Below are 72,089 nucleotides of genomic sequence, written 5' to 3'. Positions count from 1 at the left end.
AATATTTCAATCATCATATGATACATACAAGACAACAATGCAAAGAAATCATATCATGAAAGACATCAATTGTTAAACATGATATGATATAGTCTTAAAAATTTCAATTTGTGATACATGTGATACATTGCGATACACTAAAAATTTAATGCGATGCTTTTAAGGATATCAACCTGTTTTTGATACAAAGCATGGCAAGAACAATTATTTTGCAAGTTTTCTAAGTTTTGCATTTTTTGCTTCTTTCGAGATAGCAATTCTTTGCTTCTCTTTAGATTGCAAGATTTGCAATTCATTGGTAGTGTTTATGATAGCAAGTTATTTCAATGAAATAATCGAGCTAGCAAATTTTCCTTCCTTTGAAATATGCAGGCTAGTAAACTAACTCCCCCTTTATCATTATCGAAAAGAAGGGAGAAATCAGTGGCTAAAAAATTTTAATCATTATACAAGCCATATTACAAAATCATGTCATGATATCAAGAAAATTCAAGAAGGACATGATTCATTCGACAAATCTTTTTAATAGAGCAAAAGAATTATACAACCAAGGATCATGATTAAAATATATCAATATCATAGATCAAGTCATGATTCGTGATTCATAATAAAGCAAATTAATTTTTAGTCATCACATAAGGTATTTAAAGAATTTTTGAAACATAGGAGAATGATTAATTTAAGCATGCAATGTTTCAATCAAATTCAAGTCATGAATACCAATACTTTCATTTTATGAGTATCAATTCATGAATACCAAAAGATATTATTTGCGATTCCAATTTTGCAAGATCAAGATTATGATTTAGATAAAACTCATTCAAATCAAATCGTTAACTTGAAACTCATAATCAAGTCATCAAAATCAATTTTGAGATTCATAAAATATCATAAAATCAGTAATCTCGATCAGATGGGAAAAGCATTTTTTAAGTGATTCTTTTTCATCTAAGCATGCCTTAGTCTTTATATAAATCAAGATAAGCATGAAAGTTCAAGACGTAAAGGCAAAATTTTATAAAACAACTCATCAAGCAAGATTTTAAACATCTATTTTCAAGCCATATAAAGAGTAAGTCAAGGATTCAATTATCTCATGTCATGAATTCCAACAGGCATATCAAATTATCAACATCACATTAAAAAGATATTTCAAAAAGATATATCGATAAGTGATTCATGTATATCATTTCATTCATTCGGACGATTCTCCTCTTTGGTAAATAAATCTAGGAGAACAAAATGAATTAAGGGAGATATAACATGATTGAAGCATTGAACATGATTCATATTTAAAATGTGTCTCATGTCATAAGTATGAATCAAGCATTTGTGAAATCCGAAATCATCCTCAAAGTCACATTCAATAAATTCATACATGACAAGCATAGATTTATTGAAAAGTCGATAAGATAGAGGATCACATTTCGTTTTTATAAATTTCTATTCATATGATTTGCTTCTTATAAGCATGCCTTTACATTTAATAAAACAAGTGTCAACATTTAAGACGAAAAGGTAAATTTCATAAAACAAATCATCAAGCATGATTCCATGATAACATCCTTTTAATATCTTGATATTCATCATCAAGAATGATTTCAAAAAGTATGTCTCAAAAAGTATGTTCAAGAGAAATCATTAAGACCAAATGCATGATACACTCATTTATTTTCAAAATATTCACCATGTTTATTTTCATGAGATTCACAAGATTGGTAAAATAAATTCATTAATCTCAATAGGATAGAAAATTCATTTCCATTTCATACAATTGATTTCATGTGAGGGTATTCAAGTCTTTTGTGAAAACATGTATCATCATTTAAAATCGAAACATAAGTTTCGTCATGAAACCGTCAAAACCAAACACATCATGATATCACATATATGATCAAAAGACTATCAAGAAATTCATACATAGATGTACATGCACTATGTCATCTTAATATATCATGAGAATGTCATCTTAATTCATCATAAAAACGATTAGACCAAAAACATGTTAATCTAAAATGAGAGTTTCAAATCAACATTTACCTCAAAAACGCATGCATAACATAAAATCATCAAGATACACATGCATGGATTAATCCTAAGCATTATTACATATCATATAATTATCATCCCTAATGTTGCATACATCATTCAACATTTCAAAACATAACATGCATGAAACCTTAGCAATATACTTTTCATTATCAAATTTTTAATTTTTCAAAGATGCTAAAAAGAAAAACATGATATAATTAAAAATAATAATTTTTTATTTCCTATTCCTACTATCTAAATTAAGCACTCATGAAAAACTTCAAGTAATTTCAAAATAATTCAAGAGAGTTGAGTTACTTGCCTTGTAGTCGAAGCCCGTCAAAGCCCAATTTGTTGTTTCTCCTTTGGAAGTTCTTGATTCATCCTTGGTTGCCTTCCTCTTATTTGGCCTCTTCCTCCGTTCAAGTTCATTGTTTATTTTAGATTTTTGTTTAATAAACTTATTAAGATTTAGTGTTCAAAGTTCAAGTTCATCATTGTCCTTATCACTTGAGTCATCGCTCAAGTGGTATTCATTTGTCCAGAGTTCCAAATCCTTCCTATTCTTTGGAAGGTGGTTCAAGTACTCATTGGGTTCAAAATGTTCCAAAAGTGTCATTTCATAGGTCATTAATGATCCGATTAATTCTTCTAATGGAAAATCATTTAAATTTTTTTTATCTCGTATTGCAATTATTTTAGGATACCACCCTTTTGGAAGGGATCTTAAGATCTTGCTTACGAGATCAAAATTCGAAAAAGATTTACCAAGAACTCTTAGATTATTGATGACATCCGTGAAACGGGTGTACATGTCGCCTATAGTCTCGCTTTGTTGCATTCGAAAAAACTCAAAATCATGTAATAAAATGTTAACTTTCGAGTCTTTGACTCTACTAGTTCCCTCGTGCGTAATTTCAAGTGTTCGCCAAATATCAAAAGCCATTTCGCACGTAGAAATCTGATTGAACTCATTTTTGTCCAAAGCACAAAATAAGACATTCATAGCCTTTGCGTTTAAAGAAAAATACTTCTTCTCCGAATCCGACCATTCGTTTATCAGTTTAGAGGGAAGTTGAAAATTATTTTCAACAATATTCCATAAATCCAAATTCATAGAAATCAAGAAAACTCTCATTCAAGTTTTCCAATAAGTGTAGTCCAATATGTTAAACGGTGGATAAACAACCGATAAGCCCTCTTGAAAGCCATAAAGAGCCATTTCTCTTGGGTATAAATCCAAAATAAAAAATACCGGGCTCTGATACCAATTGTTAGGATCAAGAGCACTAAGGAGGGGGGGGGGTGTGAATTAGTGTAGCGGAAAACTTGTGACGATTAAATTTGCGTTCGTACGTTAAAATCCGATTCCGACATAAAAGTCGTTTCGTGCAGATAATAACTTTGAAAGCTTACGGAAACGTATTTGAAGTAAAGTAAGGAAAGCAGTTTGCAGTTAAGATAAATAGCACAAAGGAAATACAAACCAGATTTTAGAGTGGTTCGGTCAAACGTGACCTACATCCACTTTCGGCTTCCTCCTCCGACGAGGCCACCGGCGTCTACAAGAGGCCTTCGCCTAGAGGCCTTCCTCCAATAGGCGAAGGCCAACCACCCTTTTACAGTTTCACTCCTTTTGACGGGATTAGGAGACAACCCTTACAGAATTTTCTCGCCAAAATATATTCTTCCCTTCTACTTGACAATGACAAAGGGGGAGTAAAATTTGTTAGCTTGCATGCTCTAAAATGATGTAAAACTTACTATCTTGAACATCACAAAGAATTGCTAGCTTACAATCTCAAGAGAAACAAAAGTGCTATCTCAAGAAGCATAACTTGCTAACTTGCAAAGGAAGTGAAAAATTACACTTCTCAAAAAAGAAAAAAGAAATTACTAGCTTGCATGATGATAAACCTTGAGATTATGTTTATAATACAATGATATGAAGTTATATATGAAAAACTTGCTAGTTGCACTTCTCCTTTTATTGATGATAAAGGGGGAGAAGATAGGATGATGTACAATGCATAGGATGATGTATTGAAATTTTGATTATGCATGATTTTATGATCACATGTTGTTTGGATTTCTGAATTTAAAAGTTCTATCAATATGACATATTGATAGGGGGAGTTAAGGTTAACTCCGTTATCAATTAGTTATCATCATCAAAAAGGGGGAGATTATTGAATCTCGGATTTTGATGATTAAACCAATTGATAGTGTTTGTCTAATCTGCATTTTGAGTGACGTAGAAAGCTTTGATCAGGGAGAGATAATTAAAGTAGGAAGAATCATGTTGGGCTGGAGTGGAACACGTTAGAAGATTGAATGTCAAGTCGGAGGATCGGTCGACATATCGATAGAAGGCCTCGGGCCATGGGATCAGGCAATGGGACAAGAAGAGTAGAAATTGTACCAAGGAAATCGGAGTTGCAAAGATCAACTGGCCGATTGGGCAATAGGCCGCAAGATAGGATAATGCATCGAAGAAAAGGATGAGGCGTCAATGAACCAATGACGTGCCGGACAATATTTGATTCAGCTTTATAATAATTGTCTAGATCGAAGTAGGTTTTAGGCGTAATTGGATTAAAATTGGGCCAACTCAATTAGGGGCCAATTGGGCCCAAGTTTGGGCTGTGTTCGACCAAGTGAAAGGCCCAAATAGTGACCCAACAGATGAAACCATCGGTGGCACAATCTCCTAGACTATGTCAGGCGGTGGTATCGCCCAATGGTAGGGTGTCAGGCGGTGGTACTGCCCAGCACAAGCAGTGGTACCGCCAGTACCCCGAAAACCAGGGATAAGATGCTTTTAGGCTTCAAGCTTGAATCCACTTGAGGCCTATAAATACCCCTCTCATCCCTGGTTAACACACACAAGCACAAAGAAGGGCAGTTTGTAGTAAATGTAAATTGCAAGAAGTAAATGCAAATTGAGTTATAGTAGTTCGGTTGTCGTGACCTACATCCACTCCACCGATTCCTTTTTCATCGAGGTCACCGACATCCACTAATGATCTTCTTTTAATAGGCAAAGATCAATATTCTTCTTATAACTCTATTCTCCTTTTGCAAGCTCAAGAGAGAACCTTTACACCCCCTTTTTATAAAGCTTCCCTCACACTCTCCCTTAGAATGGTCTCTAAACTTTAGAAGGAGGGACTTTATACTTTACAAGGGTTTTCAACTCTAGAAACATAAAGTTTTTATTTACTTTTCTTGCTTCTCCATGCAGGAATAGCTAGGGTATTTATAGACCCTAAATGGCTTAAAAAATGGAGCCAAAATTTAAATCCCCCGAAATTTTAGGGTACGGGCGATACCACCACCTGTAGTATGACACTGAGCGGTACCTGTTGGAAAATCTTGGGGGCGACATCACATGCGCAGCGGAAGAACAAGAAAACAAAATCCTCGATTCCCAAAGAGATGTTCGTCGTCGTGCAAAGATTGGTGCGCAAAATCCGCGAAACATAAAACTGCGTATAGAGTAGATCGTGTTACCTAGGGAGATCGTATATCCTTGTTTCCTTACAGATCCTTAGGAGAGGGTGAAGGAGGTCAAGCGTCCTCTTCTCTAGCAGTGATCCACACAGCAGGGTTGCGACGACGCTCCTCAAATCTCCGGCCTGCTCTGAGGTGGAGAGGGAGAGGAGAATAGGAAAGGCAAGCAAAGGCTCTAGCCTACGAGGCTCTGAATCCCTCCTATTTATAGAGGTCTCCTGTCAAACCCTAATGGGTACTCCCCTAGTGGGTATTAGATCTACATCCAATAAGACATGGGCTCCGTCGGATATCTCATATCAGAACCTCTACTCATCGCAATACCTACCATATGTGTGTGACCCTCTAGGCCCAATATCGAGCTGGCCGTGAGTCATACCTGTCAGAACTCCTTCTAACTCAGTGAATTATTATCTCTGTAATAATTCACTTGACTCATCGACTACGGACGTACTAGGCCACTACGTCGTAGTCCCCAAACGATATAGGGGAATCCAATCCATTGGACCTGTCTGACCTCAGTTATCGTGTACATATAATCCCTCATCCATCTAATATCCCAAAGACCGTATATCGAGCATGGTGCTGTCAGACCCATACGGTTTCTACTCGAGTCTCGCTCTAATCGGATTCTCCCGGAGAACTCTTTCTCTCTCAACCTGAATGACCATGACTAGGGATTTGTCTGAGCAAGAACATATGGGATATTCCTCTCATGACGCCGAGAGTGGATGATCCTCTATCGACACTCAATAGCCCTTGTAAGGTCGACTACCACTCCCAATGACCAACTATACTAGATCTGGGACAACCAAACCTAAAAGTCTGGTATCAAAGAGTGGAGCACTCATACAGGACATCCTTGGTGTCTCAAGTCTAAGGACCAGATATACCACTAGGACTACGAAATCGCTGTTTGACAATAAGGCATCATCAACCATCCAGCATTCCGTAAGCAGATCAATCAGTGAACTCATTCTCCAATGAGCACCTGTACTGTATCCCTAGTGTCCCTACACGAGCAGCTATGAGACCAGCTGAATCCATAATATGGACGGGTATACAGCACACCAGTCTGTCTGGTTATCACGATGTCCCTCTCGAGTAACCTATGACCGGGATTATTTAGGATATGTGTTTAAAGGTGAATCGATCTCATTATCATGATCTCATCACGATCCGATTCCCATTGCACAAATCCAAGGACATCACAATATATATATGCATTTATGCAATAGTTATAAAGTGCTATATGCCAAAATATAATAAGCAAAAAAATTTTGTATCAAGTCACACATGCTTCTTCCCTTTCAATATCTCATATGGTGTAGACACTACCGACTTAGTTGGAATTCTGTTCAGAAGATAAGCTGCGGTTTCTAGGGCATACCCCCAGAATGAGATGGGTAGGTCAGCGAAAATCATCATGGACCGTACCATATCTAATAGCGTACGATTCCTCTTTCCAGAGACACCATTGAGCTGAGGTGTGTAAGGAGGTGTCCATTGGGATAATATCCCATGGTCCTTGAGGAACTGAGTAAACTCTGTACTTAAGTACTCACCTCCTCGATCTGATCGAAGAGTTTTGATACTCTTTCCAGTCTGGTTCTCCACCTCATTCTTATACTCTCTGAATTTCTCAAATGGCTCGGACTTGTACTTCATTAAGTACATATATCCATACCTTGAGAAATCATCAGTAAATGTAATGAAGAGGAGTAATCTCCAATGGCATGAGTTGACATGGGTCCACATACATCACTATGTATGAGTTCCAACAACTCAGTGGCTCTCTCTCCAGTTCCACTAAATGGAGAGTTGGTCAGTTTTTCACGAAGGCAAGGCTCGCAAGTTGCATATGACACATAGTCGAATGGATCTAGATATCCATTATTTAGTAACTTTTGAATCCTTCTTTCATGGATGTGACCTAGCCTACAATGCCACAGGTATGCACTGTTCAACTCATCTCGTTTCCTTTTGGACACTTACATTCATGATATGTGGAGTAGTGTTTTGCATAAACAAACCTTTATGCAATATTCCTCTCGTCAATCTCCCCTTGGCTTTGCTAGAATTTACAATAAATTGTAGATGTGATAAACAATATTGGTATCCAATACCAATGCATTATCACAAAAATCTGCCAATTGGAGATTGATCATGAATATACCTGAAGCTTCACCAAGCTTCTTGTTTCGCCCTTTCTGCAAGGTACTCTTTGCAGTTCCTCTTCCAGTGCCCATCTTTACCATAGTGGAAGCACTGGCCTTTGTCCTTTGCTGGGTCTTTCTTAGCAACCTTTGCTTTACCTAGTTTGCCCTTGCCCTTTCCCTTCTTAAGGGACCTTTCTGCTTTTCTTTTCTTTCTGGTCTCACCAGTGTAGAGAACTGGCTTCTCTTTCTTAATAGTACTCTCTGCCTCCCTCAACATATTGAGGAGCTCTGGGAGAGTCACCTCAAGCTTGTTCATATTAAAATCCATTATGAACTATGAAAAGGAATCTGGTAGGGACTGAAGTACAATGTCCACACACAAGTTATCCTCTAGGACCATTCCTAGACCTGTGAGTTTCTCTATCCACTCAATCATCTTTAGGACATGGTTCTGAACCAGTGTCCCCTCAGTCATCCTAGCGCGGAAGAGGCTCTTAGATATCGCATATCGCTGAGTCATTCCCTGTTCCTCAAACAATTTACGGACATGTAGGAGAATGGATCTGGCATCCATCCTTTCATGTTGTCTCTGTAACTCAGGAGTCATAGAGCCCAACATATAGCACTGAGCAAGAGTGGAGTCATCAATCTACTTCACGTAACGAGCGATCTCATCCTCACTTGCCCCTTCTTCGGGCATAGGTATCACTGTATCAAAGACGTATATGATTTTCTCCGCTGTGAGAACAATTCTCAAGTTACGGAGCCAATCCGTATAATTTGGACCAGTGAGGTGGTTGACATCAAGTATGCCACGTAAGGGATTTAAAAGCGACATTTTCTGAAAATAAAGATGCAGCAAAAATGAATAACATGCAGATTTTGCAAGAAATAAACTATCAAGATATGGACTTCTATCTTAATATGCTCCCACTATTTTACTAACGAGTCACGCGACACCCTCAGCACGTGAAACGGAAGTCTCCGACAGACTTCTAGTGGGGATCAGGATCCAATCAGCGTCTTAGTGTAACCTCGAGGGACTCGACCAATCACACTAAGCCTATAAGGTAGGCAACTCTTGCCGATCACAACTCCTTGTGATTCCCGTCCTGTTCGGCGTCCGAATCACCATTGCCTCGAGGGACTCGACCAACCATGATGCTCGGTTAAGTCAACGCCTTCGTTACAAGATGAGTCTGATTTGATGATATACCCTCGAGGGACTCGACCAAGTATACCATGCCCTCAGGTCACCGGTGACATCTCTATGTCGTAAGCAAGATAGCGAATCGCGATATAGGTGAGTCTCGAGGGACTCGACCAACTCAACCTACACCGGGAATCGGTTCCTACTCATAACGATGGAAGGCCACGTGGGTCAATCTAATTGCCTCACGTTTACCGATTTAATATTATCGAGAGATGTTTCTATAATTTGGTCTCCTAATATGACATGTCACACATATACATATTTAATTTATATCTACATCGCATGCAAATATATATATATATCTAGTATGTGTATAAGCAATCACATCAGATGATCATGGACCACAACCTAATATGATTAGGCCCGAGCCAGTAGGCCTAATCACTCACATCAAGATCTATGTGTGCAACGGTGCATCTCCATGCCCTGTGATCGTCCATCTCGTCCTCGTCGGTTCCGTCGACATTTTGATGCATCTCCATGCATCACGATCGTCCGTCTCGTGGGTCCCGCTATCGCATCCACGCTCCCGCTGCGCCTCCTCATGTGATTACAACTTAATCATAGGCACGCAGGCCCGACAATAAACGAGAAATATAATGGAGGCTCGCAGACCTCAATAATAATAATCACAAGTACACACATCACACGGTCCATGATCATCCATCCATACATCATACATCACATGTATAAATAATTATCATCATGTAGGACTACTAGATAATAATAAAAATAATAATCAACTAAACCTATTAATTAATTAATATTTTCTGAAATCAGGGACATGTAGGGAATTTCTGAATTTATAGGGGTATTTTCATAATTTAAACAAAAGGTAGAAAATGGAATTTTTAAAATTCCGAGGGGCAAAAATGTCTTTTGTTCAGAAAACCCTAATGCCCTACTCACCCTTGCTGCTGCCGTTGCCGCCGCCACCCTGCTGGCGGCGGCCTGTGCGGCGAGGGGCGGGGCGCTGCACTCGCCTGCGGGCGGCACGCCCACTGGCGGCGTTGCCGCTGCAGGTGGGCGCCCCCGCGGGCGTCGCCGCCTCTGCGGGCAGTTCTGCCGGCGGGGCAACGCCCGCAGGCGGTGCTGCCCCTGCAGGTTGGCGCCCCTGCGGGCGCCGCCGCCTCCGCGGGCGGTTCTGCCGGCGAGGCAGCGCCAGCAGGCGGTGCTGCCTCGCTGGCGGCCGCCCCTGCGGGGTTTTTGCCCGTGGGAGCAGCGGCCACAGGCGCCGCTGCCCTGCGGTGCCTCAGCCCGCGCTGCTGCCTCGCGGCGCCTCTGCCCGCGGGCTCAACGGCCGCAGGCGCCTCTGCCCGCGGGCTCAGCGGCCGCAGGCGCCTCTACCTGCGGGCTGCCAGCCCCGCCGGCCGCAAGTCTACTGCAAGCAGACCGCTGGCCGGCTGCTGCAGGCACAGCGCTTGCGCATGCGCCGGCGCTGTGCTGCCTGGCTGCGGCTGCGGCTGCCGCGCAGATCGAGGGCAACAACTGTTGCTGCCCTTCCTCGCTTTTGCGTCAACGATTTTGACGTCAAAATTCTTCCTAAACATAACACACGCAGTTCAAAACCAATCATTCGCACAAACAACCAGGCTCTGATACCACTGTTGGGAAATCTTGGGGGAGACATCACATGCGCAGCGGAAGAACAAGAAAACAAAATCCCCGATTCCCAAAAAGATGTTCGTCGTCGTGCGAAGATTGGTGCGAAAAATCCGCGAAACATAAAACTGCGTATAGAGTAGATTGTGTTACCTAGGGAGATCGTATATCCCTGTTTCCTTGCAGATCCTTAGGAGAGGGTGAAGGAGGTCAAGCGTCCTCCTCTCTAGCGGTGATCCACACAGCAGGGTTACGACGACGCTCCTCAAGACTCCAGGCCTGCTCTGAGGTGGAGAGGAAGAGGAGAATAGGAAAGGCAAGCAAAGGCTCTAGCCTATGAGGCTTTGAATCCCTCCTATTTATATAGGTCCCCTGTCAAACCCTAATGGGTCCTCCCCTAGTGGATATTAGATCTACATCCAATAAGACAAGGGCTCCGTCGGATATCTCATATCCGAACCTCTACTCATCGCAATGCCTACCATATGTGTGTGACCCTCTAGGCCCAATATCGAGCTGGCCGTGAGTCATACCTGTCAGAACTCCTTCTAACTCAGTGAATTATTATCTCTGTAATAATTCACTTGACTCATCGACTACGGAAGTACTAGGCCACTACGCCGTAGTCCCCAGACGATACAGGGGAATCCAATCCATTGGACCTGTCTGTCCTCAGTTACCGTGTACCTATAATCCCTCATCCATCTAATATCCCAGAGACCGTATATCGAGCATGGTGTTGTCAGACCCATACGGTTTCTACTCGAGTCTCGCTCTAATCGGATTCTCCCGGAGAACTCTTTCTCTCTCAACCCGAATGACCCTGGCCAGGGATTTGTCTGAGCAAGAACACATGGGATATTCCTCTCATGACGCCGAGAGTGGATGATCCTCTATCGACACTCAATAGCCCTCGTAAGGTCGACTACCACTCCCAATGACCAGCTGTACTAGATCTGGGACAGCCAAACCTATAAGTCTGGTATCAAAGAGTGGAGCACTCATACAGGACATCCTTGGTGTCTCAAGTCTAAGGACCAGATACACAACTAGGACTACGGAATCGCTGTCTGACAATAAGGCATCATCAACCATCCAGCATTCCGTAAGCGGATCAATCAGTGAACTCATTCTCCAATGAGCACCTATACTGTATCCCTAGTGTCCCTACACGAGCAGCTATGAGACCAGCTGCATCAATCATATGGACGGGTATACAGCACACCAGTCTATCCGGCTATCACGATGTCCCTCTCGAGTAAACTATGACCGGGATTATTTAGGATATGTGTTTAAAGGTGAATCGATCTCATTATCGTGATCTCATCACGATCCGATTCCCATTGCACAAATCCAAGGACATCACAATATATGTATGCATTTATGCAATAGTTATAAAGTGATATACGCCAAAATATAATAAGCAAAAAGATTCTGTATCAAGTCACACGTGCCATCACTCACGTGATTGGCTTGCTGGGCACCTATGACTAGCAGATGGATGGCTGTGGAAGGGCATCGAGATGCCAAGAACGCTGCTCTGATACCAGGTGTTAGAACCCTTGCAGATTCTAAACTTGGGGTTGATCTCTTTAGGGGATCGGCCTCCTTGGAACTCTATAGGGGTTCCTCCCTCCAAATTGTTGCTCAAAGGCTGCAAAAAAGATTCATCTATTGCTTAAGAAAAGAGAAGGAATACATGGCTATTTATAGGGCTTCTAAACCCTAACCCCTAATAGGACTCCTACTTAAGACTCTTACTTCTAACCAACTCCTAATAGGACTCCTACTCAAGACTCCTATTCCCTTACAACTCCTAATTCTTCTCTAAGAAAAAACCTCCTATATGAATGCCCCTCTCAATTAGGACTCTCCTAGCTAGAGTCCTAACAGAATGTCCCTCTCAATTAGGACTCTCCTAACTAGAGTCCTAATAGTTTTACATGAATGTCCCTCTCAATTAGGACTCTCCAAGCTAGAGTCCTAACAGTGTACACATACCCTGAATTCAACTTGCTATCATCGACATCAGACTGAAAACTTGAGTCTGTGTAGCCTTCAACCTTAAGGCTACTACCTCCATATACTAGTAAAAGATCCTTAGTCCTTCTCAAGTACTTAAGGATACACTTTACTGCTTTCCAGTGCTCCAAGCCTGGATCCGCCTAATACCTGCTCATGACACTCAGAGCATGCGCTATATCAGGCCTAGTACATAGCATGACATACATGATAGACCCTATTGCTGAGGCATAAGGTATCATATCCATGTTCACCCTTTCTTCTAGAGTCTTTGAGGACATACTCGTAGAAAGCGATATCCCATGTCTCATCGGTATGAGACCTCTCTTGGAATTTTCTATGCCAAACCATTTGACAATAGTTTCTATGTACCTGGACTGGGACAAGCCAAGCATCCTCTTGGATCTATCTCTATAGATTCTAATCCCCAAGATATAGGATGCTTCCCCTAAGTCCTTCATGGAGAAGTGTCTAGATAATCAAGCCTTTACCGTGGATAGCATTCCTACGTCATTCCTAATGATCAGGATGTCATCCACATATAACACCAAAAAGGTGATAACGCTCCCACTTACCTTCCTGTACAGACAAAGCTCATCTTCGTTCTTAACGAAGTCATAAGATCTGATTGCCTCATCAAATCTTATGTTTCAACTTCGGGAAGCTTGCTTTAGTCCATAAATGGATCTAAGCAACCTATACACCTTATTTGGGCAGTTCTTGGACACGAATCCCTCAGGTTGCATCATATGCAACTCCTCCTCGAGGTTCCCATTGAGGAATGCGGTTTTCACATCCATCTGCCAGATCTCATAATCATAGTATTCTGCAATAGCCAATAGAATTCTGATGGATTTTAGCATTGCTACGGGTGAGAAGGTTTCGTCGTAGTCAACACCTTGCCTTTGATGATAGCCTTAGCCACTAGCCTTGCTTTATAGGTCTCTACCTTTCTATCTACTCCGATCTTTTTCTTAAAGATCAACTTGCAACCGATGGGTACAATACCTTCGGGCGCATCAACTAGGTTCCAAACCTTATTGGAGTACATAGAATCCATCTCAGAATTCATGACTTCTTGCCACTTCCTGGAGTCTATACTATTAATAGCCTCCTCGTAGGTCTGAGGATCAATATCCTCAACATCCTCTCCTCTAATATGTCCCACATATCTCTTAGGAGGATGAGATACTCTATCAGACCTATGTAAAGTTGAAACTTGTGTATTAGGTACCTAAACAGACTCAGGTTGTAGAGTGGTGATACCACCACCTAGAAGACTGTGTCTAGGTAGTACCACCTTCTAGACTAGCGATACCATAGCCTGACATAGTCTCGGAGATTGTGCCACGACGGTTTCACTTGTTTAGTCATTGTTTGTGCCTTTCTCTTGGCCCAACATAGCCTAAACTTGGGCCCAACTATCCCCTAATTATGTTGGCCCAATTATAATCCTAGTTATATACTAACTATGAATTTTAAGATATTTACTAAGCTAAATAAATTCTGTAAGTCTAGGTTTCTTCCGGCGAGCTTCCGGTGAACTTCCGATGATCTCTCGGTAATGTTCCAGCTAGCTCCCGACAAGCTCCTAGACTTCCCGATGATCTTATTAGAGAGTTTCGATAAGCTTCTTTTGTAAGCTCCTGGACTTCTCGGTCAATTCCGGCAGAACTTTCGACGAACGTCTAGACTTCCGATGAACTCTCGAACTCCCAACGAAATCATGTTCTTGACTCCGGGACTTCATTTTGCTTTATGCCATGATATTGTAGTTAATCCTGTATACATAAAACATACTTTGATCTAAACAATTATTACTAAGCATGAATCATGTTGTCCGGCATGTCATTGGTCCATCAACGATTTGTCCGATTCTTCGGCGCATCGTCCTCTCTTGCGGCCTATTTTCTAATCAGCTAGTTGACCTCTGCAACTCCGATATCCTTAGTACAATATATGGTCTTCTTGGCCTAATTCCCGAAACCATGGCCCGAAGCCTTCTGTCGATACGTCGACCGATCCTCCGACGCGACGTCCAATCTTCTGACGTGTTCAACTCCGGCCCAACATGATTCTTCCTGCTTTAATTATCTCTCCCTGATTGAAGCTTCCTGTGTCACTCAAAACGCATATTAAATCATAAATACTATGAATTGATTTCATCATTAAAATTCGAGATTCAACATTTATCGTACGCAGATTTTTGACTCAATGTAATTTTACCGCTGCACTAATTCACCCCCCCCCTCTTAGTGCCGACTCGATCCTAACACATTGAGATCTTGGAAGCTTGCATTATTTACCAGAGAACCTGCTCTCGTTGCTGCCTTTACTACTTCAAAGGTAAGTGCCACATCTCTTGTCGAGGGTCTCCTCCTCCTCCCAAGCGGGGGCAAGGCAGTTGACGACTGACGATCGATGACCTATGTTCGTGCGCAAGGCGGCAACTTCCCTTCAGTGTAGCATCCCTCTCTCTTCTCTTTTCCTGGTGGTGCTACATCTCTCTTTCTTCATCTCTTTCCTATAAACGATGCTCCCAAAGGAAGCATAGGTGCTACAGCACCCTCCTCATCATGGTAGAATTGCCCGGGAGATGACGATCTACCACCTTCAACGACGTTGATAAGATCAACGCTTTCCTCTTCAGCGAATAATGACTGTCTTCTCCTGCTGTCGCTCTATGCCAGTGTCTGCTCATTGCATCATCCACTCATTGTAGCCCTGAAGTGCCCTTTGTCAACAACATAGGATATCATATATTGTGAACCTTCTCGTTACGGTGCCTCTAGTACTATGCTCACCAACATTGCTCTCCCTTCTTCCTCATCGACTACCATTGCCTGATCTGTAGTAAGCGGCTAATTGCCACTCCTCATCACCGATGAAGAGCTCTTCGCCAATAGATCTTGGTTGAGATTTATTGTTGCTTCTCTTCCTCGGACGGCTACGATCCTCTAGTTGCAGGCCGTTCTCAGCTCGTCCTCATCGCTCTACTGCTCTCCAGAGATAGCCAACCATGCAAAGCAAGCCCGATTGTGGTGGCGCTCCAAGAGGCGGTTGAGACCCAATCGCTCCAGAAATAAAGTTGCTTCAGCTTCTTCTTTCACTAGTAGAATTGCTCCTCTAGGTCGTGTTAGGATCGAGTCGGCACTAAGAGGGGGTGGGGGGGTGGTGAATTAGTGCTAATGATAAAAATTACGTCAAATCAAAAATTTCTTTTCAATTTAAACCTATATCGGAAATGCATTAATCATAAAGAAGGTGTGAAGGGGAGTAAGCAGCCAAGTCAATAAGCAATACGAAGAAAAAACAGAATAGGAATGACAAAGTAGAGATCATATCAGATTTATAGTGGTTCGGTCGTCGTGACCTATCATTCTCCAGTCTGGTATCAAAGAGTGGAGCACTCATACAGGACATCCTTGGTGTCTCAAGTCTAAGGACCAGATACACAACTAGGACTACGGAATCGCTGTCTGACAATAAGGCATCATCAACCATCCAGCATTCCGTAAGCGGATCAATCAGTGAACTCATTCTCCAATGAGCACCTATACTGTATCCCTAGTGTCCCTACACGAGCAGCTATGAGACCAGCTGCATCAATCATATGGACGGGTATACAGCACACCAGTCTATCCGGCTATCACGATGTCCCTCTCGAGTAAACTATGACCGGGATTATTTAGGATATGTGTTTAAAGGTGAATCGATCTCATTATCGTGATCTCATCACGATCCGATTCCCATTGCACAAATCCAAGGACATCACAATATATGTATGCATTTATGCAATAGTTATAAAGTGATATACGCCAAAATATAATAAGCAAAAAGATTCTGTATCAAGTCACACGTGCCATCACTCACGTGATTGGCTTGCTGGGCACCTATGACTAGCAGATGGATGGCTGTGGAAGGGCATCGAGATGCCAAGAACGCTGCTCTGATACCAGGTGTTAGAACCCTTGCAGATTCTAAACTTGGGGTTGATCTCTTTAGGGGATCGGCCTCCTTGGAACTCTATAGGGGTTCCTCCCTCCAAATTGCTGCTCAAAGGCTGCAAAAAAGATTCATCTATTGCTTAAGAAAAGAGAAGGAATACATGGCTATTTATAGGGCTTCTAAACCCTAACCCCTAATAGGACTCCTACTTAAGACTCTTACTTCTAACCAACTCCTAATAGGACTCCTACTCAAGACTCCTATTCCCTTACAACTCCTAATTCTTCTCTAAGAAAAAACCTCCTATATGAATGCCCCTCTCAATTAGGACTCTCCTAGCTAGAGTCCTAACAGAATGTCCCTCTCAATTAGGACTCTCCTAACTAGAGTCCTAATAGTTTTACATGAATGTCCCTCTCAATTAGGACTCTCCAAGCTAGAGTCCTAACAGTGTACACATACCCTGAATTCAACTTGCTATCATCGACATCAGACTGAAAACTTGAGTCTGTGTAGCCTTCAACCTTAAGGCTACTACCTCCATATACTAGTAAAAGATCCTTAGTCCTTCTCAAGTACTTAAGGATACACTTTACTGCTTTCCAGTGCTCCAAGCCTGGATCCGCCTAATACCTGCTCATGACACTCAGAGCATGCGCTATATCAGGCCTAGTACATAGCATGACATACATGATAGACCCTATTGCTGAGGCATAAGGTATCATATCCATGTTCACCCTTTCTTCTAGAGTCTTTGAGGACATACTCGTAGAAAGCGATATCCCATGTCTCATCGGTATGAGACCTCTCTTGGAATTTTCTATGCCAAACCATTTGACAATAGTTTCTATGTACCTGGACTGGGACAAGCCAAGCATCCTCTTGGATCTATCTCTATAGATTCTAATCCCCAAGATATAGGATGCTTCCCCTAAGTCCTTCATGGAGAAGTGTCTAGATAATCAAGCCATTACCGTGGATAGCATTCCTACGTCATTCCTAATGATCAGGATGTCATTCACATATAACACCAAAAAGGTGATAACGCTCCCACTTACCTTCCTGTACAGACAAGGCTCATCTTCGTTCTTAACGAAGTCATAAGATCTGATTGCCTCATCAAATCTTATGTTTCAACTTCGGGAAGCTTGCTTTAGTCCATAAATGGATCTAAGCAACCTATACACCTTATTTGGGCAGTTCTTGGACACGAATCCCTCAGGTTGCATCATATGCAACTCCTCCTCGAGGTTCCCATTGAGGAATGCGGTTTTCACATCCATCTGCCAGATCTCATAATCATAGTATGCTGCAATAGCCAATAGAATTCTGATGGATTTTAGCATTGCTACGGGTGAGAAGGTTTCGTCGTAGTCAACACCTTGCCTTTGACGATACCCTTAGCCACTAGCCTTGCTTTATAGGTCTCTACCTTTCTATCTACTCCGATCTTTTTCTTAAAGATCCACTTGCAACCGATGGGTACAATACCTTCGGGCGCATCAACTAGGTTCCAAACCTTATTGGAGTACATAGAATCCATCTCAGAATTCATGACTTCTTGCCACTTCCTGGAGTCTATACTCATAATAGCCTCCTCGTAGGTCTGAGGATCAATATCCTCAACATCCTCTCCTCTAATATGTCCCACATATCTCTTAGGAGGATGAGATACTCTATCAGACCTATGTAAAGTTGAAACTTGTGTATTAGGTACCTAAACAGACTCAGGTTGTAGAGTGGTGCTTGAGCTTGGTTCTCCAACCTCGCTCAACTCTATCATTCTCCCACTGTCTCCGCCAAGAATATGTTCCTTCTCAAGGAACACTGCTCTCTTAGCTACAAAGACCTTTTGGTCCTCGAGATGATAGAAATAATACCCACAAGTTTCCTTGGGTATCCCACAAATTTGCATCACTCTGTCCTTGATTCTAACTTATCGGGGTTGTGTCTTTTAACATGGGCAGGGTAGCCCCAAATCTTAACAACCTTAAGATCATGCTTCTTCCCTTTCCATATCTCATATGGTGTAGACACTACCGACTTAGTTGGAACTCTGTTCAGAAGGTAAGCTGCGGTCTCTAGGGCATATCCCTAGAATAAGATGGGTAGGTCGGCGAAACTTATCATGGATCGTACCATGTCTAATAACGTACGATTCCTCCTTTCAGAGACATTATTGAGCTGAGGTATATAAGGAGGTGTCCATTGGGATAATATCCCATGGTCCTTGAGGAACTGAGTAAACTCTGTACTTAAGTACTCATCTCCTCGATCTGATCGAAGAGTTTTGATACTCTTTCTAGTCTGGTTCTCCACCTCATTCTTATACTCTCTGAATTTCTCAAAGGCCTCGGACTTGTACTTCATTAAGTACACATATCCATACCTTGAGAAATCATCAGTAAATGTAATGAAGAGTAACCACCACCAATGACATGAGTTGACATGGGTCCACATACATCACTATGTATGAGTTCCAACAGCTCAGTGGCTCCCTCTCCAGTTCCACTAAATGGAGAGTTGATTAGTTTTCCACGAATGCAAGGCTCACAAGTTGCATATGACACATAGTCGAATGGATCTAGATATCCATCATTTAGCAACTTTTGAATCCTTCTTTCATGGATGTGACCTAGCCTACAATGCTACAGGTATGCACTGTTCATCTCATCTCGTTTCCTTTTGGACACTTACATTCATGATATGTGGAGTAGTGTCTTGCATAAACAAACCTTTATGCAATATTCCTCTCGCCAATCTCCCCTCGGCTTTGCTAGAATTTACAATAAATTGTAGATGTGATAAGCAATATTGGTATCCAATACTAATGCACTATCACAAAAATCTGACAATTGGAGATTGATAATGAATATACCTTAAGCTTCTCCAAGCTTCTATTTCACCCTTTCTGCAAGGTACTCTTTGAAGTTCCTCTTCCAGTGCCCATCTTTACCATAGTGGAAGCACTAACCTTTGTCCTTTGCTGGGTCTTTCTTAGCAACCTTTGCTTTACCTGGTCTGCCCTTGCCCTTTCCCTTCGTAAGCGAATCAATCAGTGAATATGTTCCTTCTTATGGAACACTGCTCTCTTAGCTACAAAGACCTTTTGGTCCTCGAGATGATAGAAATAATATCCACAAGTTTCCTTGGGTATCCCACAAATTTGCATCACTCTGTCCTTGATTCTAACTTATCGGGGTTGTGTCTTTTAACATGGGCAGGGCAGCCCCAAATCTTAACAACCTTAAGATCAGGTTTCTTCTCTTTCCATATCTCATATGGTGTAGACACTACCGACTTAGTTGGAACTCTGTTCAGAAGGTAAGCTGCGGTCTCTAGGGCATATCCCTAGAATAAGATGGGTAGGTCAGCGAAACTTATCATGGATCGTACCATGTCTAATAACGTACGATTCCTCCTTTCAGAGACATTATTGAGCTGAGGTATATAAGGAGGTGTCCATTGGGATAATATCTCATGGTCCTTGAGGAACTGAGTAAACTCTGTACTTAAGTACTCATCTCCTCGATCTGATCGAAGAGTTTTGATACTCTTTCCAGTCTGGTTCTCCACCTCATTCTTATACTCTCTGAATTTCTCAAAGGCCTCGGACTTGTACTTCATTAAGTACACATATCCATACCTTGAGAAATCATCAGTAAATGTAATGAAGTAAGAGTAACCACCACCAATGACATGAGTTGACATGGGTCCACATACATCACTATGTATGAGTTCCAACAGCTCAGTGGCTCCCTCTCCAGTTCCACTAAATGGAGAGTTGATTAGTTTTCCACGAATGCAAGGCTCACAAGTTGCATATGACACATAGTCGAATGGATCTAGATATCCATCATTTAGCAACTTTTGAATCCTTCTTTCATGGATGTGACCTAGCCTACAATGCCACAGGTATGCACTGTTCATCTCATCTCGTTTCCTTTTGGACACTTACATTCATGATATGTGGAGTAGTGTCTTGCATAAACAAACCTTTATGCAATATTCCTCTCGCCAATCTCCCCTTGGCTTTGCTAGAATTTACAATAAATTGTAGATGTGATAAGCAATATTGGTATCCAATACTAATGCACTATCACAAAAATCTGACAATTGGAGATTGATCATGAATGTACCTTAAGCTTCTCCAAGCTTCTATTTCACCCTTTCTGCAAGGTACTCTTTGCAGTTCCACTTCCAGTGCCCATCTTTACTACAGTGGAAGCACTGACCTTTGTCCTTTGCTGGGTCTTTCTTAGCAACCTTTGCTTTACCTGGTCTACCCTTGCCCTTTCCCTTCATAAGCGAATCAATCAGTGAACTCATTCTCCAGCTGCATCCCTAGTGTCCCTACACAAGTAGCTATGAGACCAGCTGCATCTATCATATGGACGAGTATACAGCATACCAGTCTGTCTGGTTATCATGATGTCCCTCTCGAGTAACCTATGACCGGGATTATTTAGGATATGTGTTTAAAGGTGAATCGATCTCATTATCATGATCTCATCACGATCCGATTCTCATTGCACAAATCCAAGGACATCACAATATATATATGCATTTATGTAATAGTTATAAAGTGATATATGCCAAAATATAATAAACAAAAAGATTTTGTATCAAGTCACACATGCCATCACTCACGTGATTGGCTTGTTGGGCACCTATGACTAGTAGTACCACTGCCCAGTTTGGTGATACCACCACCTAGAAGACTGTGTCTAGGTAGTACCACCTTCTAGACTAGCGATACCACAGCCTGACATAGTCTCGGAGATTGTGCCACGACGGTTTCACTTGTTTAGTCATTGTTTGTGCCTTTCTCTTGGCCCAACATAGCCTAAACTTGGGCCCAACTATCCCCTAATTATGTTGGCCCAATTATAATCCTAGTTATATACTAACTATGAATTTTAAGATATTTACTAAGCTAAATAAAGTCTGTAAGTCTAGGTTTCTTCCGGCGAGCTTCCGGTGAACTTCCGATGATCTCTCGGTAATGTTCCAGCTAGCTCCCGACAAGCTCCTAGACTTCCCGATGATCTTATTAGAGAGTTTCGATAAGCTTCTTTTGTAAGCTCCTGGACTTCTCGGTCAATTCCGGCAGAACTTTCGACGAACGTCTAGACTTCCGATGAACTCTCGAACTCCCAACGAAATCATGTTCTTGACTCCGGGACTTCATTTTGCTTTATGCCATGATATTGTAGTTAATCCTGTATACATAAAACATACTTTGATCTAAACAATTATTACTAAGCATGAATCATGTTGTCCGGCATGTCATTGGTCCATCAATGATTTGTCCGATTCTTCGGCGCATCGTCCTCTCTTGCGGCCTATTTTCTAATCAGCTAGTTGACCTCTGCAACTCCGATATCCTTAGTACAATATATGGTCTTCTTGGCCTAATTCCCGAAACCATGGCCCGAAGCCTTCTGTCGATACGTCGACCGATCCTCCGACGCGACGTCCAATCTTCTGACGTGTTCAACTCCGGCCCAACATGATTCTTCCTGCTTTAATTATCTCTCCCTGATTGAAGCTTCCTGTGTCACTCAAAATGCATATTAAATCATAAATACTATGAATTGATTTCATCATTAAAATTCGAGATTCAACATTTATCGTACGCAGATTTTTGACTCAATGTAATTTTACCGCTGCACTAATTCACCCCCCCCCCTCTTAGTGCCGACTCGATCCTAACACATTGAGATCTTGGAAGCTTGCATTATTTACCAGAGAACCTGCTCTCGTTGCTGCCTTTACTACTTCAAAGGTAAGTGCCACATCTCTTGTCGAGGGTCTCCTCCTCCTCCCAAGCGGGGGCAAGGCAGTTGACGATTGACGATCGATGACCTATGTTCGTGCGCAAGGCGGCAACTTCCCTTCAGTGTAGCATCCCTCTCTCTTCTCTTTTCCTGGTGGTGCTACATCCCTCTTTCTTCATCTCTTTCCTATAAACGATGCTCCCAAAGGAAGCATAGGTGCTACAGCACCCTCCTCATCATGGTAGAATTGCCCGGGAGATGACGATCTACCACCTTCAACGACGTTGATAAGATCAACGCTTTCCTCTTCAGCGAATAATGACTGTCTTCTCCTGCTGTCGCTCTATGCCAGTGTCTGCTCATTGCATCATCCACTCATTGTAGCCCTGAAGTGCCCTTTGTCAACAACATAGGATATCATATATTGTGATCCTTCTCGTTACGGTGCCTCTAGTACTATGCTCACCAACATTGCTCTCCCTTCTTCCTCATCGACTACCATTGCCTGATCTGTAGTAAGCGGCTAATTGCCACTCCTCATCACCGATGAAGAGCTCTTCGCCAATAGATCTTGGTTGAGATTTATTGTTGCTTCTCTTCCTCGGACGGCTACGATCCTCTAGTTGTAGGCCGTTCTCAGCTCGTCCTCATCGCTCTACTGCTCTCCAGAGATAGCCAACCATGCAAAGCAAGCCCGATTGTGGTGGCGCTCCAAGAGGCGGTTGAGACCCAATCGCTCCAGAAATAAAGTTGCTTCAGCTTCTTCTTTCACTAGTAGAATTGCTCCTCTAGGTCGTGTTAGGATCGAGTCGGCACTAAGAGGGGGTGGGGGGGTGGTGAATTAGTGCTAATGATAAAAATTACGTCAAATCAAAAATTTCTTTTCAATTTAAACCTATATCGGAAATGCATTAATCATAAAGAAGGTGTGAAGGGGAGTAAGCAGCCAAGTCAATAAGCAATACGAAGAAAAAACAGAATAGGAATGACAAAGTAGAGATTATATCAGATTTATAGTGGTTCGGTCGTCGTGACCTATCATTCTCCAGTCTGGTATCAAAGAGTGGAGCACTCATACAGGACATCCTTGGTGTCTCAAGTCTAAGGACCAGATACACAACTAGGACTACGGAATCGCTGTCTGACAATAAGGCATCATCAACCATCCAGCATTCCGTAAGCGGATCAATCAGTGAACTCATTCTCCAATGAGCACCTATACTGTATCCCTAGTGTCCCTACACGAGCAGCTATGAGACCAGCTGCATCAATCATATGGACGGGTATACAGCACACCAGTCTATCTGGCTATCACGATGTCCCTCTCGAGTAAACTATGACCGGGATTATTTAGGATATGTGTTTAAAGGTGAATCGATCTCATTATCGTGATCTCATCACGATCCGATTCCCATTGCACAAATCCAAGGACATCACAATATATGTATGCATTTATGCAATAGTTATAAAGTGATATACGCCAAAATATAATAAGCAAAAAGATTCTGTATCAAGTCACACGTGCCATCACTCACGTGATTGGCTTGCTGGGCACCTATGACTAGCAGATGGATGGCTGTGGAAGGGCATCGAGATGCCAAGAACGCTGCTCTGATACCAGGTGTTAGAACCCTTGCAGATTCTAAACTTGGGGTTGATCTCTTTAGGGGATCGGCCTCCTTGGAACTCTATAGGGGTTCCTCCCTCCAAATTGCTGCTCAAAGGCTGCAAAAAAGATTCATCTATTGCTTAAGAAAAGAGAAGGAATACGTGGCTATTTATAGGGCTTCTAAACCCTAACCCCTAATAGGACTCCTACTTAAGACTCTTACTTCTAACCAACTCCTAATAGGACTCCTACTCAAGACTCCTATTCCCTTACAACTCCTAATTCTTCTCTAAGAAAAAACCTCCTATATGAATGCCCCTCTCAATTAGGACTCTCCTAGCTAGAGTCCTAACAGAATGTCCCTCTCAATTAGGACTCTCCTAACTAGAGTCCTAATAGTTTTACATGAATGTCCCTCTCAATTAGGACTCTCCAAGCTAGAGTCCTAACAGTGTACACATACCCTGAATTCAACTTGCTATCATCGACATCAGACTGAAAACTTGAGTCTGTGTAGCCTTCAACCTTAAGGCTACTACCTCCATATACTAGTAAAAGATCCTTAGTCCTTCTCAAGTACTTAAGGATACACTTTACTGCTTTCCAGTGCTCCAAGCCTGGATCCGCCTAATACCTGCTCATGACACTCAGAGCATGCGCTATATCAGGCCTAGTACATAGCATGACAAACATGATAGACCCTATTGCTGAGGCATAAGGTATCATATCCATGTTCACCCTTTCTTCTAGAGTCTTTGAGGACATACTCGTAGAAAGCGATATCCCATGTCTCATCGGTATGAGACCTCTCTTGGAATTTTCTATGCCAAACCATTTGACAATAGTTTCTATGTACCTGGACTGGGACAAGCCAAGCATCCTCTTGGATCTATCTCTATAGATTCTAATCCCCAAGATATAGGATGCTTCCCCTAAGTCCTTCATGGAGAAGTGTCTAGATAATCAAGCCTTTACCGTGGATAGCATTCCTACGTCATTCCTAATGATCAGGATGTCATCCACATATAACACCAAAAAGGTGATAACGCTCCCACTTACCTTCCTGTACAGACAAGGCTCATCTTCGTTCTTAACGAAGTCATAAGATCTGATTGCCTCATCAAATCTTATGTTTCAACTTCGGGAAGCTTGCTTTAGTCCATAAATGGATCTAAGCAACCTATACACCTTATTTGGGCAGTTCTTGGACACGAATCCCTCAGGTTGCATCATATGCAACTCCTCCTCGAGGTTCCCATTGAGGAATGCGGTTTTCACATCCATCTGCCAGATCTCATAATCATAGTATGCTGCAATAGCCAATAGAATTCTGATGGATTTTAGCATTGCTACGGGTGAGAAGGTTTCGTCGTAGTCAACACCTTGCCTTTGACGATACCCTTAGCCACTAGCCTTGCTTTATAGGTCTCTACCTTTCTATCTACTCCGATCTTTTTCTTAAAGATCCACTTGCAACCGATGGGTACAATACCTTCGGGCGCATCAACTAGGTTCCAAACCTTATTGGAGTACATAGAATCCATCTCAGAATTCATGACTTCTTGCCACTTCCTGGAGTCTATACTCATAATAGCCTCCTCGTAGGTCTGAGGATCAATATCCTCAACATCCTCTCCTCTAATATGTCCCACATATCTCTTAGGAGGATGAGATACTCTATCAGACCTATGTAAAGTTGAAACTTGTGTATTAGGTACCTAAACAGACTCAGGTTGTAGAGTGGTGCTTGAGCTTGGTTCTCCAACCTCGCTCAACTCTATCATTCTCCCACTGTCTCCGCCAAGAATATGTTCCTTCTCAAGGAACACTGCTCTCTTAGCTACAAAGACCTTTTGGTCCTCGAGATGATAGAAATAATACCCACAAGTTTCCTTGGGTATCCCACAAATTTGCATCACTCTGTCCTTGATTCTAACTTATCGGGGTTGTGTCTTTTAACATGGGCAGGGTAGCCCCAAATCTTAACAACCTTAAGATCATGCTTCTTCCCTTTCCATATCTCATATGGTGTAGACACTACCGACTTAGTTGGAACTCTGTTCAGAAGGTAAGCTGCGGTCTCTAGGGCATATCCCTAGAATAAGATGGGTAGGTCGGCGAAACTTATCATGGATCGTACCATGTCTAATAACGTACGATTCCTCCTTTCAGAGACATTATTGAGCTGAGGTATATAAGGAGGTGTCCATTGGGATAATATCCCATGGTCCTTGAGGAACTGAGTAAACTCTGTACTTAAGTACTCATCTCCTCGATCTGATCGAAGAGTTTTGATACTCTTTCTAGTCTGGTTCTCCACCTCATTCTTATACTCTCTGAATTTCTCAAAGGCCTCGGACTTGTACTTCATTAAGTACACATATCCATACCTTGAGAAATCATCAGTAAATGTAATGAAGAGTAACCACCACCAATGACATGAGTTGACATGGGTCCACATACATCACTATGTATGAGTTCCAACAGCTCAGTGGCTCCCTCTCCAGTTCCACTAAATGGAGAGTTGATTAGTTTTCCACGAATGCAAGGCTCACAAGTTGCATATGACACATAGTCGAATGGATCTAGATATCCATCATTTAGCAACTTTTGAATCCTTCTTTCATGGATGTGACCTAGCCTACAATGCTACAGGTATGCACTGTTCATCTCATCTCGTTTCCTTTTGGACACTTACATTCATGATATGTGGAGTAGTGTCTTGCATAAACAAACCTTTATGCAATATTCCTCTCGCCAATCTCCCCTCGGCTTTGCTAGAATTTACAATAAATTGTAGATGTGATAAGCAATATTGGTATCCAATACTAATGCACTATCACAAAAATCTGACAATTGGAGATTGATAATGAATATACCTTAAGCTTCTCCAAGCTTCTATTTCACCCTTTCTGCAAGGTACTCTTTGAAGTTCCTCTTCCAGTGCCCATCTTTACCATAGTGGAAGCACTAACCTTTGTCCTTTGCTGGGTCTTTCTTAGCAACCTTTGCTTTACCTGGTCTGCCCTTGCCCTTTCCCTTCGTAAGCGAATCAATCAGTGAATATGTTCCTTCTTATGGAACACTGCTCTCTTAGCTACAAAGACCTTTTGGTCCTCGAGATGATAGAAATAATATCCACAAGTTTCCTTGGGTATCCCACAAATTTGCATCACTCTGTCCTTGATTCTAACTTATCGGGGTTGTGTCTTTTAACATGGGCAGGGCAGCCCCAAATCTTAACAACCTTAAGATCAGGTTTCTTCTCTTTCCATATCTCATATGGTGTAGACACTACCGACTTAGTTGGAACTCTGTTCAGAAGGTAAGCTGCGGTCTCTAGGGCATATCCCTAGAATAAGATGGGTAGGTCAGCGAAACTTATCATGGATCGTACCATGTCTAATAACGTACGATTCCTCCTTTCAGAGACATTATTGAGCTGAGGTATATAAGGAGGTGTCCATTGGGATAATATCTCATGGTCCTTGAGGAACTGAGTAAACTCTGTACTTAAGTACTCATCTCCTCGATCTGATCGAAGAGTTTTGATACTCTTTCCAGTCTGGTTCTCCACCTCATTCTTATACTCTCTGAATTTCTCAAAGGCCTCGGACTTGTACTTCATTAAGTACACATATCCATACCTTGAGAAATCATCAGTAAATGTAATGAAGTAAGAGTAACCACCACCAATGACATGAGTTGACATGGGTCCACATACATCACTATGTATGAGTTCCAACAGCTCAGTGGCTCCCTCTCCAGTTCCACTAAATGGAGAGTTGATTAGTTTTCCACGAATGCAAGGCTCACAAGTTGCATATGACACATAGTCGAATGGATCTAGATATCCATCATTTAGCAACTTTTGAATCCTTCTTTCATGGATGTGACCTAGCCTACAATGCCACAGGTATGCACTGTTCATCTCATCTCGTTTCCTTTTGGACACTTACATTCATGATATGTGGAGTAGTGTCTTGCATAAACAAACCTTTATGCAATATTCCTCTCGCCAATCTCCCCTTGGCTTTGCTAGAATTTACAATAAATTGTAGATGTGATAAGCAATATTGGTATCCAATACTAATGCACTATCACAAAAATCTGACAATTGGAGATTGATCATGAATGTACCTTAAGCTTCTCCAAGCTTCTATTTCACCCTTTCTGCAAGGTACTCTTTGCAGTTCCACTTCCAGTGCCCATCTTTACTACAGTGGAAGCACTGACCTTTGTCCTTTGCTGGGTCTTTCTTAGCAACCTTTGCTTTACCTGGTCTACCCTTGCCCTTTCCCTTCATAAGCGAATCAATCAGTGAACTCATTCTCCAGCTGCATCCCTAGTGTCCCTACACAAGTAGCTATGAGACCAGCTGCATCTATCATATGGACGAGTATACAGCATACCAGTCTGTCTGGTTATCATGATGTCCCTCTCGAGTAACCTATGACCGGGATTATTTAGGATATGTGTTTAAAGGTGAATCGATCTCATTATCATGATCTCATCACGATCCGATTCTCATTGCACAAATCCAAGGACATCACAATATATATATGCATTTATGTAATAGTTATAAAGTGATATATGCCAAAATATAATAAACAAAAAGATTTTGTATCAAGTCACACATGCCATCACTCACGTGATTGGCTTGTTGGGCACCTATGACTAGTAGTACCACTGCCCAGTTTGGTGATACCACCACCTAGAAGACTGTGTCTAGGTAGTACCACCTTCTAGACTAGCGATACCACAGCCTGACATAGTCTCGGAGATTGTGCCACGACGGTTTCACTTGTTTAGTCATTGTTTGTGCCTTTCTCTTGGCCCAACATAGCCTAAACTTGGGCCCAACTATCCCCTAATTATGTTGGCCCAATTATAATCCTAGTTATATACTAACTATGAATTTTAAGATATTTACTAAGCTAAATAAAGTCTGTAAGTCTAGGTTTCTTCCGGCGAGCTTCCGGTGAACTTCCGATGATCTCTCGGTAATGTTCCAGCTAGCTCCCGACAAGCTCCTAGACTTCCCGATGATCTTATTAGAGAGTTTCGATAAGCTTCTTTTGTAAGCTCCTGGACTTCTCGGTCAATTCCGGCAGAACTTTCGACGAACGTCTAGACTTCCGATGAACTCTCGAACTCCCAACGAAATCATGTTCTTGACTCCGGGACTTCATTTTGCTTTATGCCATGATATTGTAGTTAATCCTGTATACATAAAACATACTTTGATCTAAACAATTATTACTAAGCATGAATCATGTTGTCCGGCATGTCATTGGTCCATCAATGATTTGTCCGATTCTTCGGCGCATCGTCCTCTCTTGCGGCCTATTTTCTAATCAGCTAGTTGACCTCTGCAACTCCGATATCCTTAGTACAATATATGGTCTTCTTGGCCTAATTCCCGAAACCATGGCCCGAAGCCTTCTGTCGATACGTCGACCGATCCTCCGACGCGACGTCCAATCTTCTGACGTGTTCAACTCCGGCCCAACATGATTCTTCCTGCTTTAATTATCTCTCCCTGATTGAAGCTTCCTGTGTCACTCAAAATGCATATTAAATCATAAATACTATGAATTGATTTCATCATTAAAATTCGAGATTCAACATTTATCGTACGCAGATTTTTGACTCAATGTAATTTTACCGCTGCACTAATTCACCCCCCCCCCTCTTAGTGCCGACTCGATCCTAACACATTGAGATCTTGGAAGCTTGCATTATTTACCAGAGAACCTGCTCTCGTTGCTGCCTTTACTACTTCAAAGGTAAGTGCCACATCTCTTGTCGAGGGTCTCCTCCTCCTCCCAAGCGGGGGCAAGGCAGTTGACGATTGACGATCGATGACCTATGTTCGTGCGCAAGGCGGCAACTTCCCTTCAGTGTAGCATCCCTCTCTCTTCTCTTTTCCTGGTGGTGCTACATCCCTCTTTCTTCATCTCTTTCCTATAAACGATGCTCCCAAAGGAAGCATAGGTGCTACAGCACCCTCCTCATCATGGTAGAATTGCCCGGGAGATGACGATCTACCACCTTCAACGACGTTGATAAGATCAACGCTTTCCTCTTCAGCGAATAATGACTGTCTTCTCCTGCTGTCGCTCTATGCCAGTGTCTGCTCATTGCATCATCCACTCATTGTAGCCCTGAAGTGCCCTTTGTCAACAACATAGGATATCATATATTGTGATCCTTCTCGTTACGGTGCCTCTAGTACTATGCTCACCAACATTGCTCTCCCTTCTTCCTCATCGACTACCATTGCCTGATCTGTAGTAAGCGGCTAATTGCCACTCCTCATCACCGATGAAGAGCTCTTCGCCAATAGATCTTGGTTGAGATTTATTGTTGCTTCTCTTCCTCGGACGGCTACGATCCTCTAGTTGTAGGCCGTTCTCAGCTCGTCCTCATCGCTCTACTGCTCTCCAGAGATAGCCAACCATGCAAAGCAAGCCCGATTGTGGTGGCGCTCCAAGAGGCGGTTGAGACCCAATCGCTCCAGAAATAAAGTTGCTTCAGCTTCTTCTTTCACTAGTAGAATTGCTCCTCTAGGTCGTGTTAGGATCGAGTCGGCACTAAGAGGGGGTGGGGGGGTGGTGAATTAGTGCTAATGATAAAAATTACGTCAAATCAAAAATTTCTTTTCAATTTAAACCTATATCGGAAATGCATTAATCATAAAGAAGGTGTGAAGGGGAGTAAGCAGCCAAGTCAATAAGCAATACGAAGAAAAAACAGAATAGGAATGACAAAGTAGAGATTATATCAGATTTATAGTGGTTCGGTCGTCGTGACCTATCATTCTCCAGTCTGGTATCAAAGAGTGGAGCACTCATACAGGACATCCTTGGTGTCTCAAGTCTAAGGACCAGATACACAACTAGGACTACGGAATCGCTGTCTGACAATAAGGCATCATCAACCATCCAGCATTCCGTAAGCGGATCAATCAGTGAACTCATTCTCCAATGAGCACCTATACTGTATCCCTAGTGTCCCTACACGAGCAGCTATGAGACCAGCTGCATCAATCATATGGACGGGTATACAGCACACCAGTCTATCTGGCTATCACGATGTCCCTCTCGAGTAAACTATGACCGGGATTATTTAGGATATGTGTTTAAAGGTGAATCGATCTCATTATCGTGATCTCATCACGATCCGATTCCCATTGCACAAATCCAAGGACATCACAATATATGTATGCATTTATGCAATAGTTATAAAGTGATATACGCCAAAATATAATAAGCAAAAAGATTCTGTATCAAGTCACACGTGCCATCACTCACGTGATTGGCTTGCTGGGCACCTATGACTAGCAGATGGATGGCTGTGGAAGGGCATCGAGATGCCAAGAACGCTGCTCTGATACCAGGTGTTAGAACCCTTGCAGATTCTAAACTTGGGGTTGATCTCTTTAGGGGATCGGCCTCCTTGGAACTCTATAGGGGTTCCTCCCTCCAAATTGCTGCTCAAAGGCTGCAAAAAAGATTCATCTATTGCTTAAGAAAAGAGAAGGAATACGTGGCTATTTATAGGGCTTCTAAACCCTAACCCCTAATAGGACTCCTACTTAAGACTCTTACTTCTAACCAACTCCTAATAGGACTCCTACTCAAGACTCCTATTCCCTTACAACTCCTAATTCTTCTCTAAGAAAAAACCTCCTATATGAATGCCCCTCTCAATTAGGACTCTCCTAGCTAGAGTCCTAACAGAATGTCCCTCTCAATTAGGACTCTCCTAACTAGAGTCCTAATAGTTTTACATGAATGTCCCTCTCAATTAGGACTCTCCAAGCTAGAGTCCTAACAGTGTACACATACCCTGAATTCAACTTGCTATCATCGACATCAGACTGAAAACTTGAGTCTGTGTAGCCTTCAACCTTAAGGCTACTACCTCCATATACTAGTAAAAGATCCTTAGTCCTTCTCAAGTACTTAAGGATACACTTTACTGCTTTCCAGTGCTCCAAGCCTGGATCCGCCTAATACCTGCTCATGACACTCAGAGCATGCGCTATATCAGGCCTAGTACATAGCATGACAAACATGATAGACCCTATTGCTGAGGCATAAGGTATCATATCCATGTTCACCCTTTCTTCTAGAGTCTTTGAGGACATACTCGTAGAAAGCGATATCCCATGTCTCATCGGTATGAGACCTCTCTTGGAATTTTCTATGCCAAACCATTTGACAATAGTTTCTATGTACCTGGACTGGGACAAGCCAAGCATCCTCTTGGATCTATCTCTATAGATTCTAATCCCCAAGATATAGGATGCTTCCCCTAAGTCCTTCATGGAGAAGTGTCTAGATAATCAAGCCTTTACCGTGGATAGCATTCCTACGTCATTCCTAATGATCAGGATGTCATCCACATATAACACCAAAAAGGTGATAACGCTCCCACTTACCTTCCTGTACAGACAAGGCTCATCTTCGTTCTTAACGAAGTCATAAGATCTGATTGCCTCATCAAATCTTATGTTTCAACTTCGGGAAGCTTGCTTTAGTCCATAAATGGATCTAAGCAACCTATACACCTTATTTGGGCAGTTCTTGGACACGAATCCCTCAGGTTGCATCATATGCAACTCCTCCTCGAGGTTCCCATTGAGGAATGCGGTTTTCACATCCATCTGCCAGATCTCATAATCATAGTATGCTGCAATAGCCAATAGAATTCTGATGGATTTTAGCATTGCTACGGGTGAGAAGGTTTCGTCGTAGTCAACACCTTGCCTTTGACGATACCCTTAGCCACTAGCCTTGCTTTATAGGTCTCTACCTTTCTATCTACTCCGATCTTTTTCTTAAAGATCCACTTGCAACCGATGGGTACAATACCTTCGGGCGCATCAACTAGGTTCCAAACCTTATTGGAGTACATAGAATCCATCTCAGAATTCATGACTTCTTGCCACTTCCTGGAGTCTATACTCATAATAGCCTCCTCGTAGGTCTGAGGATCAATATCCTCAACATCCTCTCCTCTAATATGTCCCACATATCTCTTAGGAGGATGAGATACACTATCAGACCTATGTAAAGTTGAAACTTATGTATTAGGTACCTAAACAGACTCAGGTTGTAGAGTGGTGCTTGAGCTTGGTTCTCCAACCTCGCTCAACTCTATCATTCTCCCACTGTCTCCGCCAAGAATATGTTCCTTCTCAAGGAACACTGCTCTCTTAGCTACAAAGACCTTTTGGTCCTCGAGATGATAGAAATAATACCCACAAGTTTCCTTGGGTATCCCACAAATTTGCATCACTCTGTCCTTGATTCTAACTTATCGGGGTTGTGTCTTTTAACATGGGCAGGGTAGCCCCAAATCTGAACAACCTTAAGATCATGCTTCTTCCCTTTCCATATCTCATATGGTGTAGACACTACCGACTTAGTTGGAACTCTGTTCAGAAGGTAAGCTGCGGTCTCTAGGGCATATCCCTAGAATAAGATGGGTAGGTCGGCGAAACTTATCATGGATCGTACCATGTCTAATAACGTACGATTCCTCCTTTCAGAGACATTATTGAGCTGAGGTATATAAGGAGGTGTCCATTGGGATAATATCCCATGGTCCTTGAGGAACTGAGTAAACTCTGTACTTAAGTACTCATCTCCTCGATCTGATCGAAGAGTTTTGATACTCTTTCTAGTCTGGTTCTCCACCTCATTCTTATACTCTCTGAATTTCTCAAAGGCCTCGGACTTGTACTTCATTAAGTACACATATCCATACCTTGAGAAATCATCAGTAAATGTAATGAAGAGTAACCACCACCAATGACATGAGTTGACATGGGTCCACATACATCACTATGTATGAGTTCCAACAGCTCAGTGGCTCCCTCTCCAGTTCCACTAAATGGAGAGTTGATTAGTTTTCCACGAATGCAAGGCTCACAAGTTGCATATGACACATAGTCGAATGGATCTAGATATCCATCATTTAGCAACTTTTGAATCCTTCTTTCATGGATGTGACCTAGCCTACAATGCTACAGGTATGCACTGTTCATCTCATCTCGTTTCCTTTTGGACACTTACATTCATGATATGTGGAGTAGTGTCTTGCATAAACAAACCTTTATGCAATATTCCTCTCGCCAATCTCCCCTCGGCTTTGCTAGAATTTACAATAAATTGTAGATGTGATAAGCAATATTGGTATCCAATACTAATGCACTATCACAAAAATCTGACAATTGGAGATTGATAATGAATATACCTTAAGCTTCTCCAAGCTTCTATTTCACCCTTTCTGCAAGGTACTCTTTGCAGTTCCTCTTCCAGTGCCCATCTTTACCACAGTGGAAGCACTAACCTTTGTCCTTTGCTGGGTCTTTCTTAGCAACCTTTGCTTTACCTGGTCTGCCCTTGCCCTTTCCCTTCGTAAGCGAATCAATCAGTGAATATGTTCCTTCTTAAGGAACACTGCTCTCTTAGCTACAAAGACCTTTTGGTCCTCGAGATGATAGAAATAATACCCACAAGTTTCCTTGGGTATCCCACAAATTTGCATCACTCTGTCCTTGATTCTAACTTATCGGGGTTGTGTCTTTTAACATAGGCAGGGCAGCCCCAAATCTTAACAACCTTAAGATCAGGTTTCTTCTCTTTCCATATCTCATATGGTGTAGACACTACCGACTTAGTTGGAACTCTGTTCAGAAGGTAAGCTGCGGTCTCTAGGGCATATCCCTAGAATAAGATGTGTAGGTCAGCGAAACTTATCATGGATCGTACCATGTCTAATAACGTACGATTCCTCCTTTCAGAGACATTATTGAGCTGAGGTATATAAGGAGGTGTCCATTGGGATAATATCCCATGGTCCTTGAGGAACTGAGTAAACTCTGTACTTAAGTACTCATCTCCTCGATCTGATCGAAGAGTTTTGATACTCTTTCCAGTCTGGTTCTCCACCTCATTCTTATACTCTCTGAATTTCTCAAAGGTCTCGGACTTGTACTTCATTAAGTACACATATCCATACCTTGAGAAATCATTAGTAAATGTAATGAAGTAAGAGTAACCACCACTAATGACATGAGTTGACATGGGTCCACATACATCACTATGTATGAGTTCCAACAGCTCAGTGGCTCCCTCTCCAGTTCCACTAAATGGAGAGTTGATTAGTTTTCCACGAATGCAAGGCTCACAAGTTGCATAAGACACATAGTCGAATGGATCTAGATATCCATCATTTAGCAACTTTTGAATCCTTCTTTCATGGATGTGACCTAGCCTACAATGCCACAGGTATGCACTGTTCATCTCATCTCGTTTCCTTTTGGACACTTACATTCATGATATGTGGAGTAGTGTCTTGCATAAACAAACCTTTATGCAATATTCCTCTCGCCAATCTCCCCTTGGCTTTGCTAGAATTTACAATAAATTGTAGATGTGATAAGCAATATTGGTGTCCAATACTAATGCACTATCACAAAAATCTGACAATTGGAGATTGATCATGAATGTACCTTAAGCTTCTCTAAGCTTCTATTTCACCCTTTCTGCAAGGTACTCTTTGCAGTTCCTCTTCCAGTGCCCATCTTTACCATAGTGGAAGCACTGACCTTTGTCCTTTGCTGGGTCTTTCTTAGCAACCTTTGCTTTACCTGGTCTGCCCTTGCCCTTTCCCTTCATAAGCGAATCAATTAGTGAACTCATTCTCCAATGAGCACCTATACTGTATCCCTAGTGTCCCTACACGAGTAGCTATGAGACCAGCTGCATCTATCATATGGACGAGTATACAGCATACCAGTCTGTCCGGTTATCATGATGTCCCTCTCGAGTAACCTATGACCGGGATTATTTAGGATATGTGTTTAAAGGTGAATCGATCTCATTATCATGATCTCATCACGATCCGATTCTCATTGCACAAATCCAAGGACATCACAATATATATATGCATTTATGCAATAGTTATAAAGTGATATATGCCAAAATATAATAAACAAAAAGATTTTGTATCAAGTCACACATGCCATCACTCACGTGATTGGCTTGTTGGGCACCTATGACTAGTAGTACCACTGCCCAGTTTGGTGATACCACCACCTAGAAGACTGTGTCTAGGTAGTACCACCTTCTAGACTAGCGATACCACAGCCTGACATAGTCTCGGAGATTGTGCCACGACGGTTTCACTTGTTTAGTCATTGTTTGTGCCTTTCTCTTGGCCTAACATAGCCTAAACTTGGGCCCAACTATCCCCTAATTATGTTGGCCCAATTATAATCCTAGTTATATACTAACTATGAATTTTAAGATATTTACTAAGCTAAATAAAGTCTGTAAGTCTAGGTTTCTTCCGGCGAGCTTTCGGTGAACTTCCGATGATCTCTCGGTAATGTTCTAACTAGCTCCCGACAAGCTCCTAGACTTCCCGATGATCTTATTAGAGAGTTTCGATAAGCTTCTTTTGTAAGCTCCTGGACTTCTCGGTCAATTCCGGCAGAACTTTCGACGAACGTCTAGACTTCCGATGAACTCTTGAACTCCCAACGAAATCATGTTCTTGACTCCGGGACTTCATTTTGCTTTATCCCATGATATTGTAGTTAATCCTGTATACATAAAACATACTTTGATCTAAACAATTATTACTAAGCATGAATCATGTTGTCCGGCATGTCATTGGTCCATCAACGATTTGTCCGATTCTTCGGCGCATCGTCCTCTCTTGCGGCCTATTTTCTAATCAGCTAGTTGACCTCTGCAACTCCGATATCCTTAGTACAATATATGGTCTTCTTGGCCTAATTCCCGAAACCATGGCCCGAAGCCTTCTGTCGATACGTCGACCGATCCTCCGACGCGACGTCCAATCTTCTGACGTGTTCAACTCCGGCCCAACATGATTCTTCCTGCTTTAATTATCTCTCCCTGATTGAAGCTTCCTGTGTCACTCAAAACGCATATTAAATCATAAATACTATGAATTGATTTCATCATTAAAATTCGAGATTCAACATTTATCGTACGCAGATTTTTGACTCAATGTAATTTTACCGCTGCACTAATTCACCCCCCCCCCTCTTAGTGCCGACTCGATCCTAACACATTGAGATCTTGGAAGCTTGCATTATTTACCAGAGAACCTGCTCTCGTTGCTGCCTTTACTACTTCAAAGGTAAGTGCCACATCTCTTGTCGAGGGTCTCCTCCTCCTCCCAAGCGGGGGCAAGGCAGTTGACGACTGACGATCGATGACCTATGTTCGTGCGCAAGGCGGCAACTTCCCTTCAGTGTAGCATCCCTCTCTCTTCTCTTTTCCTGGTGGTGCTACATCCCTCTTTCTTCATCTCTTTCCTATAAACGATGCTCCCAAAGGAAGCATAGGTGCTACAGCACCCTCCTCATCATGGTAGAATTGCCCGGGAGATGACGATCTACCACCTTCAACGACGTTGATAAGATCAACGCTTTCCTCTTCAGCGAATAATGACTGTCTTCTCCTGCTGTCGCTCTATGCCAGTGTCTGCTCATTGCATCATCCACTCATTGTAGCCCTGAAGTGCCCTTTGTCAACAACATAGGATATCATATATTGTGATCCTTCTCGTTACGGTGCCTCTAGTACTATGCTCACCAACATTGCTCTCCCTTCTTCCTCATCGACTACCATTGCCTGATCTGTAGTAAGCGGCTAATTGCCACTCCTCATCACCGATGAAGAGCTCTTCGCCAATAGATCTTGGTTGAGATTTATTGTTGCTTCTCTTCCTCGGACGGCTACGATCCTCTAGTTGCAGGCCGTTCTCAGCTCGTCCTCATCGCTCTACTGCTCTCCAGAGATAGCCAACCATGCAAAGCAAGCCCGATTGTGGTGGCGCTCCAAGAGGCGGTTGAGACCCAATCGCTCCAGAAATAAAGTTGCTTCAGCTTCTTCTTTCACTAGTAGAATTGCTCCTCTAGGTCGTGTTAGGATCGAGTCGGCACTAAGAGGGGGTGGGGGGGTGGTGAATTAGTGCTAATGATAAAAATTACGTCAAATCAAAAATTTCTTTTCAATTTAAACCTATATCGGAAATGCATTAATCATAAAGAAGGTGTGAAGGGGAGTAAGCAGCCAAGTCAATAAGCAATACGAAGAAAAAACAGAATAGGAATGACAAAGTAGAGATCATATCAGATTTATAGTGGTTCGGTCGTCGTGACCTACATCCACTCCCGATTCCTCTGTTAAGGCTACTAGCGTCCACTAATAGTCTTCCTTTAATGGGCGAAGACTAACTATCCTCTTACAATGCTTTCCCCTTTTCACGGGTTTAGGAGACAACTCTTATAAGCCTCACACATCTTCTTGAATGATTACAAAACTAGAAAGGGAGAAGGAGGACGCTTAGCAATTTTACAACTCAAAATCTCAAGATTTTTGTTTACATTTTCATTACTCTTTCATGCAAGAAAGAGTGGGGTATTTATAGGTCCCAAATGGCTTCAGAAATAAAGCTAAAAATTATCTCATCTCGGATTTCCGGGGTACTAACAGTACCACCACCTAGTCTGGGTAGTACTATTGCCTGATAGAGCCTCGAAGACTAACCTTTGGTGGTACTACCGCCTAGCAGTAATAACTGCTAGTGGTACCACCGCCCAATCTGGGCGGTACCACAGCTTAGACAACTTGGAAGGCCGAGCCTCAAGCAGTACCACCACCTGATGTGGCTCCAAGTGACTAAATGAGCCATCCAACCAACCCAATTCAGCTCAATTAAAGGTTCAGTTGGCCCCAAATCAAGTTGGTAGGATTTCTCCCAAACTAACTCAAATTAAAGTCATAATTATGATAGTTAAGGCTAAAATAATTACTCTATTTGTAATCTAAGTTGTCTTGCGTGTCAATGGTTCAACCGAACTTTCGGTAAGCTTCTTACGAACTCCCGGCAATCTTCTGGCGAGCTTTCGGTGAACTCATGGTGAACCTCCGGCGAGCTTTCGGCGAACTCTCAGCAAGCCTCCAACGAGCTTTCGGCAAACTCTTGGTGAACTATTAGTGAGCTTTCAGTACATCAACGATTCTTCGATGTATCCCTTGATTCATCTGGCCCGATGCCCGATCATTAACTATGACCCAACTTCGATTCTACATTAATTATTTCACCTTTTTCATGATTGTAGTTAGTCCTACATCACTTATCTCAACACATGGATTAGATTACTAAATTATTAATTGATTTAATTATTAAAATCTGAGATTCAATAATCTCCCCATTTTTATTGATGACAACCAATTGATGACGGAGTTAACTTTAACTTCACCTATCTATATGCCATATTGAGATAAGACAAACTTGTATTCAAAAGGAATTATAATCTTTGAATTTAAGTGAAACTTATTTCGATCATAGTGATCAAATGTAATATATCATATCAAAATTTCATACATTGTGCATCAACATAATTTCTATTGAATCTCGGATTTTGATGATGAAACCAATTAATAATATTATAATCTAATCTATATTTTGAGTGATGCAGGACTAGCTTTGATTAGGAGAGGCAAATTGATTGAAGCATGAGGAATCGAATGTTAGGCTGGAGTGGAACATGTCAGAAGATTGGATGTCGAGTCGAAGGATCGATTGACGTGTCGACAAAAGACTTCATGCCATGAGTTCGGGCATCGGGCTTAGAAGAGTGGACATTGTGCTAAGAAGATCGGAGTTATGGAGGTCAACATGCCAATTGGGCAAAAGGCTGCAAAAGAGAACGATGCGTTGAAGGATTGGACGAAGCGCCAATAAACCAATGACATGACGGACAACTTAGTATTCTTGCTTGCAATAATTTGTTTAGATTGAGTTAGATTAGGTTGAAATTGGGTTGGTTTAGAATGCAATTAAGCTTTTGGGTTACTTGACATGCCGGACGATGCGTCGAAGGATTGTATTGCTTTTCCGTTTTAAACATGATGGATGGTTTTCATATGAAAAACTTGAGCATACTTATATGAAATCAATTATATAAAATGAAACACATAAAAAGGAAAATGTATTATCATTGAAATTAAAATGATAAATCAAATCTCTTGTTTAAAGAAGACTTATGTTTAATGTGTCATATTTTTGGTCATGATGATTTTGATGATGAAATTTGTTTTTTTGGTCTTAAATGATGATGCATATTTTGATTTGGCATAAAAAACTTGAGCATGCTTGTATGAAATAAATTACATAAATTCAAACAAAAAAAAGAAAGAAGGAAAGCATTTTTCTTAAGAATTTCTCAATCCCTATCTTATCAAGTTTCCAAAAAAGGGAGATTGATGAATCTGTTTGTATCATATTTGATGATTTTATATTTTAAAATTATGCATGATGAGTTAAATTAATAATGATTTAAATGCATGAATTGACAATCTTTTTGTCACATGAATTATGATTCCTTCACTTGATACTCTAAGTTTTTATGATTTATGATGAATTGAGACATTATACATAAATCAAGTTCTCATGTGAATCTATCTACGTTGCCTTCATTGAATTTTCTGAAAAGTGATTTTGATGATGATTTTGGATCTATTTTCATATGACTAATGAGATGATATATCCAACTAAATCATTTAACATATTTATGACTTTTGATATATTCAACATAAAACATCTTTCTTGATGCACGTATGATTCACTCTTTTAAGAGAATATTTATCAAATCATAATAAGTTGACATTTTCTTCATATGAATCAAGATTTTTCATTGTTCTCCTATGATTCTTCTTGCTATATATTAAAAAGAAGCATTATTGAAATCATGATCTTGAATTCTCAGAATCAAAACTTGATATTTTCCTTATGTGAATCAATATCTCTCACTTTTTATTCTCAAATAATTTCTTATATTTTATTAAAAATAATATTTATCAAAATGAATTATGTCTTTTGGTATTCACATGATCTTATCTTTCATGATATGATTTTCTTTGTATAATTCCTTGTATTCATGAAGTATCTCTCATCACCAAATTTTTCTTGATATCTTCTATGTGATGACTTGAATATTTACATCTTTATGTTATTCCCCTCTTTTTGCCTATGACAAAAGGGGAGAAAGAATTACTAGTGTGCACATCTTAAGAAAAGCATATTGCTAGGAAGCAAAATTGCTAGCTTGCACTTCTCAGAAAGAGAAGAAGTGCTAGTGTGCACTTCTCAAAAGAATTGCTAGTGTGCACATCTTTATGCTATTCCCTCACTTTTTATTCTCAAATGATTTCTTGTATTTTATTAAAGAGAATATTTATTAAAATAAATTATGTCTTTAGGTATTCACATGATCTTATCTTTCATGATATGATTTTATTTGTATAATTCCTTGTATTCATGAAGTATCTCTCATCACCAAATTTTTCTTGATATCTTCCATGTGATGACTTGAATATTTACATCTTTATGCTATTCCCCTATTTTTGCCTATGACAAAAGGGAAGAAAGAATTGCTAGTGTGCACATTTTAAAAAAAGCATATTGCTAGGAAGCAAAATTGTTAGCTTGCACTTCTCAAAAGAGAAGAAAGAATTTGCTATCTTGAACATCACCGAGAATTGCTAGCTTGCAATCTCAAGAGAAGCAAAAGTGCTATCTTGCATATCTCAATAAGCATAACTTGCTAACTTGCACATCTAATAAAATTTACAAACTTGCAAAACTCAAAATTATTGCTAGCTTGCATGTTGTAAAATGATATAAAATTTTGCTAGCTTGCGTTTTGTAAAGGAAGCAAAAAATTACACTTCTCCTTTTTGTTGATGACAAAGGGGGAGAAGTATGATGACAATCATGTATAGGATGATATACCTAGAAATTTTGATTATGCATGATTTTATGATGACATGCTGCTTGGATTTTTGAATTCAAGAGTTCTATCAATATGACATATTGATAGGGGGAGTTAATGTTAACTCCGTCATCAATTGGTTGTCATCATAAAAAGGGGGAGATTGTTGAATCTTGAATTTTGATGATGAAACAAATTGATAATATTATGATCTAATCTGTGTTTTGAGTGATATAGGACTAGCTTTGATTAGGAGAGGTAAATTGATTGAAGTAGGAGGAATTAAATGTTGGGTCGGAGTGGAAAATGTCAGAAGATTGGATATCGAGTCGAAGGATTGATCGACGTGTCGGTAGAAGGCTTCGTGCCATTAGTTTAGGCATTGGGCCTAGAAGAGTGGACATTGCACCAAGAAGATTGGAGTTGTAGAGGTCAATATGCCGATTGAGCAAAAGGCCATAAAAGAGGACGATGCGCCGAAGGATTGAACGAAGTGCCGATAAACTAATGACATGCTAGACAACTTAGTATTCTTGCTTGTAATAATTTATCTAGATTGAGTTAGTTTAGATCATAATTAGGTTGGTTTAGAATGCAATTAAGTCAATACAATTAGGGGCCAACTAGGCCTAAAGTGGGGTTGTTTTGAGCTAAGAGAAAGACCCATTTAGTGACCCAAAAGTTGGGTCAAGCGGTGGCACCGCCAATGGCTTAGTCTTCGAGACAGCGTTAGGCGGTAGTATTGCCAAACTGGGTGATGGTACCGCTCAGTGTCAAGTGGTGGTATCACAGTCTAGGTGGTGGTACCACCTAAACACAATCTCCCAAGCAATGGTACCGCCCAGTGTCAATGCTGCAGGCAGTATTCTTGCTTGTAATAATTTATCTAGATTGAGTTAGTTTAGATCATAATTAGGTTGGTTTAGAATGCAATTAAGTCAATACAATTAGGGGCCAACTAGGCCCAAAGTGGGGTTGTTTTGAGCTAAGAGAAAGATCCATTTAGTGACCCAAAAGTTGGGTCAAGCGGTGGCACCGCCAATGGCTTAGTCTTCGAGACAGCGTTAGGCGGTAGTATTGCCAAACTGGGTGATGGTACCGCTCAGTGTCAAGTGGTGGTATCACAGTCTAGGTGGTGGTACCACCTAAACACAATCTCCCAAGCAATGATACCACCCAACACAAGTGGTGGTACCGCTAGGACCCGAGCTGAGACCATTTTTAGCTCTAATTTTGAAGCCATTTGGGGTCTATAACTACCCTAACTATTTCTGCATGAAGTAGCAAGAATTGGATAGAAAGGGGGAAAGAATCCTTGACGAAAAGGAGTTGAAAAAGCTTGAAAAGTGTTGAGTGTTCCCCTCCACCTCTTAGAGTTTAGAGTTCATTCTAAGAGAGGTGTGAAACTTGTAAAGGTTCGCTCCCAAGCCTGTCAAAAGGAGAATATAGTTGTAAGGATAGTTAGTCTTCGCCCATTGAAGGAAGACTGTTAGTGGATGCCGGTAGCCTCGACGGAAGAGGAATCAGGAGTGAATGTAGGTCACGACGACCGAACCACCATAAAACTCAGTTGTATTTCTATTTATGCAATTTACTATGATTGTAAATTGTCTTACTTGTTTTACCTTCTCATTACACTCTTCCGTATGCTTTTAAGTCAAGCACATTTTTAATATGATTTTTTTATTGAAATGAAGAATTTTCGAACCAACGTCATTTTTATCCGCTATACTAATTCACCCCCCTCTTAGTGCCGACTCAATCCTAACAGTTTCAAATTATCAAAATATAACATGTACAATTTAAAAGATATTACAACCCATTACTTCATGCATGATATAAAAAATAAATCAATATTACTTTGGTCATAACATACTGTTAGGATCAAGAAGTCGACACTAAGAGGGGGGTGAATTAGTGCAGCAGTAAAAACTACGTCGGTTTAAAAAACTTCATATAATAAAACTATTTCCGACGTAAAATAGTTTTGTAAAGGAAATATTTGAAAGCATACGTTTATGAAGTGAATGCAATACGCAAGTAAAGAGGCAGTTTGCATTGTGTAAATGGCAAGAATAAAATGCAAACCAGATTTTAGAGTGGTTCGGTCAACGTGACCTACATCCGCTTTCGGCTTCCTCCTCCAACGAGGTCACCAGCGTCCACTAGAGGCCTTCCTTCAATAGGCGAAGGCCAATCACATTTTACACCCCTCTTCTTCTTTTACTGGGTTTAGGAGACAACCCTTACAAGCACTCACTTACTCCTCTCTCAAACTAGTCTAACACTTAGAAGAGGGAGAGGAGATCACACATGATTTTAGCAGCATTTCTTTCTTTTTAGACTCTTTGTACTTATGTGCTTTAACCAGGGATGAGAGGGGTATTTATAGGCTTTAAGTTGATTCAAATTTGGAGCCTAAAACTTTCTCATCTCGGGTTCCCTGAGCACGGGCGATACCACCGCATAATGTCAGTCTGACACTGACACTGCCCTAGGCGGTACCACCATGTTGACACGGACTTAGCTGGTTTTGCCTAAGTCGTGCGGCACCCTTGCGCGTCCGTCCGCAAAGGTCAGCCTCCCCGAAGCCTCCCATTGTCCCTTAGGACCAACAAAAGAGAGAACGGGTTAAAGAGAACGCCTCAAACGGGATCCACAAGCAAACATGTCCGAAAAACACTTCATAGACAAAGCAAATTACAAACAGACTTTACAAGCTCTGAACAGTGGCACAACAAAGGGTAAAATGGTCCATTACAGACCGAAAAGCTCTCGCACGTGTCTACATGACACAACCTTTATTTACAAGCCTAAAGAGGCCACCAACCCAACTAAAATGGGACTATTAAGCCTTCGGCCGCCCCTTTACATGTTGTACAAGGCATGAACATGCCAATAGACACGGACAGATATAAGCATTACATCAAACACCTTGTTTAGAAGTTTGTCCGTGACATTCTCCCCCACTTATCCCTTCGACGTCCTCGTCGAAGCCTTTGTGAACACTGCAACTCTTCGCCTTTGTTGAGTCTTCAATCTTCTGCTCCAGCTGCAATGCGCCTCCTGGTTCCCAGCTGCTCTCCGCTGCTGTTTCTGAGTAATCGAACCTTTGATCCGCCATGCTGCTTCAACTCGCCAATGACTCTGACTCTGGTGTGGGGTTGGCTGAGTTGTATTCCTCGTTGATTCCTACGGATCCACCAAATGAAGGAAAAGACCATTCTTACTGCGCCAGTTTCTCAAAATTTCCACATGCTGCTTGAACTGGGTGGATGCTTGTTGGAGCTTTAACGAGCATCGCCTCACAAACTTCTGAAGTTTTGGGTCCTTCCTCCACAAAATCTGCTCATTGACTCTTCTTTCAGTTAGTTGTCACATCCAAGTAGGTTCGCATCACTTCCGCTTTCGATTGGCATTTCGTTGGGAAATGAAGCGGACAATCTACTCTCAGTAGCACTGATCACCGTTGGTGAGGATTTGACAACTATTGTCTTCCATTATCTTCGAAGGGTCTTTGAACTTGTGCAGAGCTCCTCTGCTAGATAGATAAGAGAACTGGGGTACTCAGTTTCGCCCATTCTCTTAAGAGTTGAGAAGGCAAAGGTTACTTGACTTCGCCCGCCTCCTCGAGGTTGTACTTCATGCATCGAGCTGGTTACTGGCCTTCGCCTGCTCTTTGCTTACACTTCTGAAGCACTTGAAGTGTTTGCACTCCTTGCGTTGAGTTAGCTACTGTGATTCACCTTCTCAATGCCATTGAACTTCTGGAATGCAGGAAGTTTTCACCCCAACTTGGAGTAATTCTCTGATAGATGAGGTCGCCTCTGGGATTGTACCGTCTTCTCCATCAACCTTGCCGCCTACTCCACTGAGTAGCAAAGGTACAACACCACGTATTGCCTGCTTCGTTCCTTGGTCGTGCACTCTTGCATGACCCGAAGTCCTTCACTTACGGCTATCTTGATGAGAAACTTGTTGACACCGGTCTTACGAAGTTTCTTGGCCTCTGCCCTTCAGCCTTGTCTCGGTACTTGGAGATTGCCTCTGCATGCTCCACCTCCTCGGCCCCTTTCACGACCAAGCGCTCTCCCTCCGTGAGAGCAAGGGATCAATGACCTTCACGGAAGTCCCGCCTCTGCGGTACCATGGCGCTGTCATGCCCATGGCACTACTATTCGTCGCCTCGCATCTCCATCCCTTTTCTTCACAATCAGTAGATATGCCTCCGTGACACACCTCCGAGTCCACCTCCATTCTAACTGATTGCTTGATTTTAGGTAGCTAAGTCCCTCTGGACTCGTCGTCGCTTCCTCGCACCTTTCGACCTCCTGCTTCAACACCTCTGTGTTCTCCAAGCAGTCTGTTTGGTCGATGGAAAGACAGACTGCAACTCCCATGCATGGCCTCTGCCATCACGTTGTAGGGTTTGCACCGATTCTGTTCTCCTTAGCTTCCTTGGTAGCAACGTTCGCTTACTCGGCCTTGTCCTCTGACTTGCCGGGCTCCCTTAAGCGAATATGAGCTCTGGAGCAGTCCAACTCTCCAGCTGCTTCGATCATACCTCTGCATGATCAAGTTCCTCCCATGGAACTCACTGGTACTTGCATTCGAACTTTTCCCTTGGTGGAACCCAGCCCCCATATGCTGATGACCAAGGCTTTCATCCGAAGCAAAATTCGATGCACGCACGGAAGACCCGCCTCTGCAGTACCATGGCCTTCACTCCTTGAATCCATAGCCCTTCTTGCCGTCGTGTTGTTCACCGAAGTGGAGCTCCCAGTAGCTCCCGATCATACCTCCATATGATCTAGTCCCTCCCGGGACTAGATCGTGTGTGTCGCATTGCCACGAACTGTTCCACCACGATCCGCTGCACCATGTCGCCTCCTGGTGACATCTCCATTGCATTCTGATCCTTGTGGAATAAACTCGAATTGTGAACCCTCCATGTGTGGCCTCTGCCAATACATCGCAGGGTCTCCTCCACCTTCGATTTTGTTCGCTCCTTTGGCAATCGACCTTCATCCACCCACTCTTGGGTCACACCTAGATGAAGCACCGCTCTAGGACAGTCCGTCACCTAGTAGCACCCGAAGTCCACCGACTTCACTGTAATTTGTGCACCATTGTCTGGATCCTGGGCCTCTGCCCCAACCAGCACAATCTCTGCTGCGCACCGCTTCCCTCATGGCAACTTGAATGACAACACTGTGGCATATTCTTCAAGAGTACCCGCCTCTGCGTCCTCTTGCCCCGTGCTAAGGCCTTCTGAACTCAACTTCGCCTCCGCAAATTGAGTCGCCTTAGTTCCTCCATCAAATGCTCCTCCGAGATAAGGTGCATGTGCCCCGAAGCTCCCTTCGTCTTTGGCACCATGCTAGATGAGTCCGCTCTGTCAGAATGAAGGACCCATGGAACAGCATGATTCTACTCCTGCCTCTGCAAGAGTTCATGTCCTTGACCTCTGTCTAGGGAAAGCGCTGTGCCTCTGCTCCATGTTCCAACTTCTATGCTGGCTCCCTTCATGCGGCTTGGGTACTTCGCCAAGTTACACCCCAGTTGTTCCGCTCCTCGTTTTTGCATTGAGTCGATGGTGGCCCTCGCGCCCACCATTCCACGAGTCAGCCCTCCCTTGAGTCCGATCTCCAGATCGACTCCAAGTGTGCCTTCATTTAAGTTGCTTTAGGTTGCTCCCCCACTTGATCTCGCAATGCATCCACCAATGCATTCTCTCGAGCGAGATCATGCGACAACTCCTCGCTGCTTGCTCGGTCCATTGAGCTTCGTGGAGTTGTTGTTTGTGATGTACTCCTCCTCAACATGTGAAGTCCGTCTCACATGATTCTCCCTCTGGAGTGCCGAGACTTATCCCTCCTGGATAACTGTCCCGTTGGAGCAACATCTCTCTTCGTTTCGGAGACCACCATCCCCTTGGACTACTCTGATCTGCTGAACAAACTGTGCATTGTTCTGCCTCTTGCAAACGCACTTGCTAGATTGCGCCTCCACGTCAATACAGCCACCGCTGCACCCCTCCAGGCCTAGCAACATGCTGAACTCGTTGCACACTTCAGCCTCCTCCGGACGTATCCTTCGCATGCCGAAGAGAAAGTTTCAATGCTCCATGGCGCCGAGTCTCGGTCGCCTTGGGATGGCCACGAACAATCCATCGTCAGCATACAAGCCCATGCATGAGTACCGAATTCTTCGAGTTAGCAATTCCCCTCACCTCTGTGAGCTTTGCACAACTCTTTCGGTCGCTGAGCAACTCATTCCACTTTGCATGGTCTCGTCCTTTTGCCAAGCGCCTCGCTTGCCTTGAGCACCATCAAGTAAAGTTGTCAACGTTGAGCCGTAGCTCAAACTCAGCCATCCCAACCTTTGTGCGCTCCAGATTCTTCCAAGCTTGCCTGTTCTCGTGGTGCCTCTTGCGCGAAGGGTTGGCCATTCCTCTGAATGCCAATCTCAGATGCCCGCTCCTCTGAGCGACTCTTTTCCCTACATCTCCATGCCCGTTTTCCCTCAAACGGTCGCGATTGTGCTGACTGCCCTCAACGCAGCCCCGCTAGGTCCCCCACGTTTGCATGTCAAGTGTTTCTATGAGTGCTTGTCCCGCTCTGATACCATATGACACAGACTTAGCTGGTTTTGCCTAAGTCGTGCGGCACCCTTGCGCGTCCGTCCGCAAAGGTCAGCCTCCCCAAAGCCTCCCATTGTCCCTTAGGACCAACAAAAGAGAGAACGGGTTAAAGAGAACGCCTCAAACGGGATCCACAAGCAAACATGTCCGAAAAACACTTCATAGACAAAGCAAATTACAAACAGACTTTACAAGCTCTGAACAGTGGCACAACAAAGGGTAAAATGGTCCATTACAGACCGAAAAGCTCTCGCACGTGTCTACATGACACAACCTTTATTTACAAGCCTAAAGAGGCCACCAACCCAACTAAAATGGGACTATTAAGCCTTCGGCCGCCCCTTTACATGTTGTACAAGGCATGAACATGCCAATAGACACGGACAGATATAAGCATTACATCAAACACCTTGTTTAGAAGTTTGTCCGTGACAATGTGGCACCCTGCCAAGGGCGGTACAATCACCTAGATTGGCGGTACCACCGCCTGACACAGACTCGAAGACTATGTCACGACAGTGAGACTTCTTGGGGCACTATTTGGGCTTCTTATTGGGCCCAACACAGTTCTTACATGGGCCTAGCTGGCCCCTAATTGAGTTGGCTCAAATCCAAGCCTATTTACGTGCTCACTATGAAATCCTAAGATATTTGCTAAGCAAAACAAGTCTCTATATCTATTCTTCCGGCGAGCTTCCGACGAACTTTCGACGAAATTCCGACGATCTCTCGGCAATGTTCCGACGGACTTTTGGCAAGCTCCTGGACTTCATGATGATCTTCTTAGCAAGTTCCGATGAGCTTCTCAAGCAAGCTCCAAGACTTCTCGACTGGTTCTTCCAAAACTTCCGACGAACGTCCGGACTTCCGACGAACTCTCGAACTCCCAACGTAGTCGCGTCCTTGACTCCGGGACTTCATTTTACTTCATGCCTTACTATCGTAGTTAATCCTGCACATGTAAAACATACTTCGATCTAAACAATTAATACTAAGCATTAATCAAGTTGACTCAACAACTCCGATATCCTTGATGCAATATCCGCTCTTCTTCGCCCGATACCCGAATCCACGGCTCGAAGCCTTCTATCGATACGTCGACCGATCCACTAGTCCGATGTCCAATCTTCTAACATGTTTTCCTCCAGCACAATATGATTTTTCCTGCTTTAATTGTCTCATCTTGATCAAAGCATCCCGCGTCACTCAAAACACAGATTAAAACATAAACACTTCGATTGGTTTTATCATCAAAATTCGAGATTCAATAATCTTCCCCTTTTTGATGATGACAACCAATCAACGATAGAATTAACCTTAACTCCCGAATTAAACAAACAATTTGCTAGCTTGCATGTTCTAATATGATGTAGAATTTGCTATCTTGAATATTACCAAGAATTGCTAGCTTGCAATCTCAAGAGAAGCAGAAGTGCTATCTTGCCTATCTCAAAAAGCGAAACATGCTAATCTAACAAAATTTATAAACTTACAAAACTCAAAATTATCGCTAGCTTTTATGTAAAATGATATAAAATTTTGCTAGTTTGTGCTTTGCCAATGAAGCAAAATTGCCCTTCTCAAAAGAGAAGAGAGAAAATTACTAGCTTGCATGATGATAAAACTTGAGATTATATTCATAATGCAATGATTTGAAATTATATATCACTAAAACTTGCTAGATGCACTTCTCCTTTTTGTTGATGACAAAGGGGGAGAAGATGTGATGATGAGTTAAATCATGCATGGTAGGATGTAATATACTTTGATATTTTGATACCATGATGATACTTATAATAATGATCATGCATACGATGCATGTAATACTCATGATTTTATTATGATGATATATATGATGTATTGCATATGATGTGAATCATGATTGCTTTGACTTGAATTTAATTTGAATTCAAGGTTCTATCAATAAGGCATATTGATAGGGGGAGTTTAGTTTAAACTCTATCATCAATTGGTTGTCATCATCAAAGAGAGAGAGAGATTGTTGAATCTCAGATTTTGATGATGAAACCAATTGATAGTATTTATGATTTATGATGTAGGAAGCTTTGATCAAGGTGAGACAATTAAAGTAGGAAGAATCATGTTGGGCCAAAGAGAAATATGTCAGAAGATTAGACGTTGAGCAGAAGGATTGGTCGACATATCGGCGGAAGGCTTCGAGCCATGGGTTCGGGCATCAGGCCAAGAAGAGCGGAACTTGCACCAAGTAAATCGAAGTTACAGAGTCAATTGGCCGATTAGGCAATAGGCCGCAAGAGAGGATGATGCGCCGAAGATTCGAACAAAGTGTCGATGAACCAATGACATGCTGGACTTTTAGGATCAAGAGCACTAAGAGAGGGGGGGGGGGGGGGGTGAATTAGTGCAGTGGAAAACTTTCGACTATTAAAACTGCGTTCGTACGTTAAAATCCGATTCCGACATAAAAGTTGTTTCGTGCAGATAATAACTTTAAAAGCTTACGGAAACGTATTTGAAGTAAAGTAAGGAAGGTAGTTTGCAGTTAAGATAAATAACACAAAGGAAATGCAAACCAGATTTTAGAGTGGTTTGGTCAAACGTGACCTACATCCACTTTCGGCTTCCTCCTCTTACGAGGTCACCGACGTCTACTAGAGGTCTTCCTTCAATAGACGAAGGCCAACCACCCTTTTACAGTTTCCCTCCTTTTGCCAGGCTTAGGAGACAACCCTTACAGAATTTTCTCTCCTCTCTTGAAAGATCAAAACTTGGAAGAAAAGAGGGAGGAGAACTTCTAGCCTTTACAACACTTTTGAGCTCTAAAATCACAGAGTAAGATCAAGCTTTCGATACCCTTTCATGCAAGAAAGGGTGGGGTATATATAGGCCCCAAACTGGTTTAAATTTGGAGCTCAAAAATATCTTTTCCCAGATTTCCAGGGTCCTGGCGGTACTACCTCCTGACTAGGGCGGTACAATTGCCTGGCAGCTCGGAAATTGAGCCTCTAGGTAGTACCACAGCTTGATAGGGGCGGTTGTACTGCCTAGTCTCGCTCGGAGACTGAGCCCAGGCGGTGCCACCGCCTGACTTGGGCGGTTGCACCACCCAGTCTCGCTCGGAGAATGAGCCCAGGCGGTGCCACCACCTGACCTGGGTGGTTGCACCGCTCAGCTTTTCTGGGAGACCATCTCCTGGATGGTGCCACTACCGGCCCTAGTGGTGCCACCGCCTGGCAAGAATTCTAGATCGAATGGGTTGATCTATTCGGCCCAATTTGGGTCTATCAAGGGCCCAATTGCCCCCAGATTAAGTTAATGGGATCACCTCCCATTTCTAACTTAATCTACATGCTAACTACGATATTTCTTAAGACATTTACTGCAACTTGCTCCGGTGCATCAATCGCTTCTTTCGGCGAGCTTCTAGTGAACTTCCGGTGAACATCCGACGAACCTTCGGCGGTGCTCCAGTGGACTTCCGACAAACTCCTGGACTTGCGACGATCCACTTGGCGAGTTCTGATGAGCTTCTTTGTCAAGCTCCTGGACTTCTCGGATTTGTTCCCGCAGAACCTCCGACGACCGTCCGGACTTCCGTCAAACTCTCGAACCCCCAACGTGATCATGGTCTTGACTCTGGTGCAACTCCTGCTGCATGTCTTACTTCCATCGTAGTTAATCCTGCATATGTAAAACAAAAACATCGATCAAGACAATTAATCCTAAGTAATTAACCAAGTTGTCCGTCATGTCATTGGTCCCTCGATGCTTCTTCCGATTATTCAGCGTATCGTCCTCTCCTACGGCCTATTGCCCAATCGGCCAGTTGACTCCGCAACTCTGATATCCTTGGCGCAATACCCACTCTTCTTGGCCCGATGCCCGAATCCATGTTCCAAAGCCTTCTGTCGATACGTCGACCGATCCACCGGCCCGACGTCCAATCTTCTAACATGTTCCTCCAGCCCGAAATGATTTTTTCTGGTTTAATTGTCTCATCCTGATCGAAGCATCCTGCATCACTCAAAGCATAGATTAAAACATAAACACATATCAAGTGGTTTCATCATCAAAATACGAGATTCAACAATCTCCCCCTTTTTGATGATGACAACCACTTAATGACGGAGTTAAACTTAACTCCCGGAGTTTAAACAAACTCCCCCTATCAATATGCCATAGAACCTTGAATTCAAACTGAATTCAAGTCATTGCAATATTCATCATGAATATTTGCAACAAATCATCATGATCTTATGTATAAACATATGCATAACATCATACTTCTCTCCCTTTGTCATCAACAAAAAGGAGAAGTCCAACTATTCTTGTGTTTGTAGTATTAATTCAACTTATTGCATGAAAAACATAATATCAAGTTTTATCATCATGCAGTTTTGAAGCTAGAAAATTTAGCAAGTGTTACATCATGCTTAGAACATTCAAGCTATCAAGTTTTAGATATATAAGTTTTACAGCATACAAGATAGCACTTTTGGTAATGTTCAAGATAGCAAGTTCTACATCATGCAAGCTAGCAATGTTACAATATTTTAGAATATGCAAGCTAGCAATTTAGAGATGTTCAAGAAAGCAACTCTTACTTCTTGAAATATGCAAGTTTTACAATATACACGCTAGCAAATTCAAAGATATGCAAGTTGGCATATTTGCTTTTCTTGAGATAGGCACGATAGCACATTTTTGTATTTTCTTGAGATTTCAAGCTAGCAATTCTCGGTTATGTTCAAGATAGTAATTTCTTCTCTTTTGAGAAGTGCAATTTTTGCTTTCTTCTTGAATTGTGCAAGCTAGCTATCTCCCCCTTAGTCATTGTCAAAAAGAAGGGAAGACCCTTTCTAAAGAAGGGAAGACCCTTTATGTTAATTTCTAAATCATGACAAAGGTGAGTAATCATTCTTATTTTAAAATTTCATAATTGAGATAAACCTTAAATTCAAATTAAGGTAATTTTAATCATGATTCACATTATATGCAATACATCACATACATCATAATAAAAAAGCATAAGTATTGCATGCATCATTTTAGTAACAAATCGTAGCATTTCATCACATGGCAAGATATCAACAAGTAAAATTACGATGTAAGTTCTTGATATCTTAACATGATGCAAACATGGCATATGTCAATCATAGCATTTCGATTATCAATTTACCATATATTTCGATGCAAGCTTCTTTTGATATCTTAACATAATTCAAATTCAAATATGGCACTTATAGCATCAATTCATATATTTCTCATTCAAATATGGCACTCATAGTATCAATTCATATATTTCTCCCCCTTTGTCATCAACAAAAGGAGAAGTAGCTCTAGCTATTTTAAAAGATATGCAAGTTTTTGTAATATGAAGCTAGATTTTCATCACAACATATAAGTACAAAAGCATAGCAAGATTCTTAAGTTCAATCATGGCAATTCAACACTTGCTTCTTGTGCAAGATTGCACTTTGCTTTTCTTTGCATGTTCTAACTAGCAAAAGCTTTCTCCCCTTTGTTTTTATCGAAAAGAAGGGAAGAGTACAAGCTAGCCAGTATTTGCCTTGAGCTAGCAATCTTTCTCCCCCTATGTCATTGTCGAAAAGAAGGAGAGGAACTAATGATTTAGACTTTTACATAAACTATGAATTTACATCAATCAATATTTCAATCATCATATGATACATACAAGACAACAATGCAAAGAAATCATATCATGAAAGACATCAATTGTTAAACATGATATGATATAGTCTTAAAAATTTCAATTTATGATACATGTGATACATTGCGATACACTAAAAATTTAATGCGATGCTTTTAAGGATATCAACCTGTTTTTGATACAAAGCATGGCAAGAACAATTATTTTGCAAGTTTTCTAAGTTTTGCATTTTTTGCTTCTTTCGAGATAGCAATTCTTTGCTTCTCTTTAGATTGCAAGATTTGCAATTCATTGGTAGTGTTTATGATAGCAAGTTATTTCAATGAAATAATCGAGCTAGCAAATTTTCCTTCCTTTGAAATATGCAGGCTAGTAAACTAACTCCCCCTTTATCATTATCGAAAAGAAGGGAGAAATCAGTGGCTAAAAAATTTTAATCATTATACAAGCCATATTACAAAATCATGTCATGATATCAAGAAAATTCAAGAAGGACATGATTCATTCGACAAATTTGTTGTTTCTCCTTTGGAAGTTCTTGATTCATCCTTGGTTGCCTTCCTCTTATTTGGCCTCTTCCTCCGTTCAAGTTCATTGTTTATTTTAGATTTTTGTTTAATAAACTTATTAAGATTTAGTGTTCGAAGTTCAAGTTCATCATTGTCCTTATCACTTGAGTCATCGCTCAAGTGGTATTCATTTGTCCAGAGTTCCAAATCCTTCCTATTCTTTGGAAGGTGGTTCAAGTACTCATTGGGTTCAAAATGTTCCAAAAGTGTCATTTCATAGGTCATTAATGATCCGATTAATTCTTCTAATGGAAAATCATTTAAATTTTTTTTATCTCGTATTGCAATTATTTTAGGATACCACCCTTTTGGAAGGGATCTTAAGATCTTGCTTACGAGATCAAAATTCGAAAAAGATTTACCAAGAACTCTTAGATTATTGATGACATCCGTGAAACGGGTGTACATGTCGCCTATAGTCTCGCTTTGTTGCATTCAAAAAAACTCAAAATCATGTAATAAAATGTTAACTTTCGAGTCTTTGACTCTACTAGTTCCCTCGTGCGTAATTTCAAGTGTTCGTCAAATATCAAAAGCCATTTCGCACGTAGAAATCTGATTGAACTCATTTTTGTCCAAAGCACAAAATAAGACATTCATAGCCTTTGCGTTTAAAGAAAAATACTTCTTCTCCGAATCCGACCATTCGTTTATCAGTTTAGAGGGAAGTTGAAAATTGTTTTCAACAATATTCCATAAATCCAAATTCATAGAAATCAAGAAAACTCTCATTCAAGTTTTCCAATAAGTGTAGTCCAATATGTTAAACGGTGGATAAACAACCGATAAGCCCTCTTGAAAGCCATAAAGAGCCATTTCTCTTGGGTATAAATCCAAAATAAAAAATACCGGGCTCTGATACCAATTGTTAGGATCAAGAGCACTAAGGAGGGGGGGGGGGTGTGAATTAGTGTAGCGGAAAACTTTTGACGATTAAATTTGCGTTCGTACGTTAAAATCCGATTCCGACGTAAAAGTCGTTTCGTGCAGATAATAACTTTGAAAGCTTACGGAAACGTATTTGAAGTAAAGTAAGGAAAGCAGTTTGCAGTTAAGATAAATAGCACAAAGGAAATACAAACCAGATTTTAGAGTGGTTCGGTCAAACGTGACCTACATCCACTTTCGGCTTCCTCCTCCGACGAGGCCACCGGCGTCTACAAGAGGCCTTCGCCTAGAGGCCTTCCTCCAATAGGCGAAGGCCAACCACCCTTTTACAGTTTCACTCCTTTTGACAGGATTAGGAGACAACCCTTACAGAATTTTCTCTCCTCTCTTGAAAGATCAAAACTTGGAAGAAAAGAGGGAGGAGAACTTCTAGCCTTTACAACACTTTTGAGCTCTAAAATCACAGAGTAAGATCAAGCTTTCGATACCTTTTTATGTAGGAAAGGGTGGGGTATATATAGGCCCTAAACTGGTTTGAATTTGAAGCTCAAAAATGTCTTTTCTCGGATTTCTGGGGTCCTGACGGTACTACCTCCTAACTAGGGCGGTACAACCGCCTAGCAGCTTGGAGACTGAGCCTCTGGGCGGTGCCACCGCTTGACAGGGGTGGTTTCACCGCCCAGTCTTGCTCAAAGACTGAGCCCAGGCAGTACCACCACCCAGCTTTTTTGGGAGACCATCTCCTGGGCGGTGCCACCGCTTGGCAGGAATTCTGGTCCAAATAGGTTGATCTATTCGGCCCAATTTGGGTCTATCAAGGGCCCAATTGTCCCCAGATTAAGTTAATGGGATCACCTCCCATTCCTAACTTAATCTATATGCTAACTATGATATTTCTTAAGATATTTACTACAACTTACTCCGGTGCGTCAATCGCTTCTTCCGGCGAGCTTCCGGTGAACTTCCAACGAACATCCGACGAACCTTCGGCGATGCTCCGGTGGACTTCCAGCAAACTCCTAGACTTGCGATGATCCACTTGGCGAGTTCTGATGAGCTTCTTTGTTAAGCTCCTGGACTTCTCGGATTTATTCCCGCAGAACCTCCGACAACCGTTCGGACTTCCGTCAAACTCTCGAACCCCCAACGTAATCATGGTCTTGACTCCGGTGCAACCCTTGCTGCATGTCTTACTTCCATCGTAGTTAATCCTGCATATGTAAAACAAAAACATCGATCGAGACAATTAATCCTAAGTAATTAACCAAGTTGTCCGGCATGTCATTGGTCCCTCGACGCTTCGTCCGATTATTCGGTGCATCATCCTCTCCTATGGCCTATTGTCCAATCGGCCAGTTGACTCCACAACTCCGATATCCTTGGCGTAATACCCGCTCTTTTTGGCTCGATGCCTGAATCCACAGCCCGAAGCCTTCTATCGATATGTCGACCGATCCACCCACCCGACGTCCAATCTCTAACATGTTCCTCCGGCCCAACATGATTTTTCGTACTTTAATTGTCTCATCTTGATCGAAGCATCCTGCGTCACTCAAAGCGCAGATTAAAACATAAATACATATTAAGTGGTTTCATCATCAAAATACGAGATTCAACACGGGCAACATTTGATTTGCTTTATAATAATTATCTCGATTAAAGTAGGTTTTAAGTGTGCAAGATTAACTACGATAGCAATCAAGGCATAAAGAAAAATGAAGTCCCGGAATCAAGAATGAGATTTCGTTTGGAGTTCGAGAGTTTATCGGAAGTCTGGACGTTCGTCGAAAGTTCTATCGGAATTAACCAAGAAGTCTAGGAGCTTGCCAAAGAAGCTCGTCGAAACTAGCCAAGAAGATCATCATAAAGTCCAAGAGCTTGCTGGGAGTCTGTTGGAACATTGCCGAGATATCATCGAAAGTTCGCCGGAAGCTCGTTGGAAGAAACCTATACTTTTGGATTTATTTAGCTTAGTGAATATCTTAAAATTCATAGTTAGCACATAATTGGGTTGGAATTGGGAGAACTCAATTAGGGGTCAATTGGACTCAAGTTTGGGCTGTGTTAGGCCAAGTAAAAGGCCCAAACAATGACCCAATAGGTGGAACCGTCATGGCATAGTCTCCGAGACTATGTCAAGCGGTGGTACTGCCCAGACTTAGTCTTCGAGACTATCAGGCAATGGTACCACTAGTCTGGGCGGTGATACCACCCAGACATAGTCTCCCAAGCGATGGTACCACCCAGTGTCACTATTGTAGGCAATGGTACTGCCAGGACCCGAGAAACGTAGGATGAGACCGTTTTTGGCTCCAATTTTGAAGCCATTTGGGGTCTATAAATATCCCAGCTATTCCTGCATAGAGTAGCAAGAATTAAGCATGAAATTGAGTTTAAAAGGGGGGAAAGAAAAATTGAAAACTCTTTTAGGATTTAGAGTCCCTTCTTCCTAGTATTTAGAAAGTTCTTCTAAAGGGAGAAGTGAGGTCTAAAAAGAGAGACTCGTAAAGGTTATCTCCCTAACCCATGAAAAGGAGGAAGAGTGTAAAAGGATAGTTGATCTTCGCCCAATGTAGGAAGATCGTTAGTGGATGTCGGTGGCCTCGATGGAATAGAAATTGGTGGAGTGGATGTAGGTCACGATGATGGAACCACTATAAAAATCTGGTTTGCATTTTCTTCATGCTTTTTCCTTATATTGCAAATTGAATTCTTACTTTCACTATGCTTCCATACGCTTTCAATTTAAACACCTTTACGAAACAGATTTAATTAAAATAAAATACTTTCAAATTGACGTGATTTTACTGCTGCACTAATTCACCCCCCTCCCTATTAGTGCTGACTCGTTCCTAACACTTTTTGAGTTTATTTTTATTATTAGAGTCTTTTTTATAGGATTTATTTTGTACTTTTTTATGAACCTTTTAAATTTTCTTGTGAAGAATGCTAAGTCATCATTATCACTTGAGCTTTCGCTCGAGTGGTCTTCTTTGGTTCTAAGTGTAATATCATTCCTATTTTTTTGGAAGGTTATCCTCATGTTCATCATGTATCTTATAAGTCATTTTATAGGTCATTAACGATCCTATGAGTTCTTCAAGAGAAAAGTTGTTCAAGTCTTTTGTTTCTTGAATTGTGTTACCTTTGGATCCTAACTTTTTGGAAGAGGTTTTAAAATTTTGTTAACAAGTTTAAGATTAGTATAATATTTACTAAGAGCTTTTAAACCATTGATAACATATGTAAAATGGTTGTATATGTCACCAATGATTTCATTTGGTTTCATTCTAAATAATTCATAATTATATACCAAAAGATTAATCTTATATTTTTTTACTCTACTTATGCCTTCAAACATCAAGTGGGTACCAAATATCATGTGTAGTTTCATATATGTAGTTTTATATTTAAAGAAAATATTTTCTTCTCTAAATCATTCAATTCATTCATAGTTTCAGAGAATTTTTGAAAACTACATTCAATGACATCCCATAAATAAAAATCTATAGAAATAAAAAAAATTCATATTCATGTCTTCCAATATGTGTAATCTGTCCCATTAAACATAGAAGGATGAGTGATAGAGTAACCCTCTTAATTGTAAAAAAAAAGCCATTTAATCTCTCTTGGATGTTAAACTAATTGAGAGAACCGGGCTCTAATACCAATTGTTAGGATCGTAAAAGCACTGGGGGGGGGGGGTAACTTAGTGCTTTTAAAAATTTCTAGTAAGGATTGCTTAGTAAGTAAATCGATATACAATAGTAAATCAAGATAAAATAAGAAATATGAACTGATTTATAATGGTTCGGTTATCCCGACCTATGTCCACTCCTGATTTCTCTTCCTTCGAGGCCACTAGCTTTCACTACCGATCTTTTCGATGGTCAAAGATTAACTACCCTTGTTACAACTCTTTCTCATTTAGAAAAACTTCTAGACTCAAGGAGGAAGAGACTCAACACTTTTCAATAGTTTACAACACTTTAAAATCATAAGCTTTTTATACTCTTGCAAGCTAGTATGAGAGGGGTATTTATAGGCCCCAAATGGCTTTAGAAATGGAGCCAAAAATTTAAATCCCTAGGTTTTTAAGGTACTAGCGGTACCACCGGTTGCACTTGGCAGTACCACTACTTGCCACCCTGATTACTAGTGGTACCATCACCTAACACAGTTTGTTATTAGGATCAAGAGCACTAAGAGGGGGGGGGGGATGAATTAGTGCAGCGAAAATCTTTCAACGATAAAACACGTTCGAACGATAGAAACGATTTCGGTGTGAAAGCCGATCCTAAGATTACTTCAACTTAAGATCAAGCGAGATGACGTTAAAATCAATCTATGAAGGCAGTTTGCAGTTATGATGAAAACCAGAATATAAGCGCAAACTGAAATACGACGTTCGTACGAAGAAGCTGATTTACGTCTAAATGTTGATTCGTAAATCACTTGATTAGGCGAGATGCAGTTTGAGCAAGGATGTAAAGGTAGTTTGCAGTTATGATTGAAATCAAAACGTAAACGCAAACTAAAATATGATGATCGTACGAAAAAACAGATTTACTTCTAAACGTTGATTAGGAAAGTGCAAAGCTTGAAACCCGATTGTATATGCGCAGAAAGTAGTAAGCTTTAGAGGAGATTTGCAGTAAAGGTAATATGCTCAAAGTAAATGCAAACCGAGATTTAGAGTGGTTCGGTTAATCTTGATCTACTCCACTTTTGGCTTCCTCCACCGACGAGGTCACTGACGTCAACTAGAGGCCTTCCTTCAATAGGCAAAGGCCAACCATCCTTTTACAATATCACTCCTTTTGACGGGCTTAGGAGACAACCCTTACAGAATTTTCTCTCCTCTCTTTACAACTCAGAACTTGGAAGAAAAGAGGAAGAAGAACTTTTGGCCTTTACAATAATTTTGAGCTCTAAAAATCACAGAACAAGATCAAGATTTCAGTGTGTATTCTGTGCTTTCTTAGTGCTGAATGGGTGTGGTATTTATAGGCCCCAACCCAGTTCAAATTTGGAGCTCAAAACTGTCAATTCCCGGAATTCCGGGATCAGGCGGTTGCACCTCCTGACTAGAGCGGTTGCACCGCCTGGCAGAGCTCGAAGACTGAGCCTCTAGGCGGTGCCACCTCCTGTCAGGGGCGGTTGCACCTCTTGCCGGAGCTCGAAGACCGAGCTCAGGTGGTGGAACCTCCTGACTGAGGCGGTTGCACTGCTCAGCCAGTGCTCGGAGACCGAGCCCAAGCGGTGCCACCTCCTGTCAGGGGAGGTTGCACCGCCCAGTCTCGCTCGGAGACTGAGCCCAGGCGGTGCCACCGCCTGGCTGGAGCGGTTGCACCTCCTAGTCTTGCTCGGAGACTGAGCCCAGGCGGTGCAACCTCCTGCCTTGGGCGGTTCAACCGCCTGGCAGAAATCAGGGTCCGAATGGGTTGATCCATTCGGCCCAATTTGGGTTTTTCAGGGGGCCAATTGCCCCAAGATTAAGTTAATGAGATCACCTCCCATTTTCAACTTAATCATTGTGCTAACTACGATATTCCCTAAAACATTTACTGCAACTTGCTCCGGTGCATCAATCGCCTCTTCCGGCGAGCTTCCGGCGAACTTCCGTCGATCATCCGATGAACCCTCGGTGATGCTCCTGGGGACTTCCGGCAAACTCCTGGACTTGCGACGATCCACTTGGCGAGTTCCGACGAGCTTCTTTGGCAAGCTCATGGACTTCTTGGATTTGTTCCTGCAGAACCTCCGACGATTGTCCGAACTTTCGTCAAACTCTCGAACTCCCAACGTGATTATTGTCTTGACTCCGGCGCAACTCCTGCTGCATGTCTTACTTTTATCATAGTTAATCCTGCACACTTGTCTCAACATATGGATTAGATAACAAATGACAATTGACTTCATCATCAAAATCCGAGATTCAACAATCTCCCCCTTTTTGATGATGACCATCAATTGATAATGGAGTTAACCTTAACTCCCCCTATCTATATGCCATACTTGAGATAAGCCTTTCTTGAATTCAAAACCTTTGAATTCAGGAGACATATTGAAAAGTTAAAATTATTTAATCTTATCAATACTCCCATCATGATTCCCATCATGATGTATCTCTCTGAAGATGATGTCAAGGCTTGACATTCATTTTCAAATTTTACATTACAAGTTTGAATGATGGTAATAGTAGCAATTTATCATATTATAACATATCAACATGTAAATCTGCGAAGTAAGATTTTGATATCATTACATGATGCACACATTTCAAATGTTTTAGCAATTATTGCATTTCATCACATGGTAAGATATCAATACGTAAAATTACGATGCAAGTTTTTTGTTTGATATCTTGACCTGATACAAACAAGGCATAATGCAAATTATAGCAATCATAGCATCTCTTGGTGATGCGAGCATGGCATTAATACTCATATATTTCTCCCCCTTTGTCATCAACAAAAAGCATGGTAATTGTGATACCAGAAGAACAATATAAACAAATTTTAAGCATAAGTGTGATAATTGTTCATGCCTTTACTCGGTTCATGTTATTTTCCAATAGTAAGTGATATGAAATCAATTATACAAGCATGATATGTAGATCACTTTGAATACTTCTTCCTTTATTTGTTATGATATTTTTTTGCAGGAAAGAGGAAGGCCATTTGTGATACCAGCTATTTGTGAGTTTACACTGAGTGAAGTTAAAACCAATGAGAGATTAAATCATGCTTCAGGTATCAAGATATGTATGTGAAGCAAATCTTTGCAAGAAAAAAAAAAAAAACTATCATTCATATTTCAAGATGGAATTCATAAGCAGGAATCATTTCATCAAATCCATTTCAGAAAAATATTTTTCACATTTAAGTGTATGAGAAAATCTGATTTTTAGGATACCAATTGGTAAGCAAATTCAAACATGAAATGAACACTTTCATGCATTCGAACAAGACTATGCTACAGATTTTCAAATACAATCATGAAGACAAACATACTTATTGTTATGGAAATTTTTATATTCAGCACATAATTTCCAACATGTAATGGCAATCAAGTGATTTGATCATTCAATAAAGTCCGAAGGATAATTGTAACTAGTTTATGTACTCGGACACATCAACATTCCTAATTCTCTTCTTATGAAATCAAATTGTTCTTCACTTAGAGGTTCTGTAAAAATATCAGCTCGTTGATGTTTGATATATCATGACGCATCAACTGCATTGGTATATCATTTTCACAAATCATATTTATTATGGAAATCAAGACACAAGGTTTAAAAAAAAACATTTAGTTTCGATGTAAAATCCGATAGTGAGTAACGAGATTAAACAATGAGTGATGTTTGTAACTTTGCTCACAAATAAATACATCAAGGGACAAGGCATTGTGATCATAAAGAGTTTACAATACACATACAAGCTCATTCAGGAGGTGGAAATTTAAAATGCCTAAATAAAGAGTCAAATTGTCGATGAATTTGCTGCAGCTCAGATAGGATTTGATCTTGTCGATATTCAAGCCGTTCTTGTCTTTGTTCAAATTGGTCCATCCGAATCCCAATATCTTCGACAGATGATGTATGAGCTGGCTCAAATGAATGTGTTTCCTCAAAGGGACAGATCGGAGGAGATTGAGTACCCCTAAAGACTGGTGTTTCCGGTTCAGGTTCAGGTTGAGGGGGATCAGTTCTTCTAGGCATTCTAACCCAGTTACCGTTTCTATAAACACATCTTAATCGGTGAAGTAGATTTTTATTTATTATGCTAAACCTGTATACTTTTATTACTTTTTCTTCTAGTGGTATTAGAATATCATAGGCTCTCAATATTCTAGTGATTATACCACTATATGGAAGCATCATGTCTTTCTTAGATAGTTCTAACATGTTTTGCTGGATGAGATAACCAAGACAGATGTCATGTCCTTTCATGATCAAATACATAGTTCCTAATTCTAATTGGCTTACTTCATCATGATGGTATTGTTTAGGGAGAATGATGCTAGTTAGGATATGATGAAGTACCTTAGTGTTTAGTGGCAGTAGATGTTCACAACTTTTAGGAACAAATGTTAAGTTGGGATTGGCGAAAATAGTTCCTAAGGCTTCAACATATGTTGTCCCAACAGTTTCATCATCCCATGATCCTCTAAAGTAAAGTCCTTTACTTTTTATGGGAATACCTATCATGTCGCAAATGAATTTATCCGTAATGGAGATATGTTGTCCTAAGAGATAGGTAGACATTCTTTCTTCTTCATCTACTTGTATGTTGTTATAAAATAATCTAACAAGTCTTGGATAGATGGGTTCATTATTTTGTAAAATAGGGAGTAGATCTAAGTTTGCAAACCATTGGATTGTCTCTAAGTCTCTTAGTTCATTTAAATCAACATGTTTTCCCTTATTGACACTCCTAAGTTCGAAAGAGGAAAACTTTTCAGCATGATATTTTGAATTGAAAAGGGTAAGATCAAAATCTTCCACTAATCTCCTCTTCCCTTTGTCCCTTGAGGATCTTCTAGACCCCATAACTACTACTGTTTAGGAGGATAGTAATGAGCAAGAGTAAATGAATCAAAAATAGAATTTAAGGGCTTCTCAGAGAATACCTTAGTGAGATCTTCAAGAGGAGGAAAGATTGTTGATCTTTTGCTTCGAAATGAGGAGTATTTGGTATGCTATGAGGGGAGAAATGGAGGTGGAGAAGCTTTGGAAGAGTAAAGAGGGGAAAGGAGTGAGTTGGGGTCGGCTCCACCGCCGGCCCTAGCTCGGGTTTAAAAGGGCAGAGTTGCGGGCGGTTGCACCTCTGGCTGGGGCGGTGCAACCGCTTGCAACACGTGACAGCCGGAGGTGCTACCTCCAGCTGGGGCAGTGCCACCGCCTGCAGGCGGTGAGCACTTGTTCTGACCGCAGTGTGATATGATTTGAGAGTTTTTGTCTTGAGAAGAATTTTTATTCAGAGCAATCAACTTTACTTACGTAATTACGTAAGAGTTTTCATTTTAAGATAAGAACTTTTGCACGATCAAGATAGATCTTTTGACGTGCATACTCTCAATGTCGTACACATGTTTGTGATAGTTTGTTCAAGTTGGTAAGCCTTGAAAGTTCTTGACAAACTTAGTCAGTTCATGATATAGAGTTGGATTCGAAAGTTATGAACGGATGAAATTGATGGGTTCGAAAATCCAGAGGATATGTGAATTGAGAATCATGCGTTTCTAATTCTGAAAAATCAAATAGGATTGTATCTAAATCGCATTTGTGATTTTAAATTTCTAATCATCATCTATTATTTAGGCTAGAGAGCATCACGAGTTCTTTTTGGATCTCGGGTCATGAATATCGAGAATCCAAGGAGCAGAATATTATTTCTTGCTCCAGCTTATAATTTTTTTATGTCTTTACAGGAAAGGATGATTTTTAGGTACCCATTTACTTTTGGGTGCCTCAAAAATAGATCTACATTGTTTATCATGTTGCATAGAATCTATTATGGTTCCTTTAGGAACCCAAATTAATTTGTTCGGACTAATTTTCTTGAATGGACAATAATGCATTTTGTGTCCAAGTTTGCAACAAAAGTTGCATTTGCTTTGGTGTCGAACATGTAGGATGGGGCCTTTTATAAAGGTGGTTGGATTTTGGTGAGGACTTCTCACAAATCTGATTCCACTTCTTTTGGGAACGTGACCCTTGTTTGCAAGGATCATGTTTAATGACTTACTACCAACCTCGAATTTCTTCACGGTGTCCTTAAGTAGCAAGTTTTCCTTTTGGAGAGTTTCTAGATCATGGCATTTTATGCATGAACTTAAACTATCATGATATTCAGTTTTTAACTTATCAAAATTCCAAGTAAGACTATCATGCTCCTTTTTTAGCAATTTATATTTTTTACTAATAATCTTGCATTCATCAAATAAGTCATGGAAGGCATTTAATAATTCATCAAATGATAAATATGCATTTATTAAATTCGTTACCTCCTCTCCGATGGCCATTAAGGCATAATGAGCAACTTGTTCGGTGTTGGACTCCTCTTCTTCGGACGCGCTCGAGTCATCCCATGTTGCTTTGAGCGCCTTCTTCTTTGATGTTCTCTTCTTGACTTGGGGACAATCACTTTGTAGTGTCCCGGCTTCTTGCACTCATAGCAAATAACTTGGTCCTTCTTGGGTTCAAATTTATTTTTTGTTTCATTCTTAAACTTGTTTCTTTTAATGAATTTTTTAAATTTTCTTGTTAGAAGTGCCAATTCATCATCACAGTCCTCATCACTTGAGTTTTCTCTCAAGTGGTCTTCTAAAATTTTAAGTGCCATATCCTTCCTGTTCTTTGGAAGGATGTCTTCTTGCTTTTCATGAGCTTTGCAAGTCATCTCGTAGGTCATTAATGACCCGATTAGTTCTTCAAGAGGGAAGTTGTTTAGATCTTTCGCCTCTTGAATAGCAGTGACTTTAGGATCACAACTCTTAGGAAGGGATCTTAGTATCTTATTTACGAGCTCAAAATCCGAAAAACTTTTTCCGAGTCCTTTTAGACCGTTGACGACATCCGTGAAACGGGTAAACATGTCACTAATAGTTTCACTCGGTTTCATCCGGAAAAGTTCGAAAGAGTGTAACAAAAGGTTGATTTTTGACTCTTTCACTCTACTTGTGCCTTCGTGAGTCACTTCGAGTGTGTACCAAATATCAAATGCGGTTTCACAAACCGAAACACGGTTGAACTCGTTTTTATCAAGTGCATAAAATAAGACATTCATAGCCTTTGCATTAAGAGCGAAAGCCTTCTTCTCCAATTCATGCCAATCGATCATTAGAAGAGAAGACTTCGAAAATCCATTTTTGACAAGATTCCAAAGTTCAAAATCCATAGAAATGAGAAAGATTCTCATTCGGGTCTTCCAATAGGTGTAGTCCGTCCCATTGAACATGGGTGGACGTGTAATAGAATGACCCTCTTGGTTCCCGGCGTATGCCATCTCTCTTGGGTTTTAATCCAATTGAGAGTTAACCCCGCTCTGATACAAATTGTTAGGATCAAGAGCACTAAGAGGGGGGGGGGTGAATTAGTGCAGCGGAAATCTTTCAACGATAAAACACGTTCGAATGATAGAAACGATTTCAGTGTGAAAGCCGATCCTAAGATTACTTCAACTTAAGATCAAGCGAGACGACGTTAAAATCAATCTATGAAGGCAGTTTGCAGTTATGATGAAAACCAGAATATAAGCGCAAACTGAAATACGACGTTCGTACGAAGAAGCTGATTTACGTCTAAATGCTGATTCGTAAATCACTTGATTAGGCGAGATGTAGTTTGAGCAAGGATGTAAAGGCAGTTTGCAGTTATGATTGAAATCAAAACGTAAACGCAAACTGAAATATGATGATCGTACAAAAAAACAGATTTACGTCTAAACGCTGATTAGGAAAGTGCAAAGCTTGAAACTCGATTGTATATGCACAGAAAGTAGTAAGCTTTAGAGGAGATTTGCAGTAAAGGTAATATGCTCAAAGTAAATGCAAACCGAGATTTAGAGTGGTTCGATCAATCTTGACCTACTCCACTTTTGGCTTTCTCCACCGACGAGGTCACCGACGTCAACTAGAGGCCTTCCTTCAATAGGCGAAGGCCAACCACCCTTTTACAGTATCACTCCTTTTGACAGGCTTAGGAGACAACCCTTACAGAATTTTCTCTCATCTCTTTACAGCTCAGAACTTGGAAGAAAAGAGGAAGAAGAACTTTTGGACTTTACAACAATTTTGAGCTCTAAAAATCACAGAACAAGATCAAGATTTCGGTGTGTATTCTGTGCTTTCTTAGTGCTGAATGGGTGGGGTATTTATAGGCCCCAACCCAGTTCAAATTTGGAGCTCAAAATTGTCAATTCCCGGAATTCCGGGATCAGGCGGTTGCACCTCCTGACTAGAGCGGTTGCACCGCCTGGTAGAGCTCGAAGACTGAGCCTCTAGGCGGTGCCACCTCCTGTCAGGGGCGGTTGCACCTCTTGCCAGAGCTCGAAGACCGAGCTCAGGCGGTGCAACCTCCTGACTAAGGTGGTTGCACCGCTCAGCCAGTGCTCGGAGACCGAGCCCAAGCGGTGCCACCTCCTGTCAGGGGAGGTTGCACCGCCCTGTCTCGCTCGGAGACTGAGCCCAGGCGGTGCCACTGCCTAGCTGGAGTGGTTGCACCTCCCAGTCTCACTCGGAGACTGAGCCTAGGTGGTGCAACCTCCTGCCTTGGGCGGTTCAACCGCCTGGCAGAAATCAGGGTCCGAATGGGTTGATCCATTCGGCCCAATTTGGGTTTTTTAGGGGCCCAATTACCCCAAGATTAAGTTAATGGGATCACCTCCCATTTCCAACTTAATCATTGTGCTAACTACGATATTTCCTAAAACATTTACTGCAACTTGCTCCGGTGCGTCAATCGCTTCTTCCGGCGAGCTTCCGACGAACTTCCGTCGATCATCCGATGAACCCTCGGTGATGCTGCTGCGGACTTCCGGCAAACTCCTGGACTTGCGACGATCCACTTGGCGAGTTCCGACGAGCTTCTTTGGCAAGTTCATGGACTTCTCGGATTTGTTCCTGCAAAACCTCCGACGATTGTCCGAACTTCCGTCGAACTCTTGAACTCCCCACGTGATCATTGTCTTGACTCCGGCGCAACTCCTGCTGCATGTCTTACTTTTATCGTAGTTAATCCTGAACACTTGTCTCAACATATGGATTAGATAACAAATGACAATTGACTTCATCATCAAAATCCGAGATTCAACATTTGGGAGATTGTGTCCTAGCAATACCATCGCCAATCTAGATGATACAACTGTTAGTCTGGGCGCTACCATCGCTGACCCTAGCGGTACCACCATTGAGTTTTCCGTAAAAGTACATTTTGTACTTTCCAACTTACAAGCGGTACCACCGCTTAGCTTGGCGGTGCCACCGCTTGGCCCAACCTTAGGTCACTGAATTTGCCTTCCAAGAAGTCCAATTCAATCCTGATTTAGACCCAATGAGCTCTTAATTAAATTTCCATGGTTATACCAAAACTAACTCAACTAAACTCTAAATTACTTCGATCAAGACACAATAACCATGAAGCATATGTTGTCCAGCATGTCACTAGTTCATCCAGCACTTTGTTCGAACTTCCAGCATGCCGTCTTTTCCTTTGGCATATTGCCCGATCCATCGGCATATTGACCTCCCGCAACATCCGATCTCCTTGGCGCAATATCCGATCCTTTTGGCCCGATGCCCGATCTCCAACATGATAAACTCCGGCCCAACATTTGATTATCCTACTTTTAATTATTTGCCTTTCCATGATCGAAGTATATTCTATGTCACTTTTTCTAAACGCTCATTAGTTTATAAACTCATCAATTTGATTTCGTCATCAAATTCCAAGATTCAACAAAGTCTGTGATAGTACACTTGCACCATCTTTATCAACGAATCATTTGTCACTTATATTTGATTGTATGGTTGTTTAATAGTATGTTTTACCTTATTTTTATGTGTTTTTGCTTCAAACCGATAACCTGAAGTTTACAAAGCTGCATAGTGACTACTCATTAGACTCGACAAAATTATCTTAAAATAGTTAAATTTTCACATCGCATTATCTATCTTGTAGAGGCTATGGTTCGATGCAAAACATTAGTCATCTCAGTTCTTTAGAACTATCCGGGTGGCATAAGACTAGATGGGGCCTTGGGGTAGTGGTGGGCGCTATTTGGATACACAAGTTCACTCATGTAAAATTTGTGGACTTGTGATTATTCTTGTATCTTATAACGTTATTATTTTTCCTCTTCCTCTCTTTTTCTCTCTTGTATAAGTTTTTGTGAAGTTGTTTGCAAGCTGTCCTCTTTTATGAGATGTTGAGACTTGCAAGCTGATCAATTTTTTTTTTCAAATCATTTGGGACTAGTACGAGGTTATTCTTAGCTAACCCTTTGCTGATAGACATTGTAAAGATACCACATGACTTGAATAATTTTAGTTAAGTTTATGATAATGTGATTGACTCTTACATACTACTTGAATGATACCTTAGTGTCATGATCGATACCACAATACTACATGATCGATACGATCTCATCTCCTTGGCATTACAACCGCACCTATTGCCATTCCATGTTCTCCAAACTCAACATTTCATGTTTACGTTTGGATCAAACTAATACTCCCCAATATTAATACACGTTCTCATATTTTGAAAAGTTGGGGATTGCGTCCCACCTTAGCAATTCTTTTTGTTCAATCAGCTTGCCTGGCTAGCATGTGAGCACACCAAATGATGACACTATGGAGATACATTTGTACAAGTTAATTGAGTTCAAACCATTTAATTATTAAATGTGCATATAAATGCGCATTAAATGTCGAGAAGCATCTACAAACAGCTTGTCATTGATGTAGGAACACTAGGCGATGAGATGCAATACTGGCTTATGTAGCTTGGTGTGTGTCATGTGTTAATAATTGTATGTAGAACACATTAAGAAAATACATGAATAAGTGTGGTTGCCTCGAAGATATGCTATTATTCTATGATTAATTTCCAAATGCAAAGTTCAAATGCAACTCCACATCTTTTAACAGCGTATCATTTTTTTTATAGCATTCCTTATATTGATAACGTGTCTTATATGGTTCTCACGTCATTATTTATTTATTTATTTCTGTTGCATTAATTTTTTAAACTTTTTTTATGATTCCTTAATCATTGCTTGCAATAATATTTGGATAATTTATAAAAAATCTAATACTAAGCTTTTACCAAATGATACCCTATATTTGATTTTTACCAAGGGTATCCTTTTTTAGACTTTAATCGAAACATCCATAATAAAATTATAAACAAATGATGATTATCTTTTGACTAGGTTTTACTCAATTTCTTTAGAGTGGAACCAGGTTTCTTAAAGTGAATCAGATTTGACTGATTCAACTAAATTCTAGTTATCCAATTTGGTTCAATTAAACCCTAGATTGACTATTGATTTTTATCAAATTAATATATATTTTTAATATATTATGAATGAGCATAACTCAAGTATAATAATTTTTTAAGATAAATTATAAGGAGGAGGAGGAGGAGAGGGAGCAATTATGGAGGAGTAGAAGGAGGAAAAGGAGGAGTTGCGGTAGGGATAGGAGGCCATAGAGGAGGAGGTAGAGGGGGAGAAGGAGGGGTAGGAGAAGGAAGCAAATGGGAGGTGGAAGATAATTTGGGAGAAATTAAGGGGCAATCTAGGGCTTAATTGATCTAAATTGGATAGCAGAGTTTAGTTAAAATGGTTTGATTTGATTCATCTAAAAAAAAAACTGGTTCAATATAAAAAAAATTAAGTCAAAGCTAGTCAAAGTATAATCACTATTTTTTATATTTTTATTGAGATTATTTTGGTTAAAATCTAAAAATAATGTGTCACTTGGTAAAAATCAAATATCGAGGTATCATATGGTAAATGCCTATTTCTAGAAATATTTTTTCAGTAAATTAACCAAATATTATTACAAAATCATAAAAAAAGCTAAAAAATAATGCAATAGAAAAAATAAATAATGACATGAGAACAATAACTAGTACTGCATGACAACGTGCGTGTAATCAATATATGGAATGCTTTAAAAAAATTCATATGTTGTTAATTGAGGGGATGTATGTGGAGTTGCATTTGAACTTTTGATATGAAAATTAATATAATAATAGCAGTCAATTTACCAAATAGTGCATCTACTATTTGTTTTTTATCGGGTGGCACCTCTACTATTCATTTTTATATGCCTCTTTTATCATGAATAATAATTTTAACCTTATTTCTAAAATTCTTTCAAGAAGCTAATGGGGAGGGGGAGGAGGAGGAGAAGGAGAAGGTGGAGGTAGAGTGGGAAGAGGAGGATAGGAAAGAGGGTTGATTCGAACCAGTTTATTGGTCTAAATTGGTTCACTAGGGTTAAACCGGTTCAAAAATATTTAAAAACAAGGGTAAAATTAGTATTTATAAAAAAAAAACATAAAAAATAAATAGTTGGGACATCATCCAGTAAAAAATGAATAGTATGAATACTATTTAGTAAATTACCCATAAGATTTCATTTAGATATGCAGATTTTTCTTAGTGCAAGAGAATTAATATATGTAAAAAAATCTACTTTCCAACTATTAGCATATGCATAGTAATTCTAGTTTTTTTACCATCTATAAATCTAACCCATCCTATTGCATTTCCCAATCCCAATCTCATCAACTACTTATAGCCAAGATAAGATGGCTCACAGAGTGACTCTCCTTGTTGTGCTAGTATTTACAGTCTTTTATGGTCATGCTCTTGGCAGCAGGCTTGGATGCCCCGATAGGATCCTCGTAAATATTCCTGAGTCACCATGGTTGGATGTATCCAATGAAGTGGCTACTCATAATGTTGATGACGCCAACCTAATCGGTCATATACCCGAATCGCCATGGATGGAGGTGTCTGAAAACACATGGAGTCAAGCGCTTACTCGTGACTTGGACGAGGAACCTGTTGTCCCATCACGACCATGTTGTGAGGGATCTGCTCA

The sequence above is a fragment of the Musa acuminata genome, chromosome BXJ2-11, assembly GCF_036884655.1.
Source record: "Musa acuminata AAA Group cultivar baxijiao chromosome BXJ2-11, Cavendish_Baxijiao_AAA, whole genome shotgun sequence".
NCBI lineage: Eukaryota > Viridiplantae > Streptophyta > Magnoliopsida > Zingiberales > Musaceae > Musa > Musa acuminata.
Note: the sequence above shows the minus strand (reverse complement) of the source record.